The sequence below is a fragment of the Dermacentor silvarum genome, unplaced genomic scaffold (genome assembly GCF_013339745.2).
Source record: "Dermacentor silvarum isolate Dsil-2018 unplaced genomic scaffold, BIME_Dsil_1.4 Seq944, whole genome shotgun sequence".
Taxonomy (NCBI): Eukaryota; Metazoa; Arthropoda; class Arachnida; order Ixodida; family Ixodidae; genus Dermacentor; species Dermacentor silvarum.
In genome coordinates, this window is record NW_023607000.1 from 1 (window position 1) to 60,001 (window position 60,001).

The 60,001-nt window shown below is 45.3% G+C and overlaps 1 protein-coding gene across 1 annotated transcript; it reads right to left on the reverse strand.

Moving 5' to 3' along the window:
- Positions 1-25,996: 25,996 nt before the first annotated feature.
- LOC119435838 (la-related protein 7) lies at positions 25,997-48,071 on the reverse strand. The gene is made up of 6 exons (XM_037702546.2): positions 47,769-48,071; positions 47,564-47,642; positions 47,190-47,290; positions 39,893-40,138; positions 36,672-36,780; positions 25,997-26,304 (listed from the first exon to the last, which is right to left on the reverse strand). The coding sequence occupies exons 1-6, from the start codon at positions 47,886-47,888 to the stop codon at positions 26,015-26,017; spliced, it is 945 nt and encodes a 314-aa protein (XP_037558474.1). The 5' UTR covers positions 47,889-48,071; the 3' UTR covers positions 25,997-26,014.
- Between the last annotated feature and the right edge of the window lie 11,930 nt (positions 48,072-60,001).

Below are 60,001 nucleotides of genomic sequence, written 5' to 3' on the forward strand. Positions count from 1 at the left end.
AGTGCAACGTATTATCACGCGCAAACGGTTTTGCTTTTTCACGGCCATTGTTTTTCACCGGTTTACCATTGTTATCGCTCTGACGCTCGACGCAAGACGCGCTTTTTGTTGCTGTTACACCGGTTTATCATTGTTATCGCTCTGACGTTCGACGCAAGAAGCGCTTTTTGTTGCTGTCATACTGTAGTGTTCCTTGCTTACGCCCCTTCTCGACCTGCTGGTACCCCAATATGGCGTCCGCGATGACGTCCGCGCAACCTATGTATAGAACTTCGTACACGATATTTTCCCCAACAGCTTAACAGAAGGCTAATCAGTCATGATATTAATAAACTTATAACTGTTTAGCAGAGACACTCTCAGATGACTTTAATACATACAATAAAGGGCTCTGTAATTTCCACCGCGACTTAACGTAGGTACGTTGGCGTACTTCATGTAATTCAGTCATTCCTAGTCAGCCTAGTCAGTCTACTCACATATACGGCATTACTTAATCACATCTACCATGGCCTCGGCTACGTCCCAAGAAGCAATTGCTATCTCTTCTCATTGCTAAAGACTCGGTAGGAGTAAGAAAGGCCAAAATTCGAATAGGAATGCGCAGTTTGGAATTAGTATGAAAACTTCAGTGATATAGAACGTGTGCATTACACTCGAGTTTGTCCAAAATCAGACAGTAACATTCATTTACTCTGACTATTCATTTATCATCAGTGTTAACAAACGAAAAGCCTGCTGAGCTTCTATCGCTAGGTATGCATCGTGAAGTCGCGTGACCTTGCAAAAGTTCTACAATTCTACGCTCCAATATTCCATCATCAATAGCTTGGCGCTTGTCATCACGTATAAGCTAAAAAGCAGCCTCGCCTTCGGAACGTATAGTCAGCGTCAAAAGCTTTCGGAGGGCGGAAGCTGAACAAATATTTATATTTCTTTGCCTTAGTCACGCATCGTGGTATTCGGATTTACAGCGTACACTAGTCTAGAGTAAACAAAAGTTCGTATAATTTTACTGGCTGCGGGTGTAGTTACGTTGAAAATGAATTTATTCGCAGAACCTCGGCCGCGTAAACTTTTGACCGCGACTGTGCTATTGAACACCTATATTTTCTTTATTCCGCACAAAATTTTCTTTAATGAATGGCCTTCCAGCTAACGTCATGCAGTGCTTACACCTGGTTAATTTTCAGGACAGCCATCTCAGACATGATGTATTAAATATAAGAACTGAACTATTGTGTAGTACGTCATTATTATCACCAATGAGGTGTAATAAATATGTCAACAAATAAAGTATAACAACATTGCCTATGAAATTTTACTAAAGTCTCAGGACTACTTCAAAACTTCGCCTCTTCGTCTTGTGTACCTCCCTGTGCTTTCTAGGAAACTCAAAGCGCAAAATTCAAGGGTGAAATTGACATGTCCTGTGGCACCATGGCAGAAAAGGGAAGGTATGGCTTAGTGGGACCATATGAAAGGTTCAACTGCCATTGTGATACTGACGCACAAGGAACAACACTTTTGTATTTTATTTACAAGCCGTAGACAAAGTGATAAATGGTGTCAGTAGACGCTGGCGTGATCATTACAAAACCACCGTACCTATATGGGTCATAAACGATTCTAATAATGGAACATTTCTGCAAACCCTCACGGTCCCTCCTCATGTTTCTTCAATTGTTCAAACACATTAAATTTAGCGTAGGAGAATATTCTCTTCTTGTTGCGCTACTGAGCACGAGAATGCAGGATCGAATCCCAGCCGCTGTGGCCATATTTCGATGGAGGCGAAATGCAAAAACGCCCATGTGCTTGCGTTGTAGTGCACGTTAAAGAACCCCAGGTTGTCAAAATTAATTCGGAGCTCTCCAGTATGGCGTGCCTCTTAATCAGAACTGGTTTTGGCACGTAAAACCCCAGAAAGAAGAAAAAGAAGGAGAATATTCTCACAGAATTACAGAAGAATTGCACCAGTAACTATATCATGGTGCTGCGACCTGATTAAGCAATAGAGTTAGTCAAGAACAAAACAGCAGAATGCTATAGCAACTTTGTTGATTGTAGCCGAATACAATGTCTTCTTGTGCAACTTTGTGGGCATAACTCAAAAAGGGTCTGGTCCTTGATTGGAATCGTTCTCTATTTTCACACTTCAGGCTACATTAACACGTCCCTGTGTCTTTTCGCATAATTTCCAATACTCCTCTGCATAAGTCGTGGTAAAAAGATATGAAGACCTTTAGTATTTCTGGAATTTCGTGAAGGTATATGGGAATCGTTCAAATGATAAGACATGTGCGCTGCACATTAAGGATAGAATGTTTATGTTTCGAGGTACCGGTTTGTACTAAGCAAAGAAGCTTGTGCAATAATTCGGACAGCCTTCATTTGCACCGAAGATCAGGTAAGCAAAAATCCGGCTTTGATATAATGTAAATATAGTCAGTCAAATAGCTTCAACTGTATTCCTTTGTACGAATACTACGTCAGGGGCTGCAGTCAACTTTTCTACTTCTGTGTCTTTGAATTGCACACACTGGACACTATTTTTGTGGTACGTTTCAAGCTGCACAAGAGTTGCACACACACGCCTTTCTCATGACATAGCTGAAGAGGCAAAAATATTTCTTAGTACTGTCTTCATAAATATTCACCTTAAGAAAGAAATGAACTTTCAAAACACGTAATGTGGGCTTATTGTCTAAAATACACACACCTAAAGTGCGAAACAAGTTTAGAAGCACGTTCGCATGTTCACGAAACCAGCCAGCAATTTTTTTAGGAGGACATTGGTACAGCAGAAAGAAACGAAACAAGAACTGTAACTAAATGACCTGCATTTCGGAATATGCCATCTGGCCGAAAACTGCCAAACTAACCAGCGAAAAAGGGATAAAAAAAAAGAGCGGCGCACCTGACTTTGAACCTGCGAACTCACGATCGTGGCATAGAGAAAGAAATTCAACAACAGAGGACACTCCCGTAGACTAACCCAGTGGCCGAATTGACAGCAGCGCGCCAAGCAGTCGGCGTATATCACTTCCGGTTTCGATTTTGGGCGCGCGCATTTTGAACGCTAGCTAGCACACCGGCTGCGCTTTTTTTATTTATTTTTTTGCCCGACCGCGCACGGTCTTCGTGCGGAATCGGTTTATTATTTGGTAAAAATGATTACGAACGATCTTGTCAAGTCCCGTCAAATCTGTGCCACGTGCAATTTCACAAAGTAGACGCAATGACTCCTTGTGAAATGAGGAAAGATTTATTTTGCTCTATATAAAAGCTCGTTCCGCCCTTTTTGTGCGTTCATCCAACGTTGTGACCCCAGGTAAGCAGTAGTTGCTGTATGAAGCTCCACTGGACGGCATCAGCTGAAAAAAAGTAAATTACAAGCATGTGTCATTTGGTATTTAGATATAGGAATACTGCGTGTAGAGGCGAAACGTGCGAAAGCGGTGAATGGGCGGCATTACAAACAAAAGCAATTCGCTTTTACATATATGGCGTAGAAAATACACGACTCATCCCAAACATTACCCTAAAATATGAAAACATCTGATTTCCAAGCATGCCCCTATTTCCGGGCATTATTTCCTGCACTTTAGCCGCACATATACACGGGCAACATCGCGTTTGCAAAACTTGGCCTCGGGCGACGCGACGGTACGCTACATACACAGAGACGGACGCAACAGGCACTAAAGACAAATGCATGGATGCAAAGCCTGTTTTCAGTCCATTACAAGACGGAAGTTTCGAATTACAAGTCCCTGATATGTTCCTCGGCGTTATCTTTCGCGCGTTCTGCCGGCGCCAGCAACACACTCCCATGTTATCACTCTTGGCAATCGCCCATCGCGTTTTAAACATGCGTGAGTACCGAAAGAAGGTATATGTTGTTGCGGGGTCACAAAAAACGTCACGAACTTGTCCCTCTATAAGATTTATTACACGCCAAACTACCTTTATCACCATGGCCGAGCTGCTTATGGTTAAATGCGTCACAGCACGCTGTGCGGTCAGCGTGCCTCAAAAGTACCCCAGAAATTAACGAAATTACTTTTCAGTAATGTCTGGCGTCAGAGAAAGCGGCACAAACTTCTCCTAGCAAGATGCACTAGACTACGCACCACGGCCGAGTTAGTTCTCGCTAACTGCGACACGGCGCCCTGTGCGGCCAGTGTGCCTCAAAAACCGAAATAAGTTACAATAATCCCCTAGGAAGCATCGGAAATATGTCCCAGCATGATTCATTAACTCAAATTAACTGCGCCAGGATGGCCGAGCTGTTTTTCGCTAACTACGTCTTCAGTCTCCGTCCCGCGCCGTAAGCCTCATTGCGTCGTAGACTGTGAAACAAGATTTCTCACCTTGCCGTAGTCCAATAGTGCAGTGGTGTCTTGTTCCAGTGCAAAAGGAACGCAAGAATATGCCGAGAGCCCAGTAAGCCAGGTTACATTAAAGAAAAAACAAAGGGAGACAGAAGGGTCGCCGCGCGCGAGCGCTCAAACGCGCGCAGATCAGTCCTCGCTGGCTTCGGGAGAGTGTCATGCATCTGGCGCGTCATTGGCCTGTCGCTAGGTAAGGCAAGAAAAGTAAGTCGCAAAGATTATACGCAAAACGTTTTAGTTTTCACCGCAAAGAGTTAAAAAAATAAATCAATGTCTGTTAACTTAATTTCACTTTTTTTTCGATGCTCGCGGCAGCTAACGTTGGGCATAAATACTATAGCGTGACGTATGGTGACGTGTTTCCTGTTGCCATTTTTTTGCGGAGTGTCCCCTCTTCCTGAATTTCTTTCTCTATGATCGTGGTATCAGTGATCTAAACCTGTGGTCGCTCAGAACGCTCGGCTGTCGCTTAAACGCGCAGCTGTAGGCAAAAACTAGGTTTATAGATGTACCACAATAAATTCCGCGACCTTGTTATGAAAACTGCGATTTTGGAACGACGTTTTTGCCATTTCAAGAGCTGCTGCTGCTACTAGCTGAAAGCTGAGTCAAGCTTAAAATCCCCGGGAATACGTTGATCGATGCAATAGGCTCATCGCAAATTGCTTTTTACTGGCCAAAAAAGCCTCCAAAATTTGCGCTTTTTCATAGACTCCCGTACTTCAAACTTCGCCCGCAATTTGGAACGGGTTTTCTGCCGTAAGTAATGGTACCGCTTGCATGAGATGTCGGTCTAAGTGCCTAGAGCCTATTTCCACGGGAATATTTTGAAAGATGGCTTCTATGATTAGTTATTTGGCAAAACGACGCTCTCTCATAGAAAACGTGCATGTTTTCTGAGGCGGCCGCTAGAGGAGCTGTTCGGCGATGTCCCCCCAAAAAATGTCCCAAAAGATTTGCAGATACTTGCGAATATCTGTGGGAATGCAGCGACAAATCTAGGCCTTAAGTTTACCACAGAGAAATCAGGAATTATGATCTTTAATGAACAAACGAGTAACTTCGTGGTGTCAATTCAACAGCAAGTAATACCCATAGTGAAGCAATACAAGTACCTCGGCGTACACATAAACGAAGGAAAGAATTACTCAAACAACCACCAAGATAATCTGAAAATAAAGGGGAAGCGGAATGCAGCAATAATGAAACACAGAGCACTGTGGGGCCACAATAAGTATGAGGTGGTGCGTGGAATCTGGAAAGGAGTAATGTGCCAGCGCTAACATTCGCAAATGCCATTATATGCTTAAAATCGGATATATTGGCTGGTTGGGAAGTTTACCAAAGATCAGTAGGCTGGTTGGCTTTGGGAGCCCACGGTAATACCACAAATGAGGCAGTGCAGGGTGACATGGGTTGGGCCTCTTTTGAACTCAGAGAAGCACAGAGCAAAATTAGTTTTGAAGAAAGGCTCAGGAACATGGATGAAAATAAATGGGCGGCTAAAGTGCACAAGTATCTCGACATGAAAAGCGTAGACACAGAATGGAGGAAGAGGTCAAGGAAGTTGGCAACCAAGTGCAGGATAATCGAAACTGTAAATAGACAACCAGGAGTCATCAGAAAGAGAGAGAAATAGAGACCGTGAATTGGATGCAAAGAATGGAAACAAAAAGGACAATGGAGATTTCCAAGAATGAGAAGAAAGAAATTAGAAGGGAAAATCAGTACGATAACACAAAGGGCAGTGCCTTGCTATTTGAAGCTCGAGCCGAATGCCTAAGGACCAAAACATACCGGAGCAAATATAGGGAACTAGATGTGGCATGTGTATGCTGCAGTAAAGATCCAAAGATCACTCAGCACATCCTAATGGAATGCGACGGGATCCACCCAGCGAGAACCGTAGGTAAAGCGCAACTCCCAGAAGCGCTTGGGTTTAAAGTGGATGGAAACATCAACAGTTCAGCCGTAGAGATAAGCAAGAGACGATTAGAGTACTGCTGGAAAAAAAGCATGGAAAAGATGAATACGACCTGATCTCTTAAAATCATAGGTAGCGGTACACGGTAAATTTTTGAAAAAGAAAAAGAATAAAGAGAGGCATACAAAAATGCTAGATAAAGTACATGTATCGTACACCTGATTAAATCAAGCAGGCTAGGTGACTATTTGTCGCCGCCCCGTTTCAAAGGGGATACCAATAAATCATCATAATCATCAATCACCAAATTCGTGGTAATGCTAGTTTGGCCACATCTCCTGTTCTGCATACCTGACTTGAAGCGCAAAAAAAAAGAAAAAGAAAAAAACGCGGGGACAGAAAGACTCTCTCCTATTCTACCACCGTTGCTGTGACAGCAGTTGGAGGCACCAGAGTTATTTGCTTAACCTGTTAGTTCAATAGATGAAATAAAGTTTAGAGAGAGAATGAAACATACAAATCGAATATCTGCGTGTCTTTGTTTTACTGCGTATCGTAGTAAGGGAGATGTACTTCCGTTTCGTGTGCTTGTTGAGAGCGAGCGCATTTTGTTAGCTTATTCCTTTTCCAGCATGCGTGGGTGCTACGTCACACAGTACTGCACTTTTTTTTCTTTTCTTAGAGACCGGAGAAGGCCACAAGCGCGGAATAGAGGGCTCGTCAAAACTGAGACACGTGACAGCGCACTTCGAGTATATGCTGCCTTGTTACACTCTTGTTGATGCGAATTCGTCAGTCTATATTGACACGTATACATGTTTATCTTTCACCGGTGGCTGCTTTCCACCGGCTAACAAATGTTAAACGTTATCGCTCGCCGCAGGTCGCGCCTCCATCGGAAGCTTCTCGAACGTTATCGATGCTTCTATCCGTCGTCTGTGGTCACCGACGCTCATGTAATCTGATTGTATGAGCGACGCGAATTGTCTAGAGCTATCTGGAAGACACGCGGGCACCAGGGATTAATCTGGAACATTCGATGACTCACGCATAAAAGCCGATGCGTTTCGCTGCAGATCAGATTTTCGACGATCGCCGACTCTGCTCGCCGCTATCGTTGTGCTTTGAGTGTAGCTTGCTTTTGTGGGCACAGGTTCGCCCAATAAACAACCAGTTTCGTCATGCAGAGTTTTGTGACTGTTTTCTTCACTGTCACTACTACGTGACAATATTGCTATCCCATGGCTAACACCCGTGCCCTTGAGGGGTATGAGATCGAATCGTTGATGCGGAGAAATTAATGCTATCTTTTGCGGCATTCTATTGCCAGTAAACACGATGACATGAAAGCAGAAGGCACGATGAGCGGCCTGAAACAATGAGCAGACCACACGAAACTGCATGAAATAAAGCTTAGAGTAGCTAACACTGCTGTAAAACTCTGCTATCAGATGCTACAACAAGTGGGCATGAGGTGGTCAGAATTAGTAAAGTATTCAACTACAACTTCTCATCGAAGCTGTACTTTGAGCTCGCTGCCGTCTACAGTAAAGTTAGATATGGCTGTTGTGGATATGGCTGTAGTGGATGTTGGCTTTTCCCGTGTTAGCCACGGGACAAGCCAACATCCACGAAAGTTAAAAAATGGCTACTTTGTAGATTGATTAATCGCAACTAATAAAATGAGCCGCCTTACAAGAATATATGCCTACTACGTACCTTCGCTTTTGTTATGTGATACCGCGATGTGTCCCCAGGCTTGTCCTTTCTCATCAACTGCAGGAAAGCATACAAATAGCCGTTTAGCTCCACAATAAAATAAAACCAGGCAGAAATCATGTTTAGCATTTCTCGTAATTTCGTATCGCCCCACTGTGAGTGCATACGAGAACATCAAAATTGGATTTAACCGCTTTCTCTGCGCATGCGTTAGCAGCTGTGGTTGCGAGAGAGAAATGTGGGGCCTTTTGGTCTTTGAGATCTGTCTTCGACTAGGTACTACGCGGGAGAACGTTGCGTGCTTTGTTCGTCCCTATAGCCGAGCTGGCAGCACAGAATGCGTGACTGGCGCAGCGAAGAAGTCATGCCCGAAGTGAGTTTGTGGCATTTTGTTGCGACGGTAGCGTATTTAAAATCTGATAGTTGCAGGCGCATACGCTTGGAACTGAGGCGTCTTCTTGGACGACTTTAATGGCAAAACATTACGTTGTGCCGATGCATGGTTTATTAGTGTAGTTGGGCTTGCAGAACACTTCAGGAGATTCGCCGGGGACGGAAACAGATATTATCATCTGTTTGTACTTTGTACGTGAAACTAAGAAAATTCAAAGTCGCCATGCAATTTAATAGCCGTAGATCATTGTGAGAGCTGTACAGCAACCATGGCAAAGCATTACGCCGTGCCGATGTTTACGCAAACGCTTCGATGAATTGAAACACATTTCGTATCCTGTATGTTAAAGAAAAATTAATGTCTTCATCCAATTTCGTGGCCGTATATACAGACCCTTGTTAAAAGTGTACATCAACACTCATCGACTACGTGGCTACAGATTTGTAGTGATTCTGAGGCGCACGTATATAATTAAGAAACGCGTACTTAATCCCGGTTACGATCTCGTATACGGGGCGCGCTAGGTGGGCGAAACAAGCTGTCAAATCATCCCCATCACGTCTGAAATATATCTGAAGGCCTGCCAGCACACTGATTGGGCGTCTCTGTGCTTGTACTATGAAAGGAGACGTGATGGCGCCTATGTGCGCGCGAGTAACAAACTATATTTCGCGACAGTGGCAAGCGTACAATTGCACTCTTGGTATGCTTCACCGAATTAGTGCTGCTCTAAAGTGTTACGTCTGTGATTGCTGCGATGTCAGACGACTCAATGCGAACGGGCTACCACTGTGTGGTATTTGGGTGCAGAAACAACTTTTGGAGGCACTTGTGAAGTGCCACTTCAGCCGCGTTGACTCCGTGGACTCCGCTACTGCGGTTGCAGACAAGCGTAGGCTTTTGATTGCCAGCATAAACAGAAAGAACTTGACGCCGTCAGCTTTGTCGCGTGTACTTTAAAGGGGGCATGACACAGTTACTCAACAATTTGCGGCTTTCCGCCAGAAATTGTAGTAGAGGGTCTATTATGGGTATACACGTGCAAAAACTGGGCAGTAAAAACACATTTCTGTCCAACGTAAGAGCTAGAACTCTCCGGCTCAAAGCCCCGCCCGCCGGCGCCGACCGCCATATTGCCATGCCATGTGTGACGTCATGTGCAGCATGGAACGGAGCCATCGTCTGCTACAAAATCAGCCACCGCACCACGTGAGGTCGGAGCATATGCTGCCGTTTGTTACCGTATTTTCTCCAGATATCGCGTGCCATGTCTTCGACACCGCCAACTTCGCGTGAAGAAGTAAGCGACGAATCTGTGAGGTAATTGACGGAGCGAGCGTATAGTAAACGTGGTCACCAGAGATGGCGACAGCGGTGTTGCACGAAGTGATGAATTCTGGGTTTGTACGTGCCAAAACCACGATTTGATTATGAGGCACGCCGTAGTGGGGGACTCCGGATTAATTTTGACCACCTGGGGATACTCAACGTGCCCCCAATGCACGGGACACGGGCGTTTTTGCATTTCACCCCCATCGTAATGCGGCCGTGGTTTTGATCACGCGACCTCGTGCTTAGCAGTGCAGCACCATAGCCGCTAAGCCTCGTACCACGGCGGGTTGCGCGAAATGATGCTGATGCCTGTTATGTGCTATAGCTTTATTTCTTCATATTACATGCGTGTAGCGCTGCTAGCTTAGCCAGTCGTTCACGGGAGACAAAGTCTCACGCTACTTCGCACAATGCAAATTGTTATCCGCGTAGACTGTTTGCTGGCATGCATTCCATGCATGCATGTCTCTCGGATCCGTACTCAACAAAACTACGATTTTGTTAAGCTGCCGCGCGTTCCCACCAATTCTATTTTTTTCCTGCTCTGTAGCTGGGTGCGGCATGTGTAAACAAATGCCCGCGCCCATATGTGTCCGCTGCGCAGGGATTTTGCGCGATGTGCGCTTTGGCTGAACCTTTACTTGACCTTGCTTTTTAAAAAAATTGCAAGGCTGACGTTTAGTCGGGGCACTGCCTGCCGGATGGGTCGGTGCGCGAACACGGTCGGCATCGCGTCTGGCCGCAGCCTCAGCTTTTTCACGGTTATCCCAAACTCGGCGAGCAGGCACATCGTTGTAGCTGTCCGACGAGAAATGTTCCGAGAACAAAACAAAGGCGTTAGATGAGCGCCGCTCCTTCCTGGCCACATTCATCTCTGAAGCCTTGACAGGCTCCTTGGGGAACCTGAAGAACGATACGGAGCACTCCTTGCTCTGTTCGCTCTGCCACCCCACAGAGGCGCCGTGGTGGCCCTGTTTCAGCCGCTGCTAGTTGAACAATTCCAATGTCATGCTGAGCAAAGCAGCAGTTTCCCCCATGCGCGCACAGCTGAAACACGGAGATTCTTCGCCAGAGTATATACATGCTCGCTCGACAAGGATGCAGCTTGTGACGTCACGGCTCGTAAGCGTGCCAGTGTTAACTGTTGTGCCGTTCGAGTGTACAATAAAAAATTCGATTACAAATCACGTGCTGGCTGAAATGCGTTAAAATTTTGCCAACGTGCTTTTGAACGCACAAGGATTACTTCACACATTACAGATTATGATAGAAAATTGAGGGTCATGCCCCCTTTAACAAGATTTTGTTTCCAGTGAGCGCACGGCAACGAACTCAGCACCCATGATCAAACAGCGATATGAACGAAAGGTCCCCATTCGAGTTGGACAACCGGTGCGCATGGACGTAGTCAACGATTTCATCGTGCACGCACATTAAATTTATTATGTTCAAATGTGTTTTAAGATTATCTTGCTTGGCAACCAACGTTCAGGTGGAACTTGACCGAGGTCGTATTATGAAAACAGTACGTGCCGACTAAGACAATGAGAGAAACAAGAAATGAAACAGATTTCTTATACTCTCTGCCGATACCAGCATAGTGGAGGATATAGAAGCATTAGGTAGGGTAACGTGCAGTGACCACAGGTAAGTGAGGTCTAGAATTTCTCTCAATTTCATCATCATAATTTATTTTTCCTTAAAGACTCCGACGGGGCATTGCATAAGGGGGGGGGGGGGGCAGCGTGAAACATTACAGTGCGTGATACGACATAAATGACAAGAGTGAACAAGGACCGAGTTAAAAGACAAACTAATATATCATGAATCATACACGGAATCAATATCGTTAAGGGACAGACAAAAAGCACAGCAAAGAAGTTAGATAATAAAAAAAGGCCGTAAGCTTATCTTTGAATTTGGCAGGATTTCTCTAATTGACAACAGACTAAGGAAGGTTGGTCCATTCTTCAATAGTGTTTGGTAGAAAATATCGATTAAATGATGTGGTCGAGCCATGGAGTCACTGTAAATAACGGGAATTGAAAAGACGGCGGGAAGTACGATTAGGAGGGAGCAGGAGGGCACAATGGATATCCGGGAAATTATAGTTTATTTTGTCGAAAAGAGAAAGGTGAGTGATCCGGCGGCGCATTGCTAAAGATGGAAGACCAAAGGATGATTTGATATTGGTAATAATAGTATTTTTATAATAAAAAAATTTGGAGGACGCTTAAGCTTCGCCTTCAAGAGTGGAACGGGACAGAGTTCAAAGATCCTTGACTGTTTCTCACACTTCCCGGTAACTACAGCTTATGTAACCGCAATGTTTACTGGGAAACGCTGGCGGTGAACGCTATGCCCGAAGGCGCGCTTTCTGGTAGAAACGCGGCCTCTTTGGTGCGCCGGCCTTCTTTTATTGTTTGCACCTTTAACTTTTCACCCTGAGAAGATTTAGCATAAAAGGCAGGCGCTGTCGGTGTTTTGTTTCATGACAATTGTTTGTGGGCTGTCGCTCTCAAAATTCCCAGGAATAACTTTGTAAAGAATGCAAGACAAAGTGTGAGCAACTTTACCGGCAAAATATATTTGGAAGGCCTGCATGTTTGGGGATGACTTTCTCGGCCGCGGGCGTCAATGCCGACGCCTGATTTTCTGCGACACGGGGCCCTAAACGCTATCACGTTAATACAAGGGATAAACCACGAGGCGGTTCTGAATAATCTCTAACGCGTTGCTTAAATTAGCTTGATGGGGGCTCCAGATAGAGGATGCATAGTCAAGTATGGTGCGGATAAACGTTTCGTAGGCTAGCTGACGAATGGAAGGGGGAGAAACAGCGAAGGATCGTTTGATGAAGCTGAGGGACTTGGAAGTATCAGCAGCGAGCTTGAGTATGTGTTCTGACCAGCATAAGTTGTTAGTGATTGATACTGCAAAAGAGCGATAACAATAAACTTGCTCAATACTAACTAAATTAAGGGAATAAGGATAGGTATCGCTAATTCTTTTTCGAGAAACCTGCATGAATTTACATTTAGAGTGCGCCAATTCTCAATTTCATACAAGTCTTCCTGAAGTTTAGACTGATCACTGCTGGAAGTAATTCTTCGATAAAGGACGCAATCATCTGCAAAAAGTCGTAGAGGAGATATTATATGGAAGATCATTAATAAATATCAAGAATAAGAGAAGACCCAGAACCGAACCTTGGGGAACGCCTGAAATTATGTCGCAAGTTTTTGACTCCCGATTTTCAATAACAGCGAACTGTGAACGATTAGCCAGGAAATACTGAATCCATGATAATATTAGAGGGTCAAGGTAAAGTAGAGAAAGTTTTGACAATAAACAAATTTTGGCATGCGCGGTCGAAGGCTTTAGCGAAGTCGAGGTCAATCACGTCTCTCTGAAACAAAGAATCTAGGTTGAGGTGAAGATCAGTGGTTAATTCAAACAGTTGTCTATCACAGGACAAACCTTTCCGAAAACCATGTTGTTTCGAAAAGAAAAATGAGTTTTTATCAAGGTGGGACGCACCATCTGAGTATACAATGTGTTCTAAGAGTGTGCAAGCGATGCAGGTGAGTAATAATAGCCGATAATTAGACGGATCAGAACGATTACGAGATTTGAAAACTGGTATAACTTTACTGATTTTCAGTCCTTAGGAACAGAACTATCAGAAACTGATTGTGTAAGAACAATTTGTAAAATTTTGCTGGAAACCAGTTTAGTACTTTTTAATACCTTTGATGGAAAATTATCGGGACTTGGGGCGCTGGATACTTTGAGCTCATCAATAAGTTTCATAATTCCTTCGGCGGTAATTAGTACGGGATTCATTTGAACAAAACTACAATCTGGTAATGAGTTAGTGGGAAGTGCGGTTTCCCGAGTAAAAACAGAACAAAAGTAGGAGTTCATAACATCGAATTCATAACATTCAAGAGGAACAGGGGGTATAACAGGATTAGTTAGAGGAATCAAGAGAGAAAGAGTAAAATTAGTCAAGAAGAAATAGGCCAACCTAGACGCAGTAAGGGTAGAAGCAGACCAATTCAGGCCTGTGCTCACAAACAAATATGCAGCTTTAGAACAGAAAGGTGAGAATAACATAGAGGTAATGAATTCAACCGGCTGATCTCGGAATCCGCAATTGAAGTGGGAGGTAAGGCACCAAGGCGACCAGTAGGTAAACTCTTCCAAGTAACAAAGGACCTAATAAAGAAACGACAAAGCATGAAAGTGTCAAACTCAAGAGATAAGATGGAATTCGCTAAACTGTCAAAACTGATGAACAAGAAGAAAGTAAGGTATATTCGCAATTATAACGTGGGAAAGATTGAGGAAGCCGTAAAATATTGACGTAGCATGAAATCAGTGAGAAGAAAACTTGGCATAGGACAAGGCAAGATGTATACACTGAAAGATAAGCAGGGTAATATCATCAGCAATTCTGATGACATAGTAAAAGCAGCGGAAGAATTCTATACTAATTTGTAGAGTACCTAGAGCCGCCAAGCTACTTTCATTCGAAGTAGTGATGAACAGGATGCAGAGGCTCCTTCTATAACTAGCGATAAAGTTAGAAGGGCCCTGAAGGGCATGACCAGGGGAAAAGCTGCTGGAGAAGATGGACTAACAGTCGATTGAATAAAAGACGGAGGAGATATCATGCTTGAAAAGCTTGCGGCCCTCTATACGCAATGCCTCATGACTTCAAGTGTACCAGAAAGCTGGAAGAACGCCAACTCATTCATAACTCATTCATACTCATCCATAAGAAGGGAGACGTTAAAGAATTGAAGAATTATAGACCCATTAGCTTGTTTTCAGTAGTGTATAAAATATTCCCCAATATAATTTCCAACAGAATCAGCGCAACACTTGACTTCAATCAACCAATAGAACAGGCTGGCTTCAAGAAGGAATATTCTACAATGAATCACATCCATGTGGTCAATCAGGTAATCGAGAAATCTGCGGAGTACAATAAACCCCTATATATGGCTTTCATAGATTATGAAAAAGCATTTGATTCAGCAGAGATACCAGCAGTCATAGAGGCATTGCGTAATCAAGTAGTACAGGAGGCATACGTGAATATCTTAGCAAACATCTACAAGAATTACACAGCTACCTTGGTTCTCCACAAGAAAAGTAGAAAGTTACCTACCAAGAAAGGGGTCAGGCAATGAGACACAATCTCTCCAATGCTATTCACTGCATGTTTAGAAGAAGTATTCAAGCGCTTAGACTGGGAAGGCTTAGGAGTGAGCATAAACGGGGAGTATCTGAGCAACCTTCGGTTCGCAGATCACATTGTCCTATTCAGCAACAATGGGTAGGAATTATAACAAATCATTGAGGACCTTAACCAAGAAAGTATATGAATAAGAACTTGCCGAATGTTACCAAAAAAGAAAGTGTCTCCGATGAGACGCGTCAGTGCGGTTATACATAAAAGTGTGTGTGCGTGCACATGTGTATGTGTGCGTGAGTATGCGTGTGTGTGCGTGTCGCGGCACAAGCACCATAAGTGCCGCGACATGAGGTGATACCCTATATGACCCGCCGCGGTGGCTTAGCGGCTATGATGCGGCGCTGCACGAAGTAGCGGGATCAAATCCCGGCCGCGGCGGCCGCATTTCAATGGGGGTGAAAGGCAAAAACGCCCGTGTCCCGTGCATTGGGGGCACGTTGAGTATCCCCTGGTGGCCAAAATTAATCCAGAGTCTCCCACTACGGCGTGCCTCATAATCAAATCGTGGTTTCGGCACGTAACGCCACAGAAATTAAATTCGATATCCTTTATCGTGTAGTTCTGTTTACAAGCAATGCACGTTAGTCATTTAGAGTGATGAAAGGTTGGCTTCATGTAACATTTTGTATGTCAGTGGGACCGGCGGAAGCGACGGAGACATACGTCTCACGAATCCGCTGCTATTTTTCGTACAGGCCGCGCTTTCTACCAGCTTCGGGCGACTGACGGTAGCAGCATGCAATGAATTGCTGCAACAGAGCCACGTTTGGAGGCAGGAATCAGCTGAGTACTCCGCTTGGCATATAACAAGCATGCGCTCTTGGCCTACCGCCTTCGATGTACACCGATCGCCGATGTACCGCCGATGTACAGGGTCGTCCACACTTACTACGAACACGGCGCAGCGTGGCCGCGTAGGGTGCCTCGATGCAGGTGGGGCTTCGTGTCGTCTGCTAAAGCACGGCGCGCCCCCGAACTTTAGCAAACGACGCGAAGCCCCGCCTCCAAGGTCCTGTACGCCTGCGCCGCTTAGCTTCGATGCGCGGCCGCGCCGTTTGAGCTGGCGCTCCGTGGAACACGGCCACGCTGCGCTGTGTTCGTAGTAAGAGTGGACGACCCTGTACACCGAGCGTCATCAGGCTGGGAAGCTATAAAGGCTTCGGAAACGCGTGTCCTCACCCGTGGGCCCGGTGGAAGCTACGGAGGCATACGTCTTACGAATTCACTGCTATTTTTCTTACACTTAAAAACAACCTTCCTGCCACTAGTTACCATTAGTAACGACGTATGTCTTCTGCTTCTACCGTGCCCACGGTCACCGCTTTCAGTACTTGTCTGCATTTATCAGGTCTTTGTGGACTAGTTGCTATGCTGTGGGAATGTGGAAACGAACCCAGGGCCTTCTACAGATCAGATGTTACAGAAGTTATTAGCCGACATACAGGAACTCAAGACAGGTGCGAGCACTACAAGCCGCCAGTTATCCGAGACGTCCGATAGCCTGACATGTATCGAAAATAAGCTGCATGAGATTTCTGCTACTGTCGGTAATTACACGAGAACGGTGGATAAGCTGCAGACAACTGTTGATCAACTCGTTAGTAAAGTTGACGAGCTTGCGAACGGAAGTAGAAGGAACAATTTAATCCTGTATGGCCTTAAAGAGCAGCCGAGTTTTCTCAAGGATACATGTTTCTAGGATTACTTAAGGTTTCGCACGTGAACATCGAACGGCATCACAGAATTTTTCTCTCGGTTTCTCTCTCTCTCTGTTTATTTTTTTTTCTCTCTCTGTTTTTCTCTCTTTCTTTATTTCTCTCTCTGCCTGTTTCTCTATCTCTCTATCTTTCTTTCTCTCTCTTTCTTTCTCTCTCTCTCTTTGTTTCTCTATCTTTTTCTCTCTCTTTCTTTGTCTCTCTCTCTGTTTCCCTCTCTTCCTTTCTCTCTCTCTCTGTTCTCTCTTTTTCTCTCTCTCTCTGTTTCTCTGTCTTTTTCTCTGTCCTTTTTTCTTTATTTCTCTCTATCTTTTTCTCTATATTTCTTTCTTTCTCTCCCTCTTTCTTTCTCTCTCTCTCTCTGTTTCTCAAATTTTTCTCTTTTCCTCTCTCTGTTTCTCTCTTTCTTTCTTTCTTTCTTTCTCTCTCTCTCTCTGTTTCTCTATCTTTCTCTCTCTCTTTGTTTCTCTATCTTCTCTCTTTCTTTCCTTCTCTCTCTCTCTGTGTTTCTCTATCTTTTTCTCTCTCTCTGTTTCTCTATCTTTTTCTCTATCTTTCTTTCTCTCTCTCTCTGTTTCTCTCTTTTTCTTTATTTCTGTCTCTCTCTGTTTCTCTATCTTTATCTCCCTCTCTCTCTGTCTCGCTATTTTTTCTCTCTCTTTCTTTCTCTCTCTGTTTATCTTTTTCTCTTTCTTTCTTTCTCTCTCTCTCTCTGTTTCTCTATCTTTTCTCTCTCTTTCTCTCTCTGTTTCTCTATCTTTTTCTCTCTCTTCTCTCTCTGTTTCTCTATCTTTTTCTCTCTCTTTCTCTCTCTCTCTCTGTTCTCTATCTTTTTCTCTCGCTTCTTTCTCTCTGTTCTCTATCTTTTCTCTCTCTTTCTTTCTCTCTCTGTTTCTCTATTTTCTCTCTCTTTCATTCTTTCTGTCTCTGTTTCCTCTCTGTTTCTCTATCCTTTTCTCTCTCTTTCTTTCTTTCTCTCTCTCTGTGTCTCTCTCTGTTTCTCTATCTTTCTCTCTCTCTTTTTCTTTCTCTATCTTTTCTCTGTCTTTCTTTCTCTCTGTCTCTGTGTTTCTCTATCTTTTTCTCTTTTTATCTCTTTCTTTCTTTCTCTCTCTCTCTCTCTGTTACTCTCTCTTCCTTTCTCTCTGTTCCTCTTCCTTTCTTTCTCTCTTTCTTTCTTTCTCCTCTCTCTCTCTCTGTTTCTCTATCGTTTTCTCTTTCTTTCTCTCTCTGCTTTCTCTAATTTTCTCTCTCTTTCCCTCTCTCTGTATCTCTCTCTTTCTTTCTCTCTCTCTCTCTGTTTCTCTATCTTTTTCTCTCTCTTTGTTTCTCTATCTTCACTCTTTCTTTCCTTCTCTCTTTCTGTGCTTCTCTATCTTTTTCCTTTCTTTCTCTCTGTCTGTTTCTCTTTTCTCTCTTTCTCTCTCTCTCCTCTCTCTGTTTCTCTCTTTTTCTTTATTTCTCTCTCTCCCTCTCTCTGCTTCTCTATCTCTTTCTCTCTCTTTCTTTCTCTCTCTTTGTGTCTTTATCTTTTTCTCTCTCTTTCTTTGTCTCTCTCGGTTTCTCTCTCTTCCTTTCTCTCGCTCTCTGTTTCTCCTTTTCTCTCTCTCTCTCTGTTTCTGTCTTCTTCCCTCTCCTTTTTTCTTTCTCTCTCTGTTTCTCTCTTTTTCTCTCTCTTCCTTTCTCTCTCTCTCTGTTTCTCTCTCTTTCTTTCTTTCTCTCTCTCGGTTTATCTAACTTTTCTCTCTGTTTCTCTCTCTCTCTGTTTCTCTCTCTTAGTATTTTTTCTCTCTCTCCCTGTTTCTCTCTTTTTCTCTTTCTTTCTTTCTCTCTCTCTCCCTGTCTCTCTATCTTTTTCTCTCTCTTTCTTTCTTTCTCTCTCTGTTTCTCTATCTTTTTCTCTCTTTGTTTCTCTATCTTCTCTCTTTCCTTCCTTCTCACTCTCTGTGTTTCTCTATCTCTTTCTCTCTCTCTGTTTCTCTATCTTTTTCTCTATCTTTCTCTCTCTCTCTGTTTCTCCATCTTTTTCTCTTTCTTTCTCTATCTTTTTCTCTCTTTCTTTCTCTCTCTCTCTGTTTGTTATATTTTTCTTTATTTCTCTCTCTCTCTCTCTCTGTTTCTCTATCTTTATCTCTCTCTCTCTGTTTCTCTATCTTTTCTCTCTCTTTCGTTCTCTCTGTTTATCTTTGATGATTATTGGATGTTATTGGCGCCAGCGCCATGTGTGGCCAAAGAGCGCCAAGGCAATGCTAATTAGTTGTCAATGAAGCATGAGCTGTGAATTTTGAAGGGTAGATGTCACACGGCTGTATAGAGGCCTAAAAACATAAGTGCGTAGAATATATATGCATTAAAACTATGAGAATGACACGTGAGGTGTGAGACGTGCGGTGGTCATAAAAGATATGCACTGAGAGGATGATATAGAGAGATGTGGGTGTCAGCAGCACTAATGCCTCAGCAGGGCCCTTGAACGCAAGCGCCTAGAAGCACGTGCTCTGCAAAAGCGTATTACCGTAGCAGCACCCTCCAGGTGGAGGACGTGCTACGAATCCCTTGGGTGTATAACATTCAGTACACCAACATCGTTTATAAAAGCTAAGATTGATTTACTTTCAAAGAGTGGGTCACTTCCTAAGAACATTGCTGGGTGTAGTGGGACTTGTTGACGGTATGGTAAACGAAAGTACTTTTTCCTGTGAGCCTCTAATGCATGACATTCTAGCAATACGTGAAGGACAGTTAACGTCGTGCCACATTTTCCACAGGTAGGTGGCTCGTCACCAGTCAACAGGTAGGAAGTGTGTGCCATATGTGTGGCCTATTCGAAGTCTACAGATGATGACCTCTGTTCGCCGAGTTTTTGATATAGGTGGCCAGTTTCCTAGTTGTGGCTTAATGACATGCAGCTTGTTTGATGTTTCATTGTCCCATGAGCGTTGCCAATAGTTCCTTAGGCTTTTTTCTTAGAAAATGTTTTAAGTCTAAGGCAGGGACAGCTACAGAGGAGGAATTCAGTGTCTTTTGCTGCTATGGACGTGGCTGCTTCGTCAGCGAGCATATTTCCCTCGATGTCTCTGTGTCCAGGGACCCAACATATATTATATGTTGATTACACAAGTATGTTACACACAGGAGTGAGTAAAGGTCATTCAATACAGGATTTTTACTTTTATGAAAGGAACTTAAGTATCTTACAACACTTAGGGAGTCTGTGTATATAATGGCTTTTTGTAGCTTTGTTTTTTTAATATGTTTAACGGCCGACTAAACTGCGTGTGCTTCAGCAGTAAAGATGCTCGTTTCAGTGTGCAGAACATCTGATTCGGAGAAAGAAGGTCCGAGTGCTGCGTAAGACACACCAGCATGTGATCTTGATGCGTCGGTGTAGTACTCCGGGCATGAGTATTTCGCCTGAAGTTCTAGAAAGTGCATCTTAATATGTGCTTCTGGGGCGTGCTTGGTGACCTCAGTAAACGATGTGTCACATTCTATGGGCTGCCACTGCCACGGCGGTAACAACTTTGCTGGGGGCATGAGACGTTGTTCAAGGAGTTGTACACCTACTTCTTTGCTGAGGCTCCGCACACGCAACGAGAAAGGCTCTCTCGCTGCAGGTCGATTCTGAAAGAGTGTGGTACTAGTCGTGTCATTTATGGTCGAATATGCCGGATGTTCAGAGTTGGCATTTACCTTTAGAAAATATGTGAAGCTGGAGTATGTCCTTTGTAGGTGGAGTGACCACTCATTTGCCTCTACGTAGAGGCTTGCCACAGGACTTGTCCTAAAAGCACGTGTGGCCAAGCGGATGCCCTGATGGTGCACGGGATCCAGCATTTTTAGCGCGCTGGGCGTAGCAGACTGGTAGACTATAGCCCCATAGTCTAATCATGTATGTATAAGGCTCTTATATAGGTTCATGAGGCATTTCCTATCACTACCCCACGTTGTGTGGGACAAAAGTTTAAGCATGTTCATTGTCTTTAAGCATTTGTTCTTAAGATACTTTATGTGTGGGATGAATGTGAGCTTGGTGTCTAGTATTACGCCTAAAAATTTGTACTCGGTACTTACAGGTATCCGCTGTCCATACAGTTCTACGTCAGGATCAGCGTTCAATCCTCTGTTTCGTGTAAAAAGAACACAACAGTTTTTATTCGGGTTGAGCTTAAAGCCATTTTCAACAGCCCATTTGGAGACATTGTTGAGACCGAGCTGAACCTGTCGCTCACAGATAGCCAAGTTGCACGACCGAAATCCTATCTGTACGTCATCTACGTATACCGAATAAAACATACTGCGTGGAATGAATGAATGCAAGGAATTCATCTTTACAATGAAAAGCGTACAACTAAGTACTCCACCCTGTGGAACCCTGGTTTCCTGAATAAAAGGTCTGGACAGAGTACTGCCAATTCTAACTCGAAAAGTACGGTTAGACAGGTAACTTTCTATAACACTAAGCATGCTTCCCCGAATACCCATCTCGGACATATCCCGCAATATTCCAAAGCGCCACGTTGTGTCGTAGGCCCTTTCCATGTCGAGGAATACGGACAAGAAAAACTGCTTATGGACAAAAGCGTTTCGATATTTGCCTCGATACGTACTAGATGGTCGGTTGTTGACCGGCCTTCTCTAAAGCCACACTGGTATGGATCGAGCAGTTTGTTTGATTCGAGGAAATGCAGGAGACGGCAGTTAATCATTTTTTCAAATAGCTTACACAGGCAACTCGTGAGCGCTATTGGTCGATAGCTTGTCACTAAATAAGGGTCCTTCCCTGCTTCAGAACCGGGACGACAATTGCTTCTTTCCATGTAGAAGGAATGTACCCAGCAGCCCATATTTTATTAAAAAGTGTGAGTAGAGTCATTTGGGTGTCTGTGTGGAGGTATTTGACCATATCATAGACGACTTTGTCAGGACCCGGAGCAGAGCTCTGACATTTCTTTAAGGAGGCTCTTAACTCGGCAATGGTAAAAGGGCTATTGTAGGGTTCGATCCGTCTGCACTTGCGATCTATGGCATGCGTTCTATTTGTTCTTTGTGTTTAAGGAATGACTGCGTATAATTCATTGAGCTAGATACGTACTCGAAGTGCTCCCCGAGAGCGTTAGCCTGGTCTTTCAGGCTATTTCCATAGTCATTTACCAGCGGCAAAGAGTGGGTTGATTGCCCCTTAAGCTTTTTTAGTCCACTCCACACTTTTGTTTCCTGTGTATAGGAATTAATTCCCGAGACAAACTTCTCCCAGCTTGTCGCCGCGTCCTTCGCCCCTGTGATTTAATCTGTTTAAATTCGATTAGGTTTTCCGCAGTAGGACATTTCCGTAGTTTTGCCCCAGGCTTTATTTTGTCTCCTTCGTGCCTGTCTGCAATCGTCATTCCACCAGGGAACCCGTCTTTTGGATGTAGTCCCATTTGTCTGAGGAATGAACTTCTCAGCTGCGTCAATGATAAAAGCGGTAAAATATGATACGGCATCATCTATACTAAAGTTACTTATAAAATCTTGTGATAGGTAGGTGGATTCCTTAAAACATTTCCAATCCGCTGAGGCTAGTTTCCAGCGAGAGACATGTGGAGGGGGGTCACGTTGCGTTACCAAGTTTAGACTTACTGGGAAGTGGTCACTTCCATATGGATTTTTGATGACATGCCATTCTAAATCAGAGAAAAGGGAGGCAGAGCCAATCGATAGGTCTATTGATGAGTATGAATTGTGATGGAGATTATAATAGGTTGGCTCCTTCTTATTGAAGAGGCACGCACCGGAGTTTAAAAGGAAGCTTTCTATGAGTCGACCTCGTGCGTCGCATCGCGAGTCGCCCCACAGCGTGTTGTGGGCATTAAAATCTCCCACGAGCATGTAAGGCTCGGGAAGCTGATCAACAAGGTTATGAAGGTCTGTTTTTTGAAGATGATGGTTCGGGGGTATATAAATGGAACATACCGTGACCAATTTATTAAAAAGGATAGCCCGTACAGACACTGCCTCAAGGGGCGTCCGAAGGGCGACGTGTCGACAAGCTACGGACTTGTCGGCAACTATTGCTACACCGCCAGAGGCGTTAGCCTCGTTACGGTCTTTTCGGAAGATGGTGTAATTCTGAAGAAAGTTCGTGTTTGTAGGCTTCAGAAGTGTCTCTTGAACACACAGCAACTTTGGATTATGTTTGTGTAGGAGTTCTCTTATATCGTCGAGGTTGTGAATAAGTCCTCTAACATTCCATTGTAGTATTTGTGTCTCCATAATGAAGAAAGTGTTTTTGTGCTGTGTGTTCGGAAGATAGACTAGCTCACGGTGCCTTTTCCAGGCGCCGTGACGCGAGGTTTCTCTTTTCTGGAGCGGTCCAGAGATTCCTGCCGCTCCTTCGGCGCTGGCGGCGCCATCTGGCCGGTTGTTGTGTCCATCGCCTCTTGCGAGGCGCTGGACACGCAGCGGTTGGTTTGACGTGACTGCCTCGTCTCGTGGGACGAGACCCTTGAAGCCACCAGCCCGGAGGTCGATGGCCCCTTGTTCTGAGATGGCGGAGCAGCGCTAGCTGCAGCCGCCGAGGGAGCGGATGGCGTCGCTGGTGGCTCACTGCGTGTGGGCCGGCCAGCCGCCGGAAACCGTTGTGTCGCTGCCCCCTGACGCGCCACATCGGCAAAGGTATTCTTTGGCAGGTATGAAGCCCGCCTACGTGCTTCCTTAAATGATATGTTATCTTTTACTTTGATTGCTACTATTTCTTTTTCTCTTTTCCAGGTTGGGCACGACCGCGAGTATGCGGCGTGCTCTCCATCACAGTTTACGCAGTGTAGGTCATTCTTGCAAGTTTCAGATGCATGTTCATGTGCGCTGCATTTAGCACAGGTCACTCGACCTCGGCAGTTCTGGGAACTATGGCCAAATCTTTGACATTTGAAGCATCTCAGCGGGTTTGGCACGTACGGCCTGACACGGATTTTTATATAGCCTGTTTCGATACTTTCAGGACACATACTTGAGCCGAAGGTTAGAATAAGATGCTTTGTTGGGATTTCTTTACCATCCCGCCTCAACTTGATCCTTTTGACATCGATTACGTTCTGGTCGCTCCAGCCCTCTAGAAGTTCTGTCTCAGTGAGTTCCATCAAGTCATCGTCTGAAACGACACCACGGGTGGTGTTCAATGTGCGGTGCGGGGTAATTGTCAGTGGAATGTCCCCAAACGAGACTAGATTTGGCAGCTTTTCGTGTTGCTTCTTATCACGGAGTTCCAAAAGGAGGTCACCGCTGGCCAATTTCGTGACTTTATAACCTGGGCCAAGAGCATCTGTGAGACATTTCGCCACAAGGAACGGGGAGATGATTCTGACTGTTTTTTCCTGTTTTTCACTATGGATAACATGATAGCGGGGGAAAACTTCTGTTTGGGTACCAAAAAATTTGAACACTTCTTCGGTGCGCCCCCTTTTATGGGGGCGATCAGGGAGTGGTGGAAAGTTCCAAGCCATATGTGAGTGTGTATGCTTTCGGCGGTAACGCCAGCCACCCACCATGGAGCCCAACAAGGGGACGCCGCAAAACATGTAAAACAAGCCCTGCAAACGCCAGCTGTACGTTACTGCTATAACCTAATATGATATAACCTAGTTTGGTTACGTCACACATGGTTAACCCTCGCTGCCTAGAAGATAGGAAATAAATAGAAGAGAGAAGAAGACAGGAAAGATTGAAAGAGAGAGAAAGACAAAGAGTGGAGAGGAGGACAGGAAAAGGCAACTACCGATTTCCCCCGGGTGGGTCAGTCCGGGGGCGCCGTCTACGTGAAGCAGAGGCCAAAGAGGTGTGTTGCCTCCGCCGAGGGGCCGTAAAGGTCCGAACACCCGGCTTCGGCTCAACCCCCAGGATCCCCTTTTCCCCGGACACGGCTAAGCCACGCACGGTTAAGCGCGGGAGGGTCCAACCCTCTTGTGCTCGGGTACGTGGTGGCGTCAACGCAAAGTGAGCGCCGATAACACATAGCACGCATAAAGCTGCGAGCCGCCGACGCACCTACACTGCCTAGACTCTGCCCTCAACGCAGATTGCTTTCAAGATACGGCCCGCGCGACCACACGCCGCCGTGCAGTATGCAGTTGATGCCAGAGTACAACGCCGCCCGCTATCCATCCCCCCTTGCTGGTGCCTCGAGCGCAACAGAAAAAGGCGCGCTTCCTGCCTGCTTTTCTTTCTTTTCCGTGTGAGATTTAGACACGGTAGTCGGCTCCCCTCACACGCTTTCACTCGCACATACAGCATATGGCGTGTGGCAACGGCGTTATCGCCCTTGGACTTTATACAGAACATCTACGATTCAAAACGAATTTTAGGACTACAACATGTCATAGACACCATCTTTAGATAGCAAATACGGATCTCAAGGGCCATAATTTTGCTGGCAGAAACTGAAAATACGTCATAGGTGTCGCCCCCGGCACTTTGGGCGGCCGATGCAATCGTCAAGCCACCAAGCCAAGCGACATTAAAAGTCAAAATGGCTGCTCGGGCCGGTGCGGGGTGGCAATTCGCAACGTATGATGCGGGAACGGTCCCGCAGTTGCGACGCAACAGCGGGGTTACCAATGCATTAGATTCTATGGGAGCTGTGCTGGGACCGGCCGAAAACGACATAACAGCCGGGAAAACGCAGCACCCGGGAACGTAACAGCAGTGTTTTACTGTAATAAATTAGACACTTCATGCGGAGCGCTTAAATGCGTCACTTAATGATCAGAAGGACCTACCCTAAAGACTCAGTATGTTTGTACAATATCATCAAAATCGTTTCCGGGGAACGATTCATCTCGGGGAATCAATATCATCCTCGGAGAATCTGGCTTTTTGGACTCCTGATTATCAGAACGTTTTGGCAGTCTCCAACGGATCCAAATTATCAGTTGGTGACTGTATCTGCAGCAGTAGCATGACAATGGTTGAAATAGGGACTAACCAGGATGCAGGCAAGCATATGTGCACGCAGCAATGCATTGTTAAGTTTTTTTGACCACTTGTGAAATAAAGGCACTTATTTTATGGCGAATCAGATATTTTGAACTTCCGATTATTCGGACACTTAGGCAGTCCCTGCCGAGTCCGAATTATTGGTCTGTGACTGTAAAACCATTCGTGCAGAGTAACCCTGTGCTATGCACACTCCAAGTGATGAACACTGTGTAGTATATATAGGCACAGAAAACAAACATGTGCACTCTAATATAGGCGGCTGAAGCTACTCGGTCCATACTGACAAAATACTTACTTTGGCATCACTAATAATGAGGGTTGCTGCTCTTTGGACTCTTGCATCTTCTTCTTGCGCTTGCGCAATTTCTTCTTCCTTTTAGCTTGCACTAACATTGAGTGTTCCATTCCAGTGCCTCCTGGCACTTCAAACTCCCCTTTTGCTGTGCCAGTGTCCGAGCTCTCGGCGTCAGTAGTGGTTGCAACGTCCTCCTTATCCTCATCTGCCTTGATGTCCATGGAGAATGCTACATGTCCAGTTGTCTCGCTGCTCCCCTCTCTTCTCCTTTTCGCAGGTGGAGCATCTGCAAGTGGACACAGCATGGTGCGGATGGCATCAATATTTTTACAAAGGTTAATATTTCTACAAAAGGCCTTTTGGCTAAGATCAAAGTGTAGCATTACGAAGGGAGAAACTCAGTTACTTGACCTTAAGAAGTTTTCTTCATTTACAAAGGAAAATTGACAGTGTGTAGTAGAATATGCGCATGTTGGCCATTATACAACGGCAAACTGTAAATTTTTTTCTGTTCAAATCCACAAAACAAGACAATAATAGCAGTGTGCGACACGTGGCTTGCACAACCAAATCAAAGTGTTTAAGATGCCCATCACAGCAAAGCATCCAAGTACAGTAAAAGCTCGATGATACGAATCTCACGGGGTCATGAAAAATATTCGTATGAGCCGAAATTCGTATCATCAAAACACAAGTAAAACTACTTTCGAATCTCGATAATTCGAACTCGAAGGGGCCCGAAAATTTATTCGAATTAAAAGGACGTATTTTTGAAGTATTCGTTTACCATAGCACGATGCACGAACGGTGCGAGTCGTGAAATATCGCGGTGCGCAAGCGCATAGCAAGCGCGGGCCACGAAACTGCCCACGCCGGCTAACGGTCGCTTCCCGATAACGACAGAAAACGAAGCTTCAGGGAGCGAGCGGGCGGCGCCGGCACATGGGTGCGCGCGGAGACCGTCGAAGGTGAGGGAGGAGGGCGGCAGGGAGGCGGATTTCCACCGAAGCGGTCAACTCCGCCGCTTCGGTGGCTTCCCTCGCCCTCCCTCTCAACTCCCTCGTAGCTCTCTCACCTTCGAGTCCGTGCGCACATCTCCGTGCGCGCCCGCCGCCGTGCTGGCCCCAGCTTATTTTAGCCGCCCCCTGAAGTTTCGTTTTCTGCCGTTATCGGGAAGCGAGCGTTTGTGGGGCATTTGCGGGCGTGGCAGTTTCGTTGGCCCGACTGTGCCTCCGCCGCTGCTTCCCTCTGCGCTGCTGCCGCAGCGTGCAAGCTCAACATGTGACTAGAAAATAGTGGAGAAGGGTTCACTGCTATTTTATCCGCGTGGCTGAGACGTCCGCACTAGTGTGTGCTAGAATAGGGTTGTCTAGAACACTCTAGTCGGCACGGCACGTACACGCTTGTTCCGGCGCGATGCAGAAACGGCGACCTTGCAATTTGAGAGAGGGGGAAATTTCCGCCGCGGGTTCTTTCTTTTTTTTTCCCGTTCCTTCACGCGCGGCATTGAGGGGTCTCTCCTGAGCTTTTGCTCTATGGCGGTGTCGGAGCAATGCCGGTCGGAGGCGCCGCCGCGTTAATTGGCGCGCTGCTAAGAGCACTGTCGGTACGCGGTATGTTCGAAATAGGCGTGTTCGAATTAACGAGATTCGACTGTAGCTAAATTAAAGAGTCAGAGGTGAACTCACTCAGGCACATGTACGTAAAAAGCATTTATTTCTTGAAGCGGCACCGCTTCAAACTCTTCACGCCCAGTCGCGGAGTCCGCGCTGTCCGGCGCCGCGCCTCCGCACCAAAAGAGAAGGAGAGAAAGTGCGTGACTGCGCGCTGTTCTCTTTCGCGGCCGTCGGTGGGGCGGCGTTTATTCGTATCAACCAACGCAGGCTGAAAATCGATTCGTAACAACCGTTCTCTAGCACGTTGCAAAGTAAGAGGGCTCGGCCGGGACCACAGAAAAATTCGTATCATCCGGAAATTCGTATTAGCCGTGATCGTATCATCGAGCTTTTACTGTACATTGTGCGTATGACAATACCATTTTGCCTTTTATTGCGATAAAAATTATATGGACACTCCAAGTGCATTTCTGCTGTCGGCGTCGCTGTGATGTTCCGTATAAAGTCCAAACATAATAACACGGTCGCCGCACGCCGTACGCTGTATGTGTGAGTGAAAGCTTGCGAGGGTCAGGCGATGATCACGGCTCCATCACGCGCGCGCGCGTGAATGAATGAATGAATGAATGTGTGTGGTTTAGTGGCACAAGGGCCAGGTATGGCCTAAGAGCGCCATGCCAGTGTTTGTGAGCTTGCAGTGGAGCGATAAATTCTGAGAATAGATGAGGCGTAGCTGTAAAGGGGCCTAAAAATAGTCGCTGTAAAGTGCGTAAAATCTACATATAATAAGATTATGGCAATGACTAGTGAGGCATACTATGGACATGAAAAATGTATTGCAAAAAAAAAAATGATACGATATGCAAGATATGTCAGATATAAAAATTGCTAAGAAGCACTACTGCCTAAACAGAACCCTTGAACCACAAGGGCCTGGAGGCATGTGCTATACAAAACTATCACAATGGCATCCTCTGGAGAGAGGATGCGCTACGGACTTATTGGGCTAATCACATGCAGGACCACATCGTTCAAGAAATCAACGACTGCTTTGGCGTTAAAAAGCGGTTCTTCATCAAGAAACATAATAGAATGTAGAGGGACATGATAGCGGTGTGCTAGAGGAAAATATTTCTTTCTCTCTGTTTCGGCTTCCCAACACTCTAGGAGGACGTAGAGAATCGTCAGCCTCTCACCACATCTACCACAGGTTGGTGGTTCATCGCCAGTCAGCAAAAAACTGTGGGCACCATATGTGTGTCCTATTCTCCGACGACAAAATAGGACATCTATTCATTGTATTTTCGTAGCTGAGGGCCAGACACCTAACTGTGGCTTAATCAAGTGAAGTTTATTATTTGTTTCCGCATCCCACAAGCGTTGCCGGTGGCTTCGCAGATTCTTACGCAAAAAAAGGCTTGAGATCTGTGGCAGGAATAGCAGCGGTAGTATTAATAGCTTGCGATGTAATTGACGTGGCCATTTCATCTGCTAGCACATTGCCTTCGATGCCTCTATGGCCAGGCACCCAGCATATAATAATATAATATATAATAATAATTTATTTCTGCTTCAAGAAATACAGACAGAGGAGCTGCAGAAAAAGCTGTCCTAAACAGCTTGACTTGGCCGCAGCCCCGAAATACAAAGCAGCAGCGACAGGCAATCTCATCGCAGACATGACGGCTTCATGTTAAAAACATTTTTTAAAAGTAACAATATAGCAAAAACATAAGACCAAACAAAATCTTATCTGCACTTAAATGTGCACAAACCAAATTACTTCGTAAGCGTGATTACACATATTTAAGACAATCGTCAAATAACATGCATGAAATAACAGCACGAATGACAAAGAATAATAGACACAATATAAATAGAACAAAGAACATATCTAACCAATGATATGCTGGTTAGATATGTATGCTCTACACAGAACGGAATACAGCTGAACGAGTACAGGATTTTTGTGTTTACAGAGCGACTTCAAGGTTTTTACAACGCTTTGGGAATCTGTAAATATAATAGCTTTTTGAAGTTTTGATTTCATTATATACTTCACAGCTGACAATAGTGCATAGGCCTCAGCCGTAAAGATACTTGTCTCCGGGTGCAGCACACCGGATTCCGAAAAGGATGGACCAACGGCTGCATAAGATACCCTGGCATGTGACTTGGAAGCGTCTGTGTAAAACTCTGTACACGAGTACTTGGGTTGTAGTTCTAAGAAATGCATTTTAATGTGTGCCTCAGGCACGCGTTTAGTGACCTCTACAAACGATGTGTGACACTCTATGAGCTGCCACTGCCACGGCGGTAACAGTTTCACTGGAGCCATAGGACGATGATCAAGTAGCAGAAGACCCATTTCCTCACTAAGATTCCTCACACACAAAGAGAACGGCTTTCTCGCTGCAGGTCAATTATGGAAGAGTGTGGCAGTGGTCATATCATTTATGGCTGAATATGAAGGATGTTCAATGTTCGCGTATATGCTCAGAAAATATGTGAAACTGCTATATGAACGCTGCAGATGGAGTGACAACTGGAGTGACAACTGGTTCGACTCTGCGTATATGCTCAGAAAATATGTGAAACTGCTACATGAACGCTGCAGATGGAGTGACAACTGGTTCGACTCTACGTAGAGGCTCTGGATAGGACTTGTTCTGAAAGCACCAGTCGCGAGACGGATACCCAGATGGTGAACAGGCTCTAGGATTTTTAATGCACTTGGCGTTGTGGAATGATAAATTATAGCTCTGTAATCAAGGCGCCAGCGGACAAGAGTGTTGTACAAGTTCAGGAGGCATTTTCGATCACTACCCCATGTTGTGCGTGACAGAATTTTTAAAAGGTTCATCGTCTTCAGACACTTTGCCTTCAAATATTTAAGATGGGGGATGAAGGTTAGCTTAGAGTCTAGAATTATTCCAATGAATCTGTGTTCACTGCTCACGGATAGCTCCTCTCAATTGATCGTAAGATTTGGCACTGGTTTCACGCCTTTTTTGTTTGAGAAGAGTATGCATGTACTTTTCTGTGCATTTATTTTAAACCCATTTACATCCGCCCATTTAAACAATTTGTTTAATCCAAGCTGCACCTGTTGTTCACAGATAGCGATGTTACATGATTTAAAAACTATCCGTACATCATCGATATACACAGAATAAAACAGTGCATGGAATGACTGTATACAGGCTGTTCATTTTTACAACAAAGAGTGTGCAACTAAAGCACACCTCCCTGCGGCATGCCAGCCTCCTGGGTGAATGTTTTAGATAAAACATTGCCCACTCTTACGCGAAACGTGCAGTTAGACAAGTAGCTTTCGACTGTGTTTAACATATTTTCACGGACCCCCATCGCGGAAAGATCTCGCAGAATCCCGAAGCGCCATGTCGTGCCGTACACTTTCTCTAAATCTAGAAATAAAGAAAGTAAAAACTGTTTATGAATAAACGCATATCTGATGTTTGCCTCGATGTTTGCGTGTGAGGGAGGAAGGTGGGGCTGAAGCGCGCCACAGAAGGTGGCAAGCGAGGCATGGGGGGAGGGGCAAGGGAGAGTGGGTTCTACTCCCGCGGCTGCTGCTTACGGCGCCTCCTTTTGTGGCTTAGTTCACGTTGATGCGAGCGGCCACATGAAGGTCAATTCGCTCGCTGCTGCTGCCATGCTTCCTCACTTTAGCATTTTGACAGCAAGTTTCCACGGTCATCAAGCGAGATGTGTTCATGTTTACCTGTGTGCGCGTGACACCGTGCTTGCTAATTTAGTTCGCAAGAGAATGCTTGCAAGTTTATACGGCCAATAAAACTAATATCCTTACTTCATAGAGCTGTCTACTAATTTGCTAACACAATTGATGCTTTGCCTTTCGAGCGAAACTACAACTTTTCTATCACCAAACTTCATGCCAAACATCTATAGCTCCTTGTTTCTGCTCACAAGGTGTTTTGGGCTGTCACAGCTGCAATAGGAGCAATTATGTAAACCTGTGAGCCTTAAGTATTCAGGTGCTAATTAATTCTGTTTGTTGAAAGTTTAGTTTTACCACGTTCCTTGCACCTTCAGCATCGTTAAAGACATGCAGAAGCAGAACAGATTTGGAATCATGAATTTTTCAGCAAGTTTTGTTTCATCCACATATATGGACTCCAAGATCTCACAGATACTCAAGGTGTGGGGAACCATTTCGATTCCTTTATGTGAATTGTGCTTGGACAACAGCAAGCCACTTCAGTAATTTGCCTAGTGAAAATCATTACTGTCAAAGCCAATGAAATAGAATCAGCTACATGAAAACATACTAGTGTAGAAGCAAACACACAAGCATCTATCTTGGAAATCTTTTTACTAAAACACTTGATGCATACTAATAAATTTTAGAGTGCACATACAGGTAAAATCAGAAGTGTCTTAAGATGCATGCAAGCATTTAAAACATTATTTTCATTAGGGCTAGTCATTTTTAAGCCTTCTCTTGACATGTACAATGGACATTTTGCAAAAATGTTACTGCGCATGTGCGAGCAAGTATATTTTCCAACCAAATAACCTCGACCACAGGCTAGCAAAACAAACTATTCTTTCCATTGAACACTCTTCCCTGCTTTTCTTTTACTTCGTTTATCCCTTTCTCTCTGTACACTGTGGAGCTTACAATGAGGCGGGACATTCCCACAGAAAGCTTTAGAAAAGCCTTTGTGGTGCTCATGCGCCTTCCCTGGAATGTGCAGGGGCGAAAGCCTTTAAAGCGAGAAAAGCAGTCTGTGAACGAGAGTTCTCAGTTGGAAAATATCCTTGCAGGAAAGCCAACATAGATTTTTCCAAACTGTCAATTGTACATGCAAAGACTGAAGGGGTTCATGTGCAGTTTTTCACTTATCTAGAGAAGTCCAAGAAAGCATAAGAGGACACCTCTGTCTAGCTAGGCCATTTTAGTGCTCGCTTTCAAGCGTGACTGCCAACTACCATTAATTCTTTGACACTGAAATCGTTAAAGGCATAGCAGAAAAAAGTGCTGCAGGAGATTTTAACTTCATTTAGCCCTCGTAATCGAATGCCACCGATATTTTGTGTGAAGACTGAATTTTCTACGAACATTGGAGTATTTCACAAATTTGCAACATCCAGCACATAGGCAAAAAAATGTTGCAAATGCCAAGAAAAAGAAATGAGTCTGAGGAAGTTATTGGCTTAACTTGCGCAAAATGTTTTACTTTGAACTAAAGATGACTACATATTTAACGAATTGGTGACAACTTTTTTTTGGTAACCTATGGCTGGTAAAAATAATGAAAATACCTTATTTACTAGCATAATGAACACACTTTCTTTCTCGAAAAATATGCGCAAAGTTGGGGGGTGCGTTCGTTATGGGGGGTAACATTTTCAGCAATTTCTTTTTTTCATGGCCACTCTCTAAAAAAGTCGCAGTTTCGCCCAAAAGGCGAACCATTAATTGCGATAGCAAATGAGTAGACAGCCATACGAAGCAAGGATAGTAGTTTTATCGGCCGTATAAACTTGCATACATTCGCTAACTATGCAAATTAAAAGCATGGCGCAGCGCACAGAGGCAAACATGAACACATCACACTCACTGACCGCGAACACTCGGTGTCAAAACGCTGGCGTGAGGAAGCGCGGCAGCAACAACCAGCGAAGTGACCTTCATGCTGTGCATCGCCTCAACGCAAACTGAGGGGCATGAACGAAGCACGCACAAAGGTACAAGCCGCCGTCGCACCTAGACACAGCCCCCGATGCAGATAGCTTTCAAGATAGGGCATGCGCGGCCGAACGATACAAGAGTGGTGAGTTGATAGTAAATGTTACCCTGCGTGCACCACAGCTGTTTGTCTGTGTAGTACACAGAACACACAGCGAGATGCGTTTGCTTGAGGCGTTGTTGTGCACCACTGTTCATAACCTCCGAGAAGGTTAGTACAGTGAAATCTCGGTGATACGATTCTGCATAATACGTTTATTCCCCCCCCCCCCCCCCCCAACGCACCACAGGAGCAATATTTTCGGATGATACAATTTTCGGATGATACGTTTTATTTTTCGGTTCCCGTGAGGATCGCATCAACGAGATTCCACTGTATTGTCACTCCCTCACATGGCACATCACATTGTGGAAGAAGTGTTAAACTAAGTTATGGGGCTGTACGTGCCAAAACCACAACCGGATTATGAGGCACGCCGTAGTGGCAGACTATGAATTAAGCTTGAGCCCCTGGGGTTTTTTAATGAGCACCTAAATCAAAGTACACAAGTGAGGAAAAGAAAAAACACACTTCTTGCTTGGGAAAGCTAAGGGGGGGTGGGGGGGGGGGGGGGAGCGTTCATTACGCGAGCACATTCATTATGCGAGTAAATACAGTAGTTGACACTATTGCTCAGAAAAAGGTGCGCATTGCACTATGCATACATAAAAAAATTATGCAGATCCCATGCACTGTGGGAATTGATTTAAGCGAAGCTTTCTGTGCTGTTTGCTTTGATTGACGATAATTAGGGGTTATGTTGATGGCGAATATTTCATTTCTTCAGTGGTTAGTGCAATACGAGAGTGGTGAGTTGATGGTAAATGTTACCTTGCGTGCATCGCTGCTGTTTGTCTGTGTAGTACACAGAACACAAAGCCAGACGTGCTTGCTTGAGACGCTGTTGTGCACCACTGTTCATAACCTCCGGAAGTTTAGTATTGTCATTCCCTCACATGGCACATCGCATTGTGGAAGAAGTGTTATACTTTAAATCAGTTAGAGGGCTGTATGTGCCAAAACCACAATCGGATTATGAGGCACGCCATAGTCGCAGACTACGAATTAATTTTGACCCCCGGGGGTCCTTTAACGAGCACCTAAATCCAAGTACACAAGCGTTTTTATATTTCGCCCCCATCAAAAAGCGGCTGCCGCAGTCGGGATTGAATCCGCGACCTCAAGCAATGCCATAGCCGCAAAGCTACCATGGTGGGCACAGAAGTGTTGAAATGACGTGCGACGCCTAGATGCTTTTATGCGGCTTTGTGTCTGCAGGCCGTGCATGAGTTGTCTGCATGAGAAATTTCCATGGTGTTTATTTTTCAGGAATAGCTGAAACGTACTGTACCTTGAACTAAAATTTATCCAGCTTGTCCGCAACCGCTACCGTGTCTAGTAGTAGCGTTTCCTCGCCTTCTCACGCGCCTTTACCCTCTCCTGACCTGCCCCCATGGCTGTTATTCACTCGTTTCGTGGCTGCGTCGGTTTTACCCATTCTCTGCCTCCTCTCCCTACCTCCTCTCTAGCATTCTATCCATCTCCCCTCTGGACAGTTGCACATTGTAGAAAGGTAAGCGCTGCAGTTTCTGCAATGCTTTTCCTGGCTATACCACTGGCTACAGGCCAGTTCCTGGCTACATCACTGGCTGCAGGCACTGACTTCGCATGCCTTCTCTTCCTCTTAGGCAGCTGTCGTCGCTTATATCCTCCAGCAGAAACCGTGCGCGAAGCCACTTCCTACCGTAAAAGGGCGTAACGTTTATTCCCTGCTGAAAAACAAGGCACTTTCCAGGTCTTTGCGCAATATGTTGCCACAGCCACTGAGTGCCACAAATGCCAAATGTCGCGAGTTCCAACATACTGTAGCCAAAGAGGTAATGCAAAAAATGAACTGCATTTTCAAGCTCAATACATATCCGTCGTAATCTCTGGCGTTAAAACGATACAAAAAAATTTTGGAAGCATGAGCTGACTTTCTTCATGTTCACAAAGCGTGTAGAATATACTTGACATTGCACGTGTCAGCACCTCATCAATCATGACTAAACAATGGTGGCCAGGCTCCCGTTATTGCTACTAGATGGCACAGCATGTCACCGCTGTAAAACACTGTTTGTCGCGAATGCGTGCAAACTGGCACTTTAGCCATAAAACATATTCGCAGGGCATAGGCTGCATTTATTCGGTAAGTCGCAAATTTGCACGAACTAACGTTAAAGGGTTAAAAGCAATTACAATTGACTAAAAATTCAGTTTGACAGAAGTGTAAAGGTTGTCCTTTAATTCAATCTCTGGGCGATTCAAACAAATTGTGCATGTCCTAGTGAGATTGAATTATAGGATGTCAACTGTACTCATCTACTTAAAACATGCACGAAGGAAGACGAAGACAGGCAGCCTACAAGCGATGAATGCCCTCACAACACCAGAGAACACACTCCAGTGTGCGCCTGGTGCTTCAAACTCTTGCAAAAAGAAGAAAAAAAAAAGAAAACGGCAAATATGGTACTATATGCTATACGTTTGCTGTAACAAATTTAGCATGTACGGCCCTTCAGATTCAATGCCTTGTTTGAAAGCACCTGCCAAAACAGTGCCATTTTGAGTTGGTCAGCATTAAATATTTCTGATGGCATGAGAAGGGATTGTTGCCCCCATCAGGAGAAGTGCACTTTCAGGGCCGCAGCGCAGCACAGCATTCAATATATTGCATGTGGCTGTCAACAAGAGTGTGATAGATGCGTGGTACAGCGCATTGCTTTTCCATGGGGTTTCCAAGGGGATTTTACAACTGTTCAATATAGACAATCATTCAATATATCCTAGTTTGATATATCCAGGATCGATTGTATTCAAGCAAATATTAAAGGAAAGAAAACCTGTGAATTGATAGACATGTTCTTCAGACATGTACTGTTCTGCACATGTTCATACAGACATGTACAGACACTGTGATACATACATGTTCTAGAACAAGATAAAAAGACAGGTATATAACTTTGAGCGAAATTTCTATGTTGTCTGCACAGCGGGAAAACAACCAGTGCTAGTTTGATTACAAGAACATATGCTTATGCCTAGCTGCTTTGTATATTTTAAAACTTGTCCTGTGCTTACCTGTTGCTTTACTCATCCTGTAACAGCAAACAGCACAAGTTAGTAGATAAGTAAATAAACAAATACTATAAATGTTCAGCAGCTTTGCGTGCAATGGAAGTGTGAGTTAAAGACCAATGGAAAAATGCCTGTGCCCTTACCTTCGTCTTCAGACTTCTCTCCTTTGTCTTCCAACACTTCATCAGCGACTGCAGTGGGCCCTGCGGCCACATCGGGATGCCTGCTGCTCCCGTCTTGATAGCCAAAGTGCTGAACACAAAACAGCAGATAGTTACAATGCGCAGTTAAATACAGTATGTAAGGCTTCATGTCTTAAAGGTGGTCTAGTATGAAATGCAACTAAGGCCACTGTATAAAACTTCTATGAGCTTTGATCCACCGTGGTTCTTTAATCTGCAAGAAACCAAGCAAGCCTGGCTGCACAGACCCGCGGGTTATAGTTTTTTTTCTTTTTACATAAACACACACACACACACAAAATAAGGGAGGGGGGCTACTACATAGGAGAGAGAGAGAGCGAACTGGTAAAGATCCTCATTGTGAATCCTCATTGTGAAGTGATGCCAACAGTATGCCTTATACAGGACTAAATTCCAAGTGTCCTTGACCATCTCGGTCACTATACTGTAGCGATGCCTTTTTAGAAGCTAATGCCTTTTCATGCTTTTAGCGTTCATGAGTGGTTGCGTTTGACAGAGGAGCATCACTGACCACTCAGGAATGCGTGAGCAGGAAGCAGACGTGCACTGTGCCTAGCATGAGAATGCGGTCGTGCCCTTAAAAAATGCTGCAGTACTGTGTGGCTTACTTAGTACCTTGCTATCACTGTCACCCTTCAATTGCAATATTTTTCGTTCAGTAATGAGGCTCTTAATGTCATTTCTACCAAAGCACGTGTACTTCAACTTTCAAACTGAAGAAGTAATTATTCACTGCAGTTTCACCCGAGTGAAGTATTGGCACGCTGCATATGCACACTGGCAACCTTTGTGAGTGGAGCAAATTAAAAATGAGGATGTCTGTGACAGATTTCACCAGATTTGTCTGTTTGCAGACAGAGTCAAAGGAGCATGAAAGCTATCTGATATGCTGCATTTTCCGCACTTCATTTAATGCCACATTTCCTCTGCATTTGAAGCCAAGAATCACATCGACCGAATTTGGTTTCATTGAGACTGGTAGAACTGAAAGCAAACAAAGTAAAAATTGTCATAATCAGCATGTCATACTGATGCAGCTACACCACTAATTTGAAAATATGTGCTACAGTCACTCAGACACACTAAACACATGTCTGAAAAGTCAGAACCTGTGTGAAATGGAGGCTCATCCAGATGGGATCATTTGTAGAAATTGAACAAATTCTTGCTCTTGTAAAAGCTCTGGTAGTGTGCACATAATTGAACACATCAACTAGTAAATGTTACAGGTGCACATTGTACAGGTGTTGTAAGGTTGTAACAGGTGCGATTTGAACTCCACTCATGCAGTTCTACTTATAGCAGTAATCAACATTGCCAAATGAAACACACTGCTTGCAAACTTACAAGGAGCAAAAATTATGGGGTTTTACATGCCAAAACCACAATCCGATTACGAGGCAAGCCGTAGTGGGGAATCCGGAATAATTTGGACCACCTGGGGTTCTTTAACGTGCACCTAAATCTAAGTACACGGGTGCTTTCGCATTTCGCCCCCATCGAAATGCAGCTGCCGTGGCCAGGATTTTATCCCGCGACCTCATGCTTAGCAGCCCAGCACCAGAGCCACTAAGCAATCACGGCAGGTTACAGCACATCTTGCAATTCTATATGGCTCCTAACAGCCTACGGCCATGATGGAATGAAACGAAATAAAGCTACAGGCAACCAGTCACAAGATCTGTGATAGCGAGGAGAGGTTGTGCTGCCAGTTCTGCAGCCTCTGCATCCCCTTATTCTTCTCCTCCTTTGGTGGGTGAGCCAAGAGAACCAGCAGCACAACCCCTCTTCAGCCTCCCCCTGAACATTTTGACTTCCTTCACCCTACCCTCATCATCATATCCACTGCAGGAAGTTGGCCTCTCTCAGTTATCTCCAATTACCCTTTCTTGCACCAGCTGACGACATCTTATGCAAATTTCCTAATTTCACCACATCACCTACTTACCTGCCATCCTTGACTACTACCCTTCTCTTGACACCCATTCTGCTACTCTAACAGACTAGTGGTTATCTTGCCTATGCGTTACATGGCCTTCCCTACTCAATTTCTTCCTCTTATTGTTAACTAGAATATGAGCTAACTCCCTCTTATCTCTAATACACACTGCTGTCTTTGTGCCTCTTAACATTTTTCGCCATCCTTAACTTCTCAAGCACCGTACTCTACGCACGCCTTATTCTCATTTCCCATTAGGGGTGGGGGAGAGTGAACTTTATGAATGTTGTCAAAAAGAAAAGCAGGAGGGCATTGTCACGATGTACCTCTGCCTCTTTGCTCGTTTCACTGCGTTCCTACACTCCCTTACTTCATCTGCGGTGTACTAGCGTGGATGGCCACGTTTTGATACTGTCGAGGTTGCGGCCGCCGATGATGTAGATTCTTCAGACTCCATAGCGGTACATGCTGCCTGAGCCAGCAAGCAGCAGCAGCCTGCAATGCCAACGTCGCATGCCACCAACAACCTGTGCGACGAGAGACTGAGGAAGCAGCAGCAGCCACCAAGGCCGGCAGGCACGCGCAGCCCTTAAGCCCAGTGTGGGTGAGGGAGGCACACCTCAGCAATGCCCTCTCCCCTCACGCAGCATGCTATCGCAGCAGCAGGTGTTGCGTTTCGCCCGCTCAGCTCTGTCGAAGTGCGCTCGTGACGTGGCGTCGCAGCCAATGGGAATTCAGGTACCGTTTCGCTTGCTGCTACAGATGCTGGCTTTTTCGCTCAATGGGCGATTTGATGCTTTCACATCAAAATAGGGCTAATGTACAGCTCGCTGGTTTACTCACTTCTAGCTGCGCGACTGTCTACATGTTGTTTTGATTGGCTGTTACACTGGCACCGCGGGGAAGAGCATTTATTTTTTCACCGAGTGATGGCTCTTGGTGGCATGCACTATCGATATCAACTGGAGTGAGTGAACTGGGAAACTACAGCACAGCCATTCATTCGTGGCACTGCACAGGACTAAAGTTAGGGTGCAAATTTACAAGGGGGGGGAAAATTTATTCTGAACAGCAAGGTTAGGGGTGCGTTCATTACGTAAGTGGATTCATTATGCGAGTTACAGACAATGTAAGGGGGGGGGGGGGGGAGATCTTGACATGAACTCTCGAAGTTGACAAAAAAAAAAAAAGCGGCTCTGCTCAGTTAGTAAGGTGCAATCACCTTGCAGGCTCTGTCAACATCTTCAGGTGTGGCGAACTCGATGAAAGCAAACCCCTTGATGCGGTTGTTGTGGCGGTACCGTGGAAGGCTTACGTACACCACCTGCCCATGTCGGCTGAAGACTCCTTTCAGCCACGCATGATCAGCATGCAGCGGTAACCGCTCAACATACAAAGTGCACTCATCCACATCAGCCTTGGCCGTGAAATCGGCACACCGTCGCACCCGCTTCTGCTCCTCATCCATCTGCTCAGTGAGGGGTGGTCAGAAAAGAATAAAAAGACGGCTGATAAGGTGAAATCCAAACAGACCACAAGGTTACAATAATTGCTTTAACAATCAGCAGCAAGCAGTAGTTCATTGAAACACTTTTTAAAAGAAGAAAAAATGATATGCACTTATAGAAACACAGAGGACAATCTTGTACAGTCGAACGCTTCTACAACGAAATTACAGTAGACTGCCGTCAAGACGAACTCAAAGGAACCATGAAAATTTGTTCGTCTTATCAGAAGTTTGTGTTAACAGAAGTGCCCTCCAAAAAACAATTCGCAACATGATCTGGTGATCGAAATATCTTACTTCAAAACGATAAATGAAGTAGACTTACAGCGGTGGAAAAATAGCCTAAAAAGCATTTATTTAGATGAACCTAATAGAAATCTGTCTTCCAAGTTGTACTCTTGCTTGGTTTCATCCAGTCCGTGATGGATGTTTGTCGCTTCTGTGCAAATCGGCAAGCAGCCACAAACATCATCATCTTACCTAATGACCTTAAAAATCCTCCTGTGCCTTCATGCTAATGGAACAAGTTCACTAGAGAGCTCTCCTCTTCCGACAATATTTCTGCTTTCTTTGAAAGTGCAATAGGAGTACACTGAACACTTGGCCTAGCAGACATACTAGCCTTCGCTACGAGGCCAGCGAGGCAAAGAAAACGTGCAATGCTCCTAGGGACGGCAAGGGTACGCGACTGACAGCTGTCAAGGTGGCATAGAGAAAGGATGGTGTCGGTGGCCAACACAGGTGGCACGGTCGCAGTGGAGAGCCTGTAGGACCCGTATAATGACATGAGGTCACATGCTCCCGCTGAGAAACGGCATTGGCCAGCAGTTTCTCCTTTTTTCCCCCTTTTTTTTCTTTTCTTTTTTTGTTTCCTCGTCTTGTTTTTGCCTCTGTCCACGGGCAATGTGCACCACAGGCACCCTAGCCTCCAGGATCGGTAGCGGTGGCGGTCACTCCGAACAGTGGCATTTGATGCTGTACAGCCACACCTTGTGTTGCTCCTGGGTTTCGCCACGTAGCATGCGTGAACCTCGATTACATAAGGTTGGCCGCACTCACACATTTCGTCGGAGCAAAGTGCAGAGAAAATTAGACACTTCTTTCATTAAGTCGTGAATTCATGTTAAATAAAGTTTTTATTTTGCTGGACATGCTTAGCCTGCTCTATCGGAAGTGGTATGGTGCCTGAGCTTTACAACGAAGTGACCTGTATAACGAAGGACTTTGGAGGTCCCGAGTACTTTGTTATAAAGGTGTTTGACTGCACTTTTAGAAAATTTGAATCCAGAGTAACTGCACTATGTTTTATAGGTTTTATGCTCATCTGATGATTCTTGACTGACGAGGTTCAATGTTGCAAAGCAGCACAGGGGCAATAAGAAAAACCATAGAGGAGGGTTCGAGATTAATTTTAACTACCCGAGGTTCTTCAATGTGCACAAAAAGCATACGAGTGTTCTTGCATTCTGTCTCCATCAGAATGTGGCTGCCATGGTTGGAATAGAACCTGTAAACTGAGGCACAGCAGCAGAATGTCACAGCCACTGAGCTACCGGTGCGGGTGGTTTTAAGCTAAAACCTAAATTAATTTCTAAAGTATATCTACAGTAAAGCTAAGGTATTTCTGAAAGGAATGCATATTGAAAAATAAGCCGTTTATACCTCCCAAACTCCTGATGATGTGTAATTGCTGCCAATCATGAGTGGCGCACTAACGGTGTATTATTACAGGGAAGCTGTCTACGGCTAGGATCTGGAAAGAAATGTGTCTGAGATGTTGACAAAAACAAATCATCATGTGGGCCGCACCTGGTGATAGTGCAGAAAGGGTCCAAGCTCAATGGCACATACTGTGGGCTCGGGGATGTAACGCACCCTTGAACTACCCGTGTCAATGAATGGACACATGAGATTGATGTGCAACAAGAGCGTCGAGTCCCGGGTAAAGCCCCTATATATCGAAAGTAGCGCCATCCACTTCCCTCCTCCTCCGTTCCACTATCGCGCTCGGCGCGACCAGCGCGATCGAAGCGCGATATCGACAGTGGTGCCGCCTGCGTCGGGCCTGCCGTGGCAGACGACAGCTAACGCGCTACCAGAGGAAATCCGAGGAAAACTTCGATCGCGCCCTGCGGAGACGTTTTTGAGGCGCGATTTTGCTTCGTCAGTCAGTAACTGGTCTTAATAATGCCGTTTTGGAAGTAGCAACGCGACGATGCGAGACGGCGCAAATATCAAGTGTGCAGCAAGCGTTTGCGCACGCCACATGGTAAACAAAAAAAGCATTTTGCCCTCGCCTTGTCGGTTGCGGCAACTTAAGGCGCAGCAGCATGCCATCACAACGAAGTTTTTGTCCATAACACGTTTGATCCGTTTGTGCGTACAGCACTTTCGTCGCACAGGCCCGAGAATGGCAGTCGGAGCGAGCGCGCTGGAAAGAAAAAAATATACAAAAGCGTGACGCGAACTTCCACGTGACACGGATTGGCCAATGGGGGAGCGGAGGAGGCTGGGGCGACAGGAGGCGGCTAAGAGAGGGCGAGGAGGAAGCGCCGGGGTGAGCGCGGTGGCGGCAAGATCCAAGAATGGCGCTACTTTTATAAATATAGGGGGGCTTTAGTCCCGGGTGGGTAGAGTCGCCATCTATGCAAAGACTGACTGCAAGAGTGCCACCCTGTACAATATGCCAGTCGAAAATTATGCCACCATCTCAGATTGTGCAGACGTTTGTGCCATTAGGCTAGAAGATGGCACAGTAGTTGCTGCGGTATACATCCCTCCCACAACCTCAAAAAAAGAGATCAAAGTCTTTCTGAGTGACGTGTTCGGTTGGGTGTCTCTCGACAACAACACATCCATCGTCGTTGTGGGGGGCTTTTAACATTGACATCAGCAGACCCGACGGAAAGTGGATCTTATCTTTCGTGTTGGAATGTTTCGGCTTAAAGTGTTGCAATGAAGTGGATGTGCCAACAACAACATGCAACAGATCGTGCATTGATCTCACATTTAGCAAGATTGTGTTTCAAATGGATGTGCAACCAATTGCAGTTAACCATAGCGACCATAAGGCAATGATCAATATGCTGACCAAGTGAATGGAATTAAAAAAAACAAGACAAAAGTAAACAACGAAGTTATGTGTTGCGTCTTTTCAACCATTTAACATAACCTCCAAATTAAAAAAATTTAAATATAACTAAACAAAACCAACAGCTTCACTGGTCTTTCATCTTCACATAGTGAAAGGGCTCTGAATTTTTTATTATGGTAGGTACTACTGGAGCCATGCGATGCCTTTCACTTGGCATGGCCACATTACACTGGCTGGGCGAGCTAGCACCTCTCAGGATTGAGGTGCATGAGGAGATGCTTGCATGCAAATGAAGGTTAACATTTTCAAGAGAGTTCTGCTGAATACAAGGTGCTGCTGTGCAATCAGCACAAGGGTTTTTTTTTGTATAAATACTCTGCCAAATGCGCATCAGATATTCCAGCACACAATTGCAGACACAGACTATCATGTGCATCTTTCCCTGCCACTGTAGTCAGGGTCTTAAGTGTGTTTGAGCTCACCTTCTGGCAGGCAGATTCGTGGCATCATGTAATGTCTAGATTGCACATCATGGAAGACATCACTGAAAAGACTTGGGTCAAGTTCTGCATGCAACTGCTGATAAGGACTTTTTTTCTTCTTTTTCTTGAATTTATTGAAGTATCATATGTACAGACTGAGACATATAATGCTTTCAATAAAAATGCAATGAAATGCTGTGGCATTACATTTTGGCAGTCTACAAAAATATGATGGTATCAACCAATCACATGCGTGTCATTAACTCACAATGTGCAGTAGTCGAAATGTGCGCCAATTAAATTATAGGGTTTTACGTGCCAAAACCCCGACCTGGTTATGAGGCATGCCATAGTGAGAGACTCCAGAATAATTTGGACCACCTGGGGTTTTTTATAGTGCACCTAAATCTAAGTACACAAGTGTTTTTGCATTTCACCCCTATCAAAATGCGGCTGCCGTGGCCAACACCATAGCCACTAAGCAACCACGGCAGGTGAAATGTGCGCCAATGAAGTTGTCACAGTTGCCACATGTCTACTTCTGCATTTTAAAAATAAATCATAGCTCTGGAACATGGCAGAATAGTGCAGAAGTGACCTACACATGTTCTACAACACACAGAAGCTTCAAAATGGCATTCAGGAAGACAGATGTTCCTAATGAGCAACTCAACAGTATCACACCAGCCGTGCAATGCTACCAATGCTAGCTTGAATTGATGACACAATTAAACGGCTTTAAATGATGACTGCAAAAATACATGACATGCTGCTCCAATTATTCAAAAGTTTCATTCAGAGTACAATGTAATACAGAGTGAGCAACAACTCACTCTGTATTAACATTACGATGCTAGTTTCCAAATCTATAACTATCAGGTGGTTCTTACAGTGCATGAAAGCTGTGACTTCAAATTTTGTTATGACTACCTGATGCTCCACTAATGATCCTGGCAGCATACAACAGTCGCCTAAAGTTGTCAGATGGAGAATGTCTGTTTGCCCATCGAATACACCTGCTTGGTAATGACATCCTATCGGTTGCAATGTGGGTCGAGTTTTGAATGAATGGCAGAAACACTAAAAATGTTAAAATGTTTTTGCCAGCATTATTGGCATAGTAGGGTCTGTTGCTCTCATAAGATCGCTGGACGTAAATGTTCACAGGGAATCACATCAAGGTCTACTCTTCCCAAAAATCCTTTAGGGTAGCCTGACACAATAAAATTGGACTTTGTTAATATTCCCTTGTGTGGCATGTTTTTTTAGCATCTGCTCTACTGTGCAGACAGACACAAGATGTTACACCACTCTGCAGGTGCAAAAGATGCCATTAAGTTACTCTTCGCTGCTGCGCTTGCAGCTTGTTAACTCTTTCTTTACTGCTAGAAATGTGCTCATTTTCGATGATTTTATGCTTTACGAATTATTTCAAGACGTAGTAGTCGCAATGTACTGTAATACATAAAATTATAGCCTGATCACTGGTGTTCTGAATGGATTTAGAGCAGTAATAATTGCTCAGATCATTTTTGAGAATTCTTTTGTGGAATTGTGGAATTCTTATGTGGTAAGCAGCTGTCATTAATGCAGTGTGTTGGTTGTTCTGGTGCATAGCTATGGTATATGACAGAAGTGCATTTTCACTTTTCTTCTGCATACTGCTTTTGTTGATGCTCTGACATGAATAGCCAGTGGAGGACTTCAATTTGAAGAAATCATGTGCAATTAACAGCACCAAGCTTCCTAAAGCTGAAGTTACATTGATGTCATCAGAATAAGAGCGACAGTGGGGGAAAAAAAAGAAAAAAGGTGAAAGACAAAAATGTGCTCCAGACATAAAGCGCGAGCGCTGGGAATAGCAGTACTATGTGCCAACAAGTGCTGCTTGTGCTAAAATACAACATACACATGCTGAAAGGGTGATGCTACCACCTCTACATTTTTTGACCTCACATCCTATGCACAAAACTCAATAGGCCTCAGTACAGAGAGGAGAGAATGAAGTTGAAGCAAGACAAGAGGAGTAACAATGTGGGAGCTGGACAGGGCACCAAAGCTAGTCATGTGGCTTACATGTTGCATCATGTGGCAGCGTGGACATCATATCAATAAATGGAGCCAACCTACCATCAATATTCAAAGGGCAACAACACTAATGATGGCTGCCAGTAGTGTTCATCCATTATTATTAGCAACCGACATGTACAGTCGCGAGCAAAAATTCGTGAACCAAAGGTGGCACAATTTTTTTTTTCTTCGCAGCCTGGGCATTTCAGCTGAAATTAAGAGCACACTCCTATGTGCACATGTTTGACCAATACAACGTATTAAGCCAATTCGAGGCTGCGGAGCTGTGCTTGAATATATTTAAATTTTTTGCTTGTGCCGTGGTCTCCAAACTTTTGCTCGCGACTGTACATATTGCTGCAAAAACACAAGCACACCTTTACGGTTAAAGGAATGAACACAGACATTAACACCAACACCAGCATACACCAACATTAAAGGTATGACGACACTTGCAAGACAAAATTGTTTATATTAGGGGATAAATATGGTATTGCTGTTAGATAGGAAGCCTACTTTAATGCTAAAGTATTTTGCAATTTCCTAATTTTTTTTAAGCGCAAATTTGACACTCAGGCCAGCATGCATACCTCTTTAATCAATTGCTGTATGCCATAATGCTTTGGAATTTATGTAGGCCTACCCGAGAGCCGTGCGATCAACTTGAATCATAATAATAATAATAATAATAATAATAATAATAATAATAATAATAATAATAATAATAATAATAATAAAATTATGTCCTACGTATTTGGGAAATTGTCCCCGGAAAACTAAATACCCACACAAGAACAGGTTTTTTGCATGCCTATATTCTCACATAACAGGTCATATTACAAAATATTATGAGTGGAATTGAATTATCCAAGTTCATTGAATGCCTTGATATGTATTAAAACCGCCTGCAAAGTTTCAAGAAAAAATCTTCATTGAGTGAAACTTCATCATTGTTGGTGTACCAAAAGAATGAACAAATTTGCGTTTCGAGAAAAACAAGAATGAAGATTATAAGTTCTGGTTTGACAAACCCGGTACCCCCTGTAAGTTTTGAACGACACATGGTAGAAGCACGATTTGTTTTTGCGATAGGTAGAATAGTTTGCGGGGTTGCGTAAAAACGTGAAAGTAAACAATGCTTTTTCTGAAGAAAATTAAAATTTAAAAAGTTTCGTCATACGTTAATACAGTGACAACGGGCACAGAAAACAGACCGCGACTTCCTTAGTTTCTTTTTTCTGTTCTCTTTTAACTTCGACACACTTGCGAAGAACAAATGTGGGCACTCTTACGTACTTGATGCGCCACGGCAAATGAAGTATTACTCTTAAGCAGTAAACAAACTCTACTGTAAAAAGCTTCTCGCCTGGAGCAACTCCGATGTAGCTATGGCACCTGCGATGTCTTTGACGTCTGAAGTTAGGGCCCGGATCTTGTGGAAGGTCAAGAACACCTCGAGATCCACGTCTGAAGAAAAACCATGAATGAGGCGTTAGCACGAGCACAGCACGCGCTCATGTGCATTACGCGCGGAAGCACGCCCTCGAGCTTGCATGCTTTAGCACGCGGTAGTGCTTTTCAAAGCGTTTGTGTCAAATGTTAGATAAGAATAGTTTTTCGCGGCTTTGGCGCAGAGAAGGCCTTCCAGTAAAGGCAAGAACTGAAAAGGTAACAGACTAAGCGCTGAAACGTCATTATACCACTTAATTACAACGGTCACAACAAGTTGCAATCACTTACATCCTTCCTCGTCTTTCATTACAAGCTCGTTCATATAACGGTCCTTGCGAAGGTTGGCGTCGCTGAAGTAGAACTCCATCTGCAATAGGGAAAGAGATCGGATAAACAGAGACGTTTGCCGTTTTAGTTTTCTTAAAGGAGAGTCGAAGAAGCGCCAAAAGAACTCATGTCAGCAAAATTCAAGGTGCTGCTAGAAACACCACACCTGGTCTCGAATGCTCTTGAAAAGTTTCTTCTTTCGCCTGCGCACTTTTCTTTTCTCGCTTTTGCTCGAACTCGAGTCTTGTAATGACGTTGCACTGCTGCTCTGCGCGACTTCTCCCATGTTTGTAGGTACCTACGGTATCTGCAGTCAGGTAAACGAACAACGTTCCCTTCGCGTTGCCCACAGGTACAAATAACAGCGGCAGTTGTAGCACAACGCAAGACAAAAGTAACGAAACCAGTGAAACTATCAAAGCATGCAAGCGGAGACACCGTACAAGCGTGCTAGCAACGCCGCATCAAAACAAATCTGACGCACATTGTTGCCGGGTTATCACAATAATTGCGTGCTCTCCGCCGAATACGGCGAAATTGGTTAGCCAATCTAAACGAGCTCCAAGAACTTTTACTATGGTCCCTAGCCAATGCCCTAGCGTGGCGATTCAGTTTTACAGCCTCAGTCCCCTCGTACCGCCAAGAGACTGGCGTCTCTTGGTTGAGCCATGCGACAAGCGGTGATATATGTGTTTTGTGCGTATTAGGTCGCACAAATACACATCTATGAAAAAAGCAATGTAACGCCTTGCAAAAGTTTTAATTCAAAAGATACAATCAAGAAATCTTTTCCTCACGAAAGGTCGGTTATTGAGAAGATAAGACATAACATATATAAAAATTAAATGATATATACCACTTTATGAACACAACTTATGACTAGAATTATTAGCATAAGTATAATGTGATTCCAGAACGCCATAGTTTCATTACTTGCCAAAGCATGCCTTATGCCACTGGTTTCGTTTATTTTCCGGAGGCAAAATAAAGGATTATAGAGTAAAGCGCGAAAGGACTCGATAGAAAATATAGAAACAGCATTGATTGTGTTATCGAGCGGCAAATGCAGCATATGACAAATAAAAGTTAACAAGGAAAATGCACAGATAGACAACCTTCCATTCTTCCTCGTCAAATGCGCACATGGGGAGGCGTCTTCTCATCTAGCCCTGCCGCAGCTGCGAATTATTGTGCACGATTGACGCTTACGCGGCCAGCGTGCCGTATCCAGTTGTTGGCAATCATTGGGGGGTGCAATGATCAAGGGATGGCTGCTAACTTCATGCGCGCTGTCTTCCTTCTTAGGCTGTTTTTCCGCACCCTAAGTGTTGCAGATCGCATAGCCTAAGGAGTGATTGGAGATCGCTGGCAGAGGCCGTCCTGTATTGGACATAAAGATATGCAGATGATGATGATGAATATAATTTTTGGAGTTGCGGTTATCGCATGGCTGTACGAACAGTTCGCCCCCACTGCCGACGTTCTTCATAATGCCATCGTTGTGATAGCGACTGCTCGCGGTCATCCAGCGAGATAATTACAGGTTTACATGGTCCGTGCATTACACGATGTTTGTTATTTTAATTAGTAAGTAAATGTTACTACAATTCACATAGACGATATAACCAACGTACAGACTCGTGTGAGGGCTGCGCTTTTTTTGGCGCAATTTTGACGAGCCTTACATGGGACCGGGCCATTTTATCTAATTTCTCCAACTACGAGCATGAAATCCGCCATAAACCTCCGCGATCGCCTCCTCTCACCATCTATAGTTATGTACAACTTTAGAAGGCAGCAGCATTTGCCCCTCAAAGGCGGATGCACACGAGCATCCACCAATGGGCGCGCACTCTAGACTGACGTCATGAGCCGGACGGCCGGTGAGCCCGCCGACGGAGGACATGGCAGCCCGCGCTTCGAGCTGGGCCGAGTCGCGTCAGCGGGACTATTTCTTTACTCGCGGTGGCAGTCGGCTGCTGCGCTTCATTGATCAGGGCGGGGCGCCTCTCCTGTCTTAACCGACTTTTTTTGTATAGGTGCGACGCGCGAAAGTGCGCTGCGCGGGAAAATTCGCAGTGGAGCACGATCGGAATCAGCGCTGAACGCGATTGCTTCTCGGTTGGAATAAAAAAAAAAAATAGTTGCTTTCAAGTTGGGGGGCGCGCCTCGTACACCGATTTAGACGGGAAGAATCTTCCTTCGTGTATTTGTCTTATGCTTCGCTATCGCTACTACTGCTTCGCCTTTCCGGCAAAACTGCAGCCTATATTTCTTTTTTTTTCCTTTTTTTTTTTTTATTCTGAGTCCTAGTAAAAGCTCTGCTGCGCATGACTGCTATTGATTCTGATTTCGAGTGAATCCGATTTGGCCTCACTTCGGTTACTAAGTTAATTATACATATTTATGACCTCTGCATGCACGTTGCGATGTTTCCATCCCCAATAAATGTTGTAAATTATTATAAGTTTTTTTTTCGTGAGTCACTAGCATTACCTACTAGAAAGAGAAGCAATGCTGAGACACATATATCATTCACGTGCATTTCACACCCCGTTGATAAAAGACTCTGCTGAAGGGGTCACTGAAGTCTGCAGGTCTTTTTCAGTGTCAAAAAAGGGCGCAAAGCAACTTGTAGCAAGTTGAACATACATCAACATATTCATTCTCTAGACATAGGCTATCCATATTATTAGAAATTGTTAGTTGGTTAGCTCTTTCTCTTTAAAAATATAATAAGTTTTGTCCTGTGTACACATTGAAATATAATGTGTCTGTGCATGGTGCACACACTGGAAATTAAAATAATATGTTGAAGGTGAAAAAAAGTACGGATGAGGTAGCCGCCGTTGGTGCTTCTAATGCGCTTGTTTTCCTATTATCAGGATTGTCAGAAATAAAGCGAAAGTATGAATAAAAGCCGTGCACGTCCGCGTCGACAATGATGCAGTTAGATTTTAGCCACAAAAACATTTAAAGGGAAAATGTAGAGGCAACTCAAAAGAAACCATAAACGATTCGGGTAACAGGACTCTCGTAATGACATTTTAGGACCGGGGGGGGGGGGGGGGCAGAGCCTCCCCCCGTGGGAAACTCCGGAGGGGGCTCGAGCCCCGCAGCCCCCCCCCGTAGTCAGCGCCTATGATTCACACTGTATTTTTACGTTTCCTACTTTTGAGAAAAAGCTTCGCGTCGTACAGCAGTACACCAGGGAGGCTCTTCAAGACCACTGAATAGTTACCGTCGTTCAAAACGGACTTTTCGCGCGGATTTACGCATGCAGCGTGACGAATTCAGACGCGTCGTGTATTCCTTGTTTATTCGATTGTTTTATTTCTTTACATTGAAAGATACAAATTGGTTCTGAGAACCATACGGTGACTAATGCGTCATTGACAAATGAATCACGCTTGAAACGAATATCTGTTTTTATATGTTCGCGATATCGAGTTCATGGGTTTCGCCTTCCTCATCACAATAGCAGTAAACACTCCTTTATGCAGAAACAGTGTTTACTGTCTTTCCACAACTACTACTGCCATGCTAACACACACACACACACAACACACACACACACACACACACACACACACACACACACACACACACACACACACACACACACACACACACACACACACACACACACACACACACACACACACACACACACACACATATATATATATATATATATATATATATATATATATATATATATATGGTTAGCGTTGGGTTGAGAAATCGTCAGTTTCCAAGCACGTCAGTGAAAGATTAAATTACTGGGAGGACCGGTTGATTTAAAAAGCAAACTTCATCGACGCTTTCTGCGCCACCGGGATATTCCTTGTAGAAGCTTCAGCGTGCGCGATCTGTCTGCAGTGTGCATCCCACGTGAAGTCCACAGCGCCGCGTCTACAACGGGCGTGTTTTACGCCGTTTCTGTTCGTTGCTGCTCAGATATCGAGTGGCCCGCCAAGGCCCGCCGCGAACACGAAGGCGAGGCGGCGCCGCTCTGTCTAGATAGAACAGCGTCTACTCCCGTCGTTTGCAGTCTCTAGCATTTCGTAGACGCGTGCATGTTTGCACTCACCATCTGACGCTACTGGCGAAGGTGCCTGAACGGCGCCTGAAGGGAGCTGAACAGTAATTAAACAATTGGTGACCGCGCAACAGTGAAATTTAGTTACAGCCAGGCGATCATAAATCAACTACGCCTATAAGTCCAATGCTAACCACAATGACTTGAAAACCAAATATCTTGACTTGAAACCAAAAGCCGGCACCAAAAGCCAATGACTTAAAAACTTAAAGCCGGCAAGTTTTTTCACGCTTACATAAAAATACACGCGCGTCCCTTGCGATCGGCGATATGTGTCAGTCTTGTCGAGATTACTCGCGCCGATTAGAAATTTTTAAGCTCCGTAAATCCTGATAGCCAGGGGCGTAGCCAGAAATTTTTTTCGGGGGGGGGGGGGGGGTTCGCCGGCCCGACCGGGGGGGGGGGGGGGGTGGGGCAAGCTTCTACTTTCCTCTAGGTCACCTGATCGATAATAAATGTCGGTAGTTTAAGCACACTCTATACATGTATATCAAAGACATGGGACCCCCCCCCCCTCGCGTGTGCGTGTGCTTGTGAAGAAATTAGGTAAAACGTAAAGTAAGCCCAGTAAATACAGTACGTACGACAGGTACAGTGGGCGTTTGGAGCAACGGTCGCTCATCGTGCCACTGAATGGACCAGTCTTCGAAAACGCATCATTGAGACGACCCGTGCGATCGGAGAAGACATCATTAATTGTTAATTTCCGTTAAGCGTAGATGGCGTCGTCCTCGTCGGGGCGAAGTGCGTTTCACAAGTCAAGGACGGCTATACGCGTGAAAATGCACGTGTGACCAGGCTATACCTACTCCCATAGCAATAGCTTGATCGCTGCGTCTTTGCGCTAGAAAACTTAAATACGCGCAAAAACACGTAAGGCTTTTTTTTTTTTTTCCGAAGCTTTCGTCGCCCTGCTCCCTCATACGAGAGGGTTGCATTTCCTGCGGCAAGTGCTTGGGCCGCTGTGTCTTCCGCTGTGTGCGAGCGTGCAGCCAGGGGCGGATCCAGGTTTTTTCTGAGGGGGGGGTCAGGTTCTGTCAATGATGATGATGATAGTAGCCTTTCATATTTACCGAAATTCACCGTTTCTACTCACGATAAACCCGCGTTTCATACGGCTAGAGCAACACCTGTAGCCTGCCGTGGTGGCTCAGTCAGTTCAGGCGTTGCGCTGCTGAGCACGAGATCGCGGGATCGAATCCCGGCCGCGGCGGCCGCATTTCGATGGAGGCGAAATGCAAAAACGCCCGTGTGCTTGCGTTGTAGTGCACGTTAAAGAACCACAGGTGGTCAAAAGTAATCCGGAGCCTTCCACTACGGCGTGCCTCCTAACCAGAACTGGTTTTGGCGCGTAAAACCCCAGAAAGAGGAAGAAGACCTGTAGCGAAGCCAGGTATCGGTTTCTCCGAGCTTATGGGACGAGGACGTTACTCAATACAGCCATGTGCTTGGCGGCTGTGCCTGATAATACAGGGTGTTCAAAACTAAGCTTTATGCTTTTCTTAAAGTTAGGCACTGGGAGGCACGCGAAGACCACCTGTGCAAATAAGTTATGTGGCCAGGGAGGCACAACGCGAGTTGATAATTATCGCTGTGAGCAGCCCTATTAACTAAAATTGAGCAATGATTTTTTGTCGACTGCAGTAAGTGGGTATGTTTGTATTGAAAACTTAGAGGCAGTCGTGTTTCCAAACAGTATCAGTCGGAAGAATTATTCTGGCGTCGTTCTAATTATTCAAGAATTATTTCAATTGTCGTACTGCGCAGAGTTATCTAGTCGACATGAGAGCGGTTTATGCTTTGCGTTGCTGTGGAAGGGAGGCATTTTGAACATTTTTAGGGAATTAATTGACATCTTGATGGGTGAAGTGTTGTCACGAGATTTGTGCATGACAACACCAAACTTAAAGCGGCAGTATGAAATATTCGTTAGCATAGCTAAAAAGGTTTCTGCTGTTGATGGTGCAGTTGCTGGTCTTGATTTCAATAAAACTGGTTTGACCTGGGTGTTTGACCTCAACCCGAAGGTGCCCCCCCCCCCCCCTCAATAGGTGCTTGGGGCGCCACATGGGAAATGACCGCCATGGGAGCGGCCCAGACACCACTTGATTTCCGTGCTCACGTTGGTTTCGACGGGAATTCAGGGCGCAGGCTCCTTTCCCAAGCGTATCACCCCTGAAGGAAGCCGAACGCCAGCCCTGGGTACGCTTGTACCCTTTTGAACCAGTGGGTGCCCGGCGGCGGTGGGAATCGAACCCACAGCCTCCCGCAGCCGAGGCGGGCGTTCTACCACTAGGCCACGGCTGCGGTACTTGGGAATCAGCAGTCACTTTACTTGCGTAGTTCAGGCAAGGACCATGCCCGGTCGTCTAGTCACCTTTACGCACGCTCACTGCCCTCTGGCTAGGGTGGCTAGAAGGGGAGGTGTGAATACCGGCGGCGCTTTCCTGCAGGCGCGCGTGACCCTTTTGCGCACCGATGCCACCAGGGGAAATATGGCGCTACCGCTCGCGACGCGGGAAGCATAGCCGCGCCGGCCTGCCGGCCTCGCCTCGCCTCCGTGCCTTCGCCGTCAGTTTTGGTCTCGTCGCCTGTTTTGTGGTGTTTCTCGCGATACATAGCGTGTTGCACAGCGTCGTCGTGGCATTGCCAATTGCCATCCTAGTATTATTCACGAGGCCTTTCACGCTAGCTCAATCTGATCACCACCGCCTTTTCTTCTTTTTTTTTTTTTTTTTTTTTTCTGTTTCCTTAGGTTTATCGTTCGTGACTTCATTAATGGAACTGCAGTCTTGATACCACGTCACATTCCTGCCCTCTCAGAAGATGCCGTGCCCACAGTACTATCGAACTTGCCAAACTACATTAGAAGGACTCTGACGAAAGAAAGAAAAAGAAGAGATGTCTCCTACGCTCCACGGGTCCCAGGTTCGGCACGCAAACCACTCCGGTATAGGCAGTTCCGCCTACTATGACCCTGTATGCCTGGACTACATATTCGACTCTCTGAGTACGAATAAAGTATTATTATTATTATCTTACAAGAGAAGCGGCGCTTGTCTATTGACAAGACGGGGGAATACATGCCCACCGGCAGACGTGGAGGCTGTAAATATACAGCGGGATGGAATGCCCAGTCCAGTCGCAGTAGAATTGTTCATTATCGAGCTTAAGCGACCTTTGGAACTGTGGTCACTGCAAAAGTTTAAACAAAACATTGCTCGTTACTGGACTGCAGAGTTTGCATTGAACGAAATGCTGCGCCTGTTGTGTTAACCAAAATGGTAGTGTTCTTCATTGGAGAAGGACTTGCCAGGGCCGCTATTTTGTAGCGATGACTTTAAAGTAATAATGCCTTTTCGCGCTTATCGCGCTTTGTCAGTGGTTAGAGCGACGGTCCGCTCGCGTTATCAACGGGATCAGCCGGCCGTGAGCGGTGGATGATAAGACTATTCCAAAATAAGTCATAAGACATCGCTACAAAATCGCGGCCCAGCTGTAGCATCTACTTGGCTGGGCAGCTTCACAACGAAACCTTTGTGGAATCTAAAGAACAAACAGAAGGGACCTTGGGGGCCTTTTATATCTACCAGTCTATCAGAACCATTCTGCAAGCTGGTCAATTAATGCCCTTATTGAAAACAAACTCACTCGTTTAATTGCATGCCAAAGCTGTGGCAAAGTTTATGCAGTTGATCAATTGGTGATGTGCCAAAAATTGGTTGCCTAGAGCATTCTGCTGCCCTGACAGCATCAGTTGTATGTTTTTATTGCGTAACAAGGATTCATTTTTTGCTTAAAGGTGTCATTCAGCAGGGCACTGAGAATGAACTAAAAGCACCGAAATATTGCGTGTTGTAGATCAAATTTTCACATAGTTGTTTTCCTCACTTAAATAAACTATTTTATGACCAGATCTGTTGCTGTCTGAAATCATAGTAAATTGCTTATTTGAGCGTCGAAAGGACATGCTACACGTCTTCAAGCGCTGGCACAAAGTGGTTTGTACGTCGAGAAGTAATCGGGTAATGACTGCAGTTCGTACAGACTGCAGTAATCACCCTATGCGTGCCGTACGTACGGCACGCATAGGGTGATTACTGCTGACCTCGACGACGACGGTCGCATTTTGAGGGAGTCGAAATGCAAGGCACCTGTGTGCCGTAAGGTGTGAGTGCGCGTTAAAGAACCCGAAGTGGTCGAAATTATTCCAGAGCCCCCAGCCCCTATGATCCTGATCCGGAGGACAAAAAAAAAAAAAAAAAAAAAAAAAAAAAGGAAAAAGAAAAAAAAAACGCGTTTGAATCTATCGACGCAATGCGAACTGGGTCCGTAAAATCTCACAGGAGTAGTGATGTGGGCTGATAAACGTTGATTTCATGGATAAAGACGTATATTCCATGACGCTCGCAGACAACGCGCGATACCCGAGGCTGGCGATGCGCTCATTTCGGATGCGTGCCTTCCCGCGCCTCGGTCAACAGCGCCGCCCTGCGGCATCGGTGCGCTGAGGGGTCACGCTTGCGCCGCCGGTATTCACACCTCCCCTTCTAGCCACCCTACTCTGGCTTCTCCGCTCGCGCCATTATCTCGGCATGGCAGCTGCCGCCATCTTTACAGGCTTTGCGGTCGCGTGTTCCGACAGCGGTAACGGGTTCCTCGATGTTCTTTGTTTTTTTTTTGTTTTTTTTTCGCCAGCCGTGATAGGAAGGGGGACAGTTATTATCTTTGCCAATGCCTCCGCCCCTTTTTCAGACTAAACGCCGCACGCAACAGCCGCGTCACATCAGGGAGGAGCTTTTAAAATTTGAAGTTGGATATCTCGGAGCACAGACATGCTAGAAGAATTCCTCCAAGTGAAACTGTGTAGAAACACGACTGCCTCTAACTTTTGAATACAAGCATACACACTTACTGCAGTCAATAAAAAGTTAATTATTAAATTTTAGTTAATTCGCTGCTGACAGCGATAATTATCATCTCACTTTGTGTCCCCCTGGCCACATAGCTTACTTGCGCAGGTTGTCTTCACGTGCCTCCCAGTGCCTAATTTTAAGAAAACCATAAAGCTTAACTTTGAACACCCGGTATATCTAGCCTGTATTGTTTCTTAAAATAATATTTGGCATGATCTGTTGCAGGTTCGTTATAAATGCGTAAGCACGGGTCCGTGTTTGGAGTAGTGTTGGGACACCTTGATTTCCTTAAGGAGATTCTTTGTGTTCGGCTGAGACACCTTCGTTTGCGTTGGAGCTCCAACGCGGCAACCACTACGCTGGTTGTTTACGATATGCGAATCACCGCGTATGAAGACTCGCGACGCCACCTAAAGAAGAACGATGTGGCGTAGTAGCCGAGAGCGCGAGCCAGCGTCTTCAGGTTTTGTTTCCCACGCGACGTCATCCTTTTACACAAGGCGCGCATCTGCTCCCGTTTCTCTAACTACGCGACGCCATCCTAGACCCGCGCGCTGGCGTTGGCCGCTGACGTCACGCTCCCCCACTTCGCAGCCGCTGCTCGAGGCTTCGCCCCGCTCCGCGAGAATGCCCACTCAGATAAACAGATCCGGCGGCTTTGAGGCTCCTATGCTTAATGTACGACAATAAAACTGCGAAGTTACAATGAAAAACTTGTAGCGTACGAATGGTACTGTGCTCGTACTGGATATTGTCAACGTGTAACTGTGATCACAATGAGTGCTACAGTTAAAAAAAGTTGCCTATGTGTAGTTCTTAGTTTAGCTGTTGTTATTACTTATATCTGAACACTTCAGCAAGAGATCTCTTTCATTAAGCAGGTTGATCACGGAACCGATGACAGCCAATGAGGCAACCGATGACACCCCAAGGGGGAATAAGTTGATCAGGCGCGCGAAGGCGCTCGCGCGGACATCGCCGTGCTTGGCAAAAGGGACGTCCTCTTGTTCATTCGACGCCACCGACGAAACGAGTAAGGCACGGCCGGCGCCAGGAGATCCAAGGTGTTCATGAGAAAAAATAACCATGGCAACTTCACGACACCGCACCCCTACGGAATACAACTAAGCTTGTGAGCGAGCTATAGCTTTACTTCTACATGGCTGATATCACTGGTGCTCGCGAAAAATACTTTTGAAGAATGCTGGTGGCCATATTTTTTGCGACAGGGCCATCCCCCTGTCAGCGAGGGGGTGATGCAGAAATCTGAGGGGGGGGGGGGGGGTCAGGACATCCGGACATCCCCCCTGGATCCGCGCCTGCGTGCAGCCGTCATTTGCCTTTACGTCAACAGATTTAGAATTGTACAGAATATTTCACCGCACAGCATAGATATGGCATGTGTACGCATTTTAAGTATAGTGCGTGCAACTCATTTCTGCTTCACTTTCGCCGGTGCAAACAGGAAGCGGCTTTGTACCTCACAGAATCTCGACTGATTGGTGTACTAGTGATGCAGGAATGAACTCCGGTATTGTTCAGTACATAGTGCACATAATCAATTTCTCAGGACGCGTGAACTCCGACTAGAACTGTCAGCGCCTGCAACAAGAGTTTACTTACGCTGTACTGCGCACAGCATGCAGTAATTCATGCTTGTCGGCTGTCTGTTTCGTGCATTCTATTGCGAGTCGGTGGAATTTCACTGCTGTCATCAACCCCTACGTGTGTACATTGCTGGTTTAGGATTCCACAACTGAAACAGCAACTACCAGCCTTCCGTAATTGCTGGTTTGTGATTCAACAACACAACAGTAATTACCAGCCTTCCGTAGGGGCGCAATCGCAAACAAGAGACGTTTCTCGCGCAGACTAAGCCTACGTTCACACTTGGGAAGCGGCAAGCGGGCGGAAAGGCCAAAGCGGCCGGAAAATTTTTTCCGCGCCTGTCCAAGTTGTTCACATTTGTTTTGCTACCGCCGCGGCCGCCGCTGCCGTTTTCGTCCAGATCCATCTCGTCTGCGTACGTTTGTCAGCGTGGTGGCGCTCATTATCGCATTATGTCGAGCGGTATGTTCATTCTTTGACCCACGTACCGTCATCAAAAGTGATCATTTTACGCAACTTCGCGGGGCATCTGCGACCTTCGGTAAATTCCTCATTGGCGTTCCGTAATTCTCCGCACACGGGCGCGGTAGCGCTGAGTCACAGGTTGGTGCCTAGGCGTGAGAATATTTCTTTAATAGCTTTTATTTACAAGTTGTAATAACATTTCATCATTTCGTATTGTCGGCGCCTCCAGGACACCAAAGGGGCAACGGGAACACCACAGCTAAAACCCGGGCTGTCCCTTGTGTTGGGGCTTGCCAAAGCCTGCGCGTCCTACGTGAGACCTACGCTCCCAATCTATCGTCGCGACGAGAAAAGCACCCCGCGACTTCTGCAACATACCGTACACGTGCGAGGAGAATTATGGAGCGCCAACGAGGAATATTCTGCCTAACTATTGTCTGCCGTGGAAGTGGAAGAAGAAATGGCTTTTATACTTCTACCTATTTGTTTTCTAGAAATGGACAATGAATAAACGGAAGACGCGGACACCTCGGAAACGGCGGTGGTGGGTTCGCCTGGCTTTGCAAAAGCGCGAGAAGTTGGGTCACGCCAAGGCTTCGTTGCCGCACCTCCGGTCGCGCGACGTTGAATACTATCGCGAGTATTGCTGACAGTACGTTTTAGTGCCACTCTTGTCGTAGAGCAAGGGCTGGTTCTTGATCGCGTCGATCAGCATTACAGCCTACACTTCTGGTGCCATGTTCAATTTTATGACCGGTTGTTTACATGCTAGTGTAGCTTGCAGTGAAGCAGAACGACTTTCCGCCGCGTTTCCGCTTCGCCATGGCGAAAAAATCGGCCCGAGACTGATTTGGCTCGCAGCCTGTTTTTCTGCCTGTTTTGCCGCCTAGGCGGGCGGATTTTTGCAAGATTTTGCCGCTTCCTACAGCTTCGAGACCAAGTGTGAACGTAGCCTAAGATCCTGCGCGAGCACGGCCTAACCGGCACCTGAAGGGAAGCGGCGGAAATGTATACCGGAGATTTCGACCACCTGGGGTCTTTAACGTGCACCTAAATCTAAGTAAACGGGCCTCGAGCGTTTTCGCCATCATGTAAAATGCGGCTGCCGCATTTTTGCTTCATTTGTTGCACATTTGTTGCTTCAGAATGCGGCCGCCACATTCTCGCCCAAAACTTCACAGAGTGTCAAAGCCTTGACAAACACCGTGAGTTTTTTCCATATGCAGACATGATTCGCTGTAAATTACCAACCAAACGGAAGCGCCCAGGAATGAAATTGTGATAGTAGCACCGGTTTCATGAATTATG

Bases quoted from the DNA above. Each gene is read 5' to 3' on its own strand.
- LOC119435838 (XM_037702546.2), bottom strand. From the start codon at position 47,888: ATGGGAGAAGTCGCGCAGAGCAGCAGTGCAACGTCATTACAAGACTCG. The intron at 47,643-47,768 runs GTGTGGTGTTTC...TCCCTATTGCAG, and splicing joins TCAAGAGCATTCGAGACCAG to ATGGAGTTCTACTTCAGCGA. The intron at 26,305-36,671 runs GTAAGGGCACAG...GTCCACTTGCAG, and splicing joins AGAGAAGTCTGAAGACGAAG to ATGCTCCACCTGCGAAAAGG.